Raw genomic sequence first — 72,089 nt, 5'->3', positions numbered from 1 at the left:
GGTGAATAAGGAACTCCTGGCTCAGGTTTTGATGACAAATCACACAATTTATGCCCTCATTCATTCCTTGGCTGACTCTGATTCACCTACCCATTCAGACAGTCAATCAATCATCATCATTGAGAATCTTGACCTTGGACTGAAGAATGTCAGGTTGAATGTGCTTGGTCATCTCATACCAACCATAGGTTGTAATTGACTGCTGTGTCATTCCAGGCCTTTCTCCCTCGGGGTCCCAGTGCCTGCTGATTTGCCTGAAGTTGTTGTAAGATGGATCTCTTCAGCTTTTCTCATCTTCTTCCTGATCCAGAGCCTGACTTAGGTGAAGATAAAACCACCTTTCCCTCCAGATCAGAGTTAAGTCACCAGTCTGATGAGGGGCCTTGGAAGAACAAGGGACTCAGATAAGGGACTATGGCAAAGAGAGATGGGGCCTGAAGAGGCAATCCCCAAAGCTTTAATCCAAGCAGTCTGATGTCTCTCTACCCCATAACTTAAAGCAGTATATGCAGTTACACTATACAGCACTCTGTGTGGATACACATACAGGGTAGAATGATCATGACATTCAACTAAATCTGTGTTCCAGAAGTTAATCCTGGAGCATTATATCCTTCTTGTTTTCTTTCTGCTCCCTGGGTATCCACAGGATGCATTTGTTTCTGGTAGTCTTCAAACCCTACTCTTTCCGAGCATCCTCTTTCTAGGATTCAGGAATATTCCAAACATCCTCTCGTCACCATCAGCTGAAGCACTTTAGTGTCCTTTCAGATGTCTCATTATGCCAACTCTTGGAAAATGGCGGCTTTCTTTATGGGGTCTTCCTGCTTGACTTTGTGGTGTCCTCCCCACAGTCTCCTCGAAATCCCTACTTAGTCCCAGGAACAAACACATTGTTGTCTCTTGCTCAGGAGGCAGGTTTACATATGAAGACACTGAGGCTCAGATAGAATGGTCAGTTATTCATGGCCCCGTGATGGATAAGAGGAAGACATAATGTTTGCCTTGTCTATAGCCTGCTTTCTTCTCCATGGAGTCTTACAGGATCAGACAGCAGGATGGAAATGACACTCCCACACCCAGTAATATGGCAATGTCTTCTCCAGTTTGCTTATTGTACACATGACCTTTTACCCTGCTAGCAGGTGGGCTGAAGTTAGCCCCTGAGGTCAATACTTGCTGAGGACCAGGGCTTCTTAGTCTTTGTCTACTCATGACCCTATTTCACCTGAGAAATTTTTCTGTAGCCCTGATACATAGATCTGTGAAATAGATCTATGAATAAAGTATTTAGTGATGAAAAGCCATAAAGATAGTTATCTTTGCTCTGCATATAGTTTTAGCATTAAAGACAAAGGCAGACTTACTTTGAAGATTGCTTTTTGATTTTTATACAAAGAATTATAGTTCATCTGGATATTTGATACTGAAGGACATAGATTACCTTCAACACTTTTCAGAGTTGGTTGATGTTTTGGCTTTACAATCACCAACTTTACATCAATACATGGTATAAAAACAGCTGAAGTAAGTTAGTTTAGGGCCACTTCAGAAATTGTCCTAATCCCATGCCAAAATCCATTTAATGATATTTTAAAACTGAAAACCAAGACAGTGACTCAAATAAGTTTTAAAACATTTGAAAACAATACAACCCAAAGATATATTAATTTGATGTGTCCGCTGAGGAAAGATGGTAGAAATGTATCTGAAGTCTGTTTTCTTACTTTAAACCACTTTGTTTCTACAACAGCAGAAAACTTTGTGGAGTAAAACACTGCAGTTCATAACACACAACAGTTTAGTGCCTGAGACAAGGCATTGTTGGCACCTTTCATTGGCACTTGAGGCTGTGAGGGCATGCTTGATGCAGTGTGTGCATGCATGCGTGCATGCATGTGTGCATGTGTGTGTTCCGAACTGAGGCTGCAATGAAGTGCATGGTATAACACAGGCAAGCACTGATCAAAACTCATTGGATTCAGTTTTGGTTATTGTATATCTAGAAATGCTTTTACTGCTTCAACTATTTTTGCACCTCCCACTCAGTCATGTGACCCCATAGCTTGGCCAGAGCCACTGTTTTAGAAGCTGGCATCATTGTGGTCAAGCGTATACTCATTTCTTTCCTGTTTTCTGTTTCAGAGTACTGCAACACTTGGGTAATGACTTTATTTTTCAGTTAATATAACCAGCCCACCATATAGCATTTGAAACCACAAAGTACGAAACTAAGGAAGGGAACACCTTCACTACATTACGTGATGTCAGCAGATGATAGAGTCCTCTTTAAATACAATAAAATACTGTTTTTGTTGGAGTCATATATTGCCTTAATTTTCACTCCAAAAGTGTATCATTTAAGCACCAAATCCAAACACTGTGGCTTTCAGCAGAGTAGGATATTTTATACAAATTAATACCACTTGAAATTATACAATTTCTCCTTTTAAATTGAGTTCAATGTGTACAGCACCGAGGTTCACAGCCACAGGGCAACTGGGTGGCCATGAGGGTGGCTCTGTTCTGTTCTGGTCTGTTCCACAGTCAGGGAACATTCTAGTGTCCGAAAGACTGTAAGAGTCTACCTTAAAGACATTTGACTCAGCATCAATATCATTTGAGTACTTAAAAAAACAGCACTGTTCATACAACCTCCAATCTGTCCATTTGCTCCTTCATTTTCAACCCCTGTTTAATCTTGGAAGAACCTTCTTTGGAGTTCTTTCCTTTCACCTCAGTATTCCCTCCTGCATTGAGTTCTGCATTCTGTCCCTGTGGGTGAAATGTTTTCTAGTCATTTAGGTGTGAGTAAAAGACAGAAAAAAAAAAAAAAGAAAAGAAACTCAGTTCCTCTGAAAGCTCTCTGTATCACTAAGCTGCTTCTGAGCCCCGGTGACCCTCAGCTCACACATGACGTTGTACAGAGGTCTCGCTGAGTGCTAATCCTGAGTGAAAGGCTAAGTGTTGGTGAGTCTCCATTCTCCAGTCTTCTCTACAGAAATGCACTGACTCATGATAGGGTCAGACAGAACAGGTTTTGAGACCCAATTCTATTCATCAACTACTTAGCCTACAAAGTATTTTACTCAGCCTCTAGGGTCCTCGATACTTTTCTCTGTGAAACAATGCACTCGGTGGTAAATGCATCAGCGGATGTTGTATTAAATAAGACAATAACTTACTAGAGTCTTTTAAAAAATTTGTGATGGATTACTTTTAGCTCAGTCATCTAATTTTTTTTCCAAACAATACATCCACTATGATTTCTTTCCTCCCCCTTCCCCCAGAATACATTGCAGCATCATTGACTCTGGAGCATTCTTTCCTTTTGAAAAATGCAGCTAGATACTCATGAGCTTCAGGTGTGGAAGATGAAAGGCTGTCTTCAGAAGAGTGATGACTTCTTGACACAGTCAAACGTGTCAGCTGTGCCGCTTTTCATTACTAGGCACATTCCAACCAGGCCCTTCCTTCCTCATTTCTCCTTACTAAGCAGTGGGTACCCTGTGGGTGGGGCTCATAAGATGGCCCCAGAAGAATGTTTAAATGCCAGGGAAGACAATATTGAGACAGAGGAGAGCTCTGGTAAGTACCAACTAAGCACCCCTGAAACAAGCCAAGCAGGTCTGGTCAGAGAGCCTAGGCACAGAAGTGCAAAACAAATAGTGAGCAGGTGTCCAAGCAGGAATGGCTGCTTGAAGAGTAAAACCACTCAGGAAACAGAGCCAGCAAAGATAAAAGCAGATGGAGAGGCTAATCTTCCAGTGGAGTGGAAAGCTCTTATCTAATGTTTGAGCCCCATGTGGAAATTCCACCTAGTCTTAAAATATTCATTTTTCTTAGGATTGGATGACTTATTAGGGGTCTCTTCCCCAGAGAAGGCTGATCTTCTCTCCACTAGCAGACATTACCTATAATTCTTCGAGGGATGAAGCCTTGTGAGAATCCCCCCCATATAGGCTGACATTCCAATTGGCATTGTCTGTCATTTTTTGTCTTGTTTAGGGAACCATATTGTTGACATCTTCCAGATATAGCTTCCTTGTCATATATAGATATCACTATCTCATAGTAGACATTCTGCCCTGGTCCTCTGGCCCTTACAATCTTTCCGCCCCTCTTCTGTGATGTTCCCTGAGCTTTCGTGCAAAGGTTGAGTTATAGATATATCAGTTGGGGCTGGACACCATACACTCAACTGTTCTCTGAATTTTGACCAATTGCATCTTTCTTTAATGATCTCCATTTTGCTGTAAAATCAGCTTCTTTGGTGAGAGGTGAGAGCTATGTTTATCTGTGGGTATTAGAATAAGAATTTAGAATGAAGTTAGGAACTATACTGGCTTAAGAAAGTGGTGGTATTAAATTCTCCTTGGGGTCCACCACCTCACCAGCAGTAGCTAGCTGGCTAGATTTGCAGTACAAGGTTTGAATTCCCTCCCAATGAGTGGGCTTTAAGTCCAATTAGATGATTGTCAGTCAGCCCAAAGATACAAATACCACTTTTGCACCCTTGGGGATATCTTGCTGTACTGGTCCTTGTTGTGGTTCAAATATGCTTTTATGGCTGAGTAAGACTATTGAATGCTTTCCTCCCTTGGCAGCTTGCATAGCACCTTCTGATATAAGAGAGCTAGTCTTCAGTGAGGAGGCTTCCAGGTCAGTTCCAGCCCAGTTCCTCCATAGCTGAGTCTGAAGTGTGTTATGTGTTTAGCAAAGGGCTTTGCATTCAAGTTCTGTGATGCAACCAAGGGCAATGGCAATAGCCTATATTATTTGGGGAGTCTCTTTGACTCTCCTGATGAACAACTTGAAGAGAGGTTTCCTATGGTGATATTTTAATTGTACTGAAATGTGATTTTATTTGTATGTTAATAAATAAAGTTGCCTGGGGGTCAGAGCTAATAGCAAGCCATAGCAGAAGCTGGGCGGTGGTGGTGCATGCCTTTAATCCCAGCACTTGGGAGGCAGAGCTAGGCAGATCTCTGTGTGTTCAAGGAGACAGCCAGCATAGAGACACATGCCTTTAATCTCAATACCAACCATAGAAGACCCAGAGGTCTGTATAGATGGGCAGTGACAAGGAGGTCATGTGGTTTCGTTTACAACCAATGAGAAGGCAGAAAAGAAAGTCTATATAAAGACAAACACATAGGAAGTAGCTCTCTTGCTGAAAAGGACAACAGCAGCAGTGAAGGGTAAGGTTTTTAGCTCTGACCTCTTGGGATTTCATCTCTGCATTGGCTCTGTGTTTCTTATTTAACAAGACCATTCATCTACAGTTTCCCATGTCTGGCACTGGGGTTTTTGTTAGATGGTCTGTTTTGTACTTCTAACATGGTCTTATGTGCTGTACTGGGAGAAAAATGTTGAGACTTAGGAACAGTGAATTGTCTACAGAGTCGTTTGCCACAGTTGCAGGATGAACCTGATGTGGGAAGGGATTGTGGATGTTAGAGAGAGAACATTAAGGAAAGATCTACTGAACTCAACCAGGGGCTGGGTTTATGGCTCTGGACCTGCAACATTCCAGCTCTCGCCAGCTGCTGAAGTTTTCGTCAGTCGGTCTTGTAGAATGTTTAAGGTCACTGTGGCTTTTTCCTGGGAGTTTCAGATCACAGGAGGCCAGGCATGACTAGCTCTGCGGCTAATGCTTAGGCATTTTCACTGCATCCTTACTGCTGTTCACCTATTATCATCTCTCTTGTTTGATGGTCGTAATTAGGTGCTCAAAGTACTCGAAGCACTTTCTCATGGCCATGTACTGGATCCTAGGATCCTTGCACAATCAGTGTCAGGGTGCTGTCTACCTGGTGAGCTCTGATTGGCAGTCAGCCTCATGGACTCACCTGAGAAGCTAGGACCCATGCTATCAACTTGGCTCAGGACACAGAGTGCGTAGTCAGCCACTGCCCGGCCAGTCAGCTGATTCCTCCAGATGTGGACAAGCATGGAGAATCCCCATGATAAGAAGCTGAAGTGTTTTAGATAGATTGTGAAAAATTATAGGAGGCCTTCATTTGAATTCCTCAATTTTTCACAAATGCTTGGAATGGCTAGAATAATTTCTGTTCTGGCTTGGGGACGGTATACAGATGACAACGAAATACTTGGCTCTGGCCCTGGGGAGCTGTAGAGGGAACCCCCTTGCCCATGGTGAAAAACTGGTGTGGCCAGGTCCTGGACAAATGAGAAGCTGTGATCATTTGGATAGGAACTGATGGAAGTGTGAAAGACCTGCTTATGGGACCTGTACGAAATATAAACAAGAACCGGAGGGGAGGCGCCCGTCTCTCTGTTTGCACGTCATGCTGTCTCTGTATGACAGCAAGTCCCCTCTGGAGTTTATATGTCAGCAGGCTTCCACAAGTACTTGAAAGACACTAGACAAGAGTTTTTACAAAACATATTATAGATTAGGCAAGGATTCCTGTCTATTTACTTATTCATCCATTAACGTGATAAATATTACTTAAAATACTATTCTGTGTTAGAGAAAGCTGAGCTACTTAGAGGACAGTAGAGAATGAAGGAATGGAGGCCTGTGCCTTGGGAGCTTCTCTTCTGCTCAGGAGAGCTCTGTTCTGGTTGGACAGAGATGTTAGCCTGCCAGTCTTAGAAGCAGCGAGGGCATCTTAAAAAGCCCATTGGAGGAAGAATAGCATCAATGTTCACTCGGGATTTGAGAAGCAGTGTTCCAGGCTATGTGTCCACTGGTACCCAGGTCCTCTGATACTTTGCTTTCATAGATGGAGGAATCTAAGTTCACATGATCACCTTGCCTTTAGTAGCTATGTGACATAGAAAATTCAGAGAACAGCCAGGCGGTGGTGGCGCATGCCTTTAATCCCAGCACTCGGGAGGCAGAGCCAGGCGGATCTCTGTGAGTTCAAGGCCAGCCTGGGCTACCAAGTGAGTTCCAGAAAAGGCGCAAAGCTACACAGAGAAACCCTGTCTCAAAAAACCAAAAAAAAAAAAAAAAAAAAAGAAAAAAAAAAGAAAATTCAGAGAACAAACCTTAGATTGAGCTGCAGGATAAGGGTGCTACTGTGAACCTCACGGGATTTTATGGATTAAATAAGATAGCAGACCTTCTTGTTCCAATAGGGAAAATAGCACATGGTGGTCAGTATTATGATCAGCTTTTGTCTCTGAGGCATAAAAACTCATATAAAATTCCAGCTTTTGTGATAGTACTCTGAGCACATGTTGATGAGTGCATATAGAGTTTTTTTTTCATGAAAAATGTTACTTTTGAATCAACAGGTGCCCTTCATGTCATATAAGATGTATGTCCAAAAGCTCAAAAGACATGGATCTACGTATTCCCAGATGCATACATGTTTCAAAGACCATGCTTCCTTTCCAGATTTCCTTTCTACCACATGTTCATGTCTTTGGAGTTCTCTAAATTCCAACTGTGAGAAATATGGTCATAGATCATATATATATATACATATATATATGTATATATATATAAATTTTTATTTAACTTTATTTTATGTGCATTGGTGTTTTGCAATGGGTGTCAGGTCCCCTGGAACTGGAGTTACAGACAGTTGTGAGCTGTCATGTGGGTGCTGGGAATTGAACCCTGGTCTTCTGGAAGAGCAGGCGGTGTTCTTAACCACTGAGCCATCTCTCCAGCCCCAGTCATGGACCATTTCTTTTTCTAGGAGTCCTCAATTCACTCAAGGACCAGGTTGGATACTAGAATTTGAAGGTCCTCATTGACATACTTTATTTAACCAAATATACTCAGAGAATATTGTCCTAGCAGCACATAATAAAGTATTCATTAAATATTTTACATCTCTGGCACTAAATATTTTTTATTGAAAAATTTTATAAAATATATTCTGATCACGCTTCTCCACTACTCCAACTCCTCCTAGATCTTCCCCACCCATCCAACTCTGCATCCCCCTTCTTCCCCCTGTCTCTCCTCCTTCCCCCCCCTCTCTCTGTTTAGAAAGCAAACAAAAGCAAAAGGACATGATAGGAGTTATGGTATCTGGTAGGGAAACTCAGTCAGTCCTTGCTATCTTTTCTCAGAGAGAAGTGGGAACAAATATTCTCATGTTATTGTCTCTCTCTACCTGCTTGACCTCTCAACGCTGCTTATTGACCAAATACACCCAGAAGCCATGAGGCTAGGGAGCTGCCTGACAAGGTTCAGCAGCCTTGCAGAACATAGAGTGCAGTTCAGGGAAGTAGGGAGGGAGTCTCAGGGCTATGCAGAGTGCTCATGGGTGAGCTGAGCATTCCCAGATTGTCTACAGCAGCTTTTATAGAGAAGGATGTTTGTTCATTTGTCACCCAAGTCCCAAACTCAAGCTCTTTTGACAAATAGAAAGTACTTGATAACACTCTGAAAAAACAAAATGCATATAGGGATGGTCGAAATTGATGGACAACTCAATGACCAATTGAATGAATAAATAAAGATGGGTTCATGGTTTTCCCCACTGGAGTTGTTCAGATCAGCCTTTCTGAGACTCACCTATAAACACTGCATAATTAAAATATTCGGCATGCTTCTAAAGGCCTTGGTCCCTCGTGCTGTTTCCACAGTCAGCTTGGATGCCTGTGTACCAGAGCAAATTGCTTCTTCCTTCATCGAAGAGATGAAGCACCTCCCACCTCCTGTTCCAAAGGCCTCAAATTCTGAATTAGGAGAGACATGAATTAATGAGTTCTTCCCATAACAAGAAAACCCTCTTTTAATAACTGCGAGTTAAACAGAGTTCGGATCCCTGCTGATCTTATTGGCAAAATTAAATAAAAGTGACATTCTGCTGGCCCAAGCAAATTAGCAGCCAGTCCGTGTAAAGGCTCAGTTAACCCGAGACATTGTGTGATGTATTACCCATTGTTTGACGTACTTTCATAAGAGCAAGACAAGTGTCCCATCCTTTAGACTCTGGTAATGTGCCTCATTGTTAAATTCAATAGGAAAAGCGATTCATACTGTGGTATGATTGAAAAGAAAATTGAATCCTTTTGATGTTATAAATGTGTCTATTACTGCGTGTGCACACAAATTTTCCATGGAAATTATGGTGAAAGTGGTGATTTTCCTGGAAAAATGCATTAGTGTTGACACGTTCAATTTTATCTGCATCAGAATATAAATACCCTTTAACCATGGTCAAATTGTGCGGAATGTATAGACTGCATCTGCATAAGTCACTTGTCTGTCCATCTATCTGGGGAGGGGGGGGGACACATACCATATTGAACTCTGAGAGCTATCCTGCTTCACCATTTGCTGTCTCAAAAATATATATTCTTAAAAGCATTGCTGTAGGATATGTGAGAGGGTTTTTCTAATTTAAAAAACAGTTTCATAAATCAGGGGTCTGTAATTTGGCGTCCTGGGTACACAAAGCAAGTTAGCAAGCTCAAAAGGCCCCGTAAGCACCCTTGGAATGTCATACTAACACAGGCCACAAGACCATTATCGGTCCCACACTGGCCAAGTGTTTTCAGGACCTGCAGGTAATGCCAAGGAGCTTATTGTTCAGCTCTGCTCTGTGGCTTCAACTTCGGATGGCAAAATTCCTGTCACCTGGTACTTTCTTCCCCAGAGTCCAAGTCTATTCTTCCTCTTTCCTCCACTGTCCAGGTCCTCCTTGGATGTAATCTCTGTGGTCTTAGTCTTCCCTCTTTCAAGCCTAGGGGCAGAACTCTGTGTCCTTCAAAGTTGCACATTTGGTATGGTCAGGCGCATTATGTTCTGTTGGGTTCTACCCTTACATCAGTCGGGATCTTTTCAGTTGCAAATGGTAGAAAACTCAACACAGATTGTTTAGACAAAAAAATGATAATCACTGCTTAGCTCTCTTCCTTTCCCAGATACAAACTGAGGGGTTCTTAGCTCTGGCTCTTAGATCAGTTGGTCCTATCTACAAACTCTTCTCCAGAGGTGTCTGTATCCTGTGTTCAGATCCTTCCTACTTCAAGTTGGGCAGCATGCAAAACCACCAATGTATTTTTGAGTAGTATTCCTTGGTTGACTTCAAGAGCACACTATTCTAGCTCTTTACTTGCCAATTTCTGCTGCTCCCCAGGCAACTCTTCCATCCTTCCCTTCCCAGACTCCATCCCAGGCATCCATGCAACATGCCACAATCTAAAGGCTTAACAGAATTACTGGCAGTGCTACATGCACCCTGCATCCACCACAAAAGTAGCTAGAGGCATCATGTGCTCTGATCCATTCACAGAGACAGCTCAGCCTGTGGCATGTGGATCAAGGGTGGGAGAGCAACAGTTGCTCTGAGAAAAGACATGCTACTATAATAAAGAGAAGGGTTAACATGAATGGGAGGGGCTATGTGGCATATTTGCTGTGATGTGTTTATGCAGGCAGCTCCCACTGCCTGAAATACCTCCCCTTCCTTGTCAGTGGTGATCCTTGTTTCCCCTTCAAGATCAATTCGAATAGCCTGTTTTTATGGAGACTCCCAAACCCCTATCTGACCTCTATATTTACTGATCCCTGGAGCATATCACTGGTATAAACTGGTCCAGTTCCTACCTCACTTCCAGCAAAGATTTATTGCTCATCCCCTAAGCACATGGCACTGTCGGTGATTCCATTAAGGCTTCAGAGAGCAAGACATTGTCCAGGTTGTGTGGCATGCTGCATAGATGCCTAGGGTAGAGCTGGGAAGAAGAGAGGGATGGAAGAGTTAGCAGGGAGTAGCAGAAACTGGCAGGCAAAGCAGCAGAATGAGAGCTCTTCTAAGGGTGTATCAGAAAATGCAGACAGAGGCCATGTTTGAGTGTGGTGAATTCAGTCCATTTCATGAAGAAACTTGGGGATCAAGAGAGATGCCACAGAGGAGCATAGAGGACAGTGTTAGAGTGCACAGCTGAGCTTCTGAGCATTTGAAGAACAGGACATAGGGTAAACAGGATGCAGGGCCAGGACCCCCAAGTACCCAGGAGTTCATTGGACCAAGAGGCCTCGTCTCTCCCATGGGATCTCAGACTGAGAGCCACCTGCCTGACCTTGATGGTTGAACATTAGCCAGGACATTCCCAGTCAAAGCTTCCAGAGGCAGGGCCAGCTTTCCTATACACCTTATATTTACCCTCTTATCTGTTCTCCACTTTCGCCTCCTAGCTTGTGCAACATCCTACATAGTTTGGCTTCCTTTGGCTCATCTACCATTTCTGATCATGGTCATGCTTTCTGGTTCAAGATAGAATTTACTTCCCTATTATCACTTCTTTATCTGTTCCTTCTGTGTCAGGCCCTTCCTTACCCACCAACTGTCTCTGCCTCTTGAGGCTTTCATTAGCCTACAGGCAGAGCTTAGAGCTAGCTAGTTCCAAGGCCACATATTGGTACTTTCATCTTCCCCTTTCATCCCCATCTGTCAATCACTAGCATCATCCAAGTAGTACCTGGCATGTTTCCTCTGAAGGAGAGAACTGCAGATAAACCTAGCTGGCTAGCTGGGTACCATTGGCAATGGTCTGAGGCTACAAGTAGACAGTATCTGTAGAGTTAATAATGTGGGGCCAGACATAGATCTGAATTCCAGATACGCTACTGCTTATATCATAAAAGACAGTTTCTGTTATACAATAACTATTCATTAAACCAAAATCTGCTATTCACAGTGGCCTAGGTCTTCACATATCAATATTTAATCAAGACATTGTCCCATTGCCTTGTCTATAGGCCATCTGATGGAGGCATTTTTCTCAACAGAGGTTCCCTCTTCTTAGATGACCCTAACTTGGCACAAGTTGAGGAAAATATAACCATCTCAAAGATGAACCATGACTGCATCCCTTGCTACCCATTTATCACTGGACAGTTACTTATTTTCTCAGAGTTCCATCTGTCAAATGAGAATGAGATTACTTATTCCATGGCTGCACTGTGATACTGGATGTAAACTGCCAAACACAGAACATTTTCTAACTAGTCACTGGTCCCTTCTCTAAGCTTGTTGTTGGAATGTGAGCTTACTCTGCTATACACTGGCAGGTGGCTCTTTTCTAAACCATTATTCAACTGAATCCTTCCGGAGAACCAGTCTTCTGGGCTTTGGCTGTCCTCTGTCACCTTTGTTGCATGTCTCCTACAGAAGTTGAGCTAGATTTTGTTCTTACAGCCCACAGGCCAGGGGTACACCCAGTATCAGCGTATTTATTGGATACATCCAGTATCAGCCTATTTATCGGGTACACCCAGTATCAGCATGTTTATTGGGACACAGAATATTTGCTTACTGTCACTATTCTTCACTGAGAATAACCAGAGTATTTTCCTCTTGCCCATCTTGGTCCCATCCTATCTCCTCTGACCTTTCCCACCCTGTGAACTTGGCTGGACCATCTAGGACATGTAGCCAAGTCTCAGCAGAATCATGACATGTGCCTGTCCCAGTTTCCTTAACCCAGAGAGCAGCTTCTTTAGGCACTGTGTAAATATCCAACCTTTTCAGCTCTGTGTGCAGTGTGGGGCAGGGGCCCCTCCCCAGGGGAAACACAGATAATGCAACCAACAAACAAGTCCTCCTTTGTGGCATTTCTCTGCTCCCTCCTCCCTTCTCTCCCTCCACAGGGTAGTCAGTAGTCCCTCCCTCATTCCTGAATGTACCATGTGAACATTGCCTTGTAAATTGTTCATAATCCAAGTCTGGGTGGGATATTTACCCAGAGCGAATTATGGCTGGATGTATTCCTATGTCAACATGTGCCACGCTCATTTCTTATAAAGTAGTTCATTATTCTGTGGGGCATAAATAGTATTACCAGATTGATATGATTAAAGCTAGTGAGTCATTAATTAGCATCTAATTAAAAGAGATGAGATACATACCCATGTACAGTAGCTAATGTAATGTTTTCCCTGAAAAAGAAATGATTAAGTGTACAGCAATTGTGTTTTCAAAGAAACCGCACCAAACCATGCATGCACTTCTTGAGGAATGCAGGGACCATGTCTGCCTTGGGGCATTAGAAAATTGAATTTGGTCCCTCCCAAAGATGTGAGTGCCAGCATGGCGTCTCTAGTCAAAAGTAGCTGGCTTAAGCTTTGTGTGATTTCCAAAAAAAAATATCAACAGGGAAGCCATCAAGACAGCTTCCTGGGGCATGAGCTCCGGCTTTAATTTGGCATCTTTTGCTCAGTGATCTACTGTGATATCAGCTCACAGTGCCAATCCTCACATTCCTTACCTAACTCAATTTCACATGCTCCACATCCCTAGTTTATAAATGAGAAAGCCAAACCTCAGACAGGACTTAGTCACTGCCAGCCTGATATAGAATTACTGTTAAAAACACCAGGGCACACTCCAGCCTCCTGGGCCATCCAAAGCCTCTGGGACACAGCTATGGCATTACCAGGCAGCCTTACCTCCTACATTCCCCACTGAATTCCTTATCATGTTTTTTTCAGAGTGTCCCTCCTAACCTTTATCCATCTACATCTAATCTAAATGTCTGCATGCAATAGAACCTTAATTTCCTCTGCATGGAGTTAACTAAACTGCAATCATGCCCCTGGGGAGTCTGAGTGACGTATACAATAGGTCCCAAACTAGGAACAAACAAGGCCACACTCACATTCCTTTATGCAGACATTCCTGTCATAGCATCCCATCCACATGGACATTTTTTTCTTATGTTTAGTGTCTGATCATTAAGGTCTTGTGGGACAATGGCAGCACACAAAAATAATGATTTCTGAAAAAAAGAGATAAGTTGAAAATGAGAAGTGTGCAGGTCGGAATGTCAAGGGAGATTTTTATGTTCTATTGGCATGTTTTTACATCACTTATGTACTCATGTATAGCTTATAAAATAATAAAAGTAACACATTCATTCCCTTCAGAGGAATCTAGAATATTTATAGGGAGGATAAATAAAAAAAATGGAACAAAACAACTCTTTTGCCTATAGATAACCTGCTACTGATATTTGATAGTTTTCTTCTACTCCATTTTAATAAAATTATTATTTAGAGTTCATGACATTGTGTAAGAATTGTGACTTCTTACTGTGTTTAGCATTTGGACATATGTGCATCCCATACTTTTAACTGTTTCTGTTGATACCAACTTTAATTATGGAATTACATGCCAGTGGAGGGATGAAATAGCCTTTCCCTGTGGTCAGACATGTATGGTTTTAATGTGGTTTTGGTATACATATTGCTGAGGAAGACATCTGTTCTTAATTGGAGAGTTTAAATTATTTATATCGCTTGTCATGTCTGATCTATTCATTTGTCCTCATCCTGTTATGTTTATTATATTTGATCTTTCCTTTCTGTTTCTTTTGGACCATCTTCTCTTTCATTAATTTTTCTCTATGGTCATTTTGAAGCCTACTTGGTGTTTTTAGCTCTACTAAATATTTCCTTTTAAACTTAGTACTTCACAGTGAAGTACTGAAATTTGTAATCTTATTTCTCTAGCACAATGCTGAACAGCTACCCCTGCTGTGGGATCTGTCTACTGAGTTCTCCATTTCAGTTATACCATTTTCGTTTCTACACTTTCAGTTTGCCCCCTTTCATAGAGTCCATTTCTTTAGGATATTTATCACCCCTGTTGCTGAAGGGTTTTAAAAGATATTCTTTATTGAGTAAGGGAATTAACTTAGGTAACACAACTATTACTGTGATGAAACACTATAACCAAAGCAATCTGGGGGGAAAGGGGTTTATTCTGTTCACAATTTCATATAACAATTCATTATTGAAAGCAGTGAGGGCAGGAACTCACACAGGGCAGGAACCTGGAGGCAGGAGCAGATGCAGAGGCCATGAAGGAGTGCTGCTTATTAGCTTGGTCCCTGTGGCTTGCTCAACCTGCTTTCTTATAGAACCCAGAGATGACACCACCCACAATTGGCTGGGCCCTCCCCCAGCAATCACTAGTTAAGAAAATGCCCTACAGGCCTGCCTGCAGCCTGATCTTATGGAGGCATTTTCTCAATTGAGATTACCTCCTCTCTGATGATGGCAGCTTGTGTCAAGTTGACATAAAACTAGTCAGCACAGGAATATATTAATTTTTTCTCTGTAAGTTTTGAATCAATGATAATAGGTACACATAGACTTAGAATTTTTATTTTTTTTGTGGAAGAATTTGTCATTTGTAATAAATTATTAGTGCTGTGTATTCCAAATGTCTATCTTCCTTAAGATTTTCTTTGATATATTATGACATATCAAATTTTTATTTTCCTGTTTATTCACTTTAAGAAAGTTTATTCACTTTAAGGGCTTTATATAGGCTTAAGTACAGCCTTTAAGAGATGCACATGAAGGAGAGGACAGTTTGCACACCCAATGCAAAGGCAAGTGTGAACTTCTGAAGGAGACGTGAAGACTCTTGCCTTCTAATGTCTTGAAGTATAAGTTATATACAGAATAGGGTGTTCCATTTATAACTATATGCCAATGACTTCTAACAAATTCATGCATGTGTAACTCCTATGCCCACCAATATAAAAAATATCTTCATTTCTAGAGACAACCAGGAACATTTCTAAGAGAATATTATGTAAATTGTTTTACTCTATTTTAGTGGGATATTTTTTGTCTTTAAAAAAATTACATTAACATATTTCTATGTTTAATCACATTTAAACATTACATGTCTAAATAGATTAATGTACAATTTTATATATTCTATATGGTACATACTCGGCTTGCAGCTTACTTCATTTAATATTACAGTTGTGAAATTCATTCACATTATTGCATGTATCAGAGATTTGCTTCTGATAGTACACCATTATATAAATGTACCGTATTTTTGTTTATATATTCCCTAGTTTTGGTAGACATGTTTTTTTTCCAGTTTGGGACTATTCTGAATAAAACGTCTATTAATATTCTTGAACAAACATTTGTATAGACCTTGGTTTTAATTTCCTTTGAGTAAATGCCTAGGAAATCAAGTGCTAACCCATAGGGAGATGTTTGTTTGGCTTTATAAGAAACTGCTAAACTGTTTTCCAAAAGACACTATACAGTTACATGTTCCTATGAGTATTTTTTGAGGACTCTGGTTCCACATATTCAAAGAGAGGAAGTCTCCTTATAGTTTGAGCTTTCTGAGAGAGATTTTTTTTAACCATGAATGTGTATTGAATATTTCAAACTTTTTTCTGCAGCTATTTAACTTATCATGATTTTATTCTTTAATTTATTCATGAGTTTCCTTTAGTCTGTTAATTATTATTTTAGTGTTAAATAAACCTTATATTTCTAGAACAAATCCCACTTGGTCAGGATATATTACTAATTTTGTATATTGCAAGAATCAGTTTTCTAATATTTTATTACCAATTTTATGTCTTTGTTCGTTATAGGCTCTCTCTCTCTCTCTCTCTCTCTCTCTCTCTCTCTCTCACACACACACACACACACACACACACACACACACACACACACACTCACACACACACAGTGTGTGTGTGTGTGTGTGTCCAGAAATGCTGTTTTCCTAGCATGTTATACTGGACTCATAAAATGACTTGAAAATATCTTCCCTTTGTCTCTCTTCTGAAGAGGTACAGAAAGAGCCCCATTAACGCCTGCTTAATCCACTAGTGATAGTATGTAAGTCTGAAATTCTCCCTTTAACTGTGTTCTCAACAACAAACTTGATTTATTTAACAGTTATAGAGCTATTCCACTATTTCATTTCTTCTATGTTAGTTTTGATGATTTGAATCAGTTCACCCAAGATGTCAAATTTATTGACACAAAATCTCCTACCTTGTGAAGATTTATGGGATCGATACTGATTTTCCCTGTCCCTTTTGATATTGGTAAAACTGTGGTATATATCATTTCTCTTGTTCCATTTAACCAGAAGTTTAACACTAGTTTTATTTTCCACCAGTATCAACTTTAGATTTTATTGGTTTCCTCCGTTGTTTATATATTTTACCTGTCACTGACTTTTGTCCTTATCTTTATTTTCTTCTTTCTCAATTTGGTTTGACTTGTAGTCCTCTAAGGCAGGAACTTAAGATAATTTGTGTTATGGTCTGCATATTCATGCTCCTCTTATTCATATATTGAAGTTCCAATCCCAAAGCTTTGGTATCAGAAGGTAGGGCTTCTAGGAGATGGCTAGGTAGTAGAGATTTTATCAATGGTTATGACGTCTTTTATAAAAGACGGCTTGGAGACAACTTTGCCCCTCACATCATGTGGGGACTCAATGAGAAGAAGCAATCCATGTGTTATCTTGGCCTTGGACTTCCCAGCTTCCAGAACGGAGAAATGAATTTCTGCTGTTTGTAAGCCACCCAGTCTATGATAATTTGTTATAGCAACCTACTTGAGTAAAGTAAGATAGCTTGATTAGGGTAGAACTTATTGCACAATAAGATACACTCTCTGATGGGGTACAAAGACTATGCTATGCACCCATATTATAGATTAATACATTACTAAACATGCAAATATCTATGTGACCTACCAACACTAAAGTCAATGTATTAATTATTTTTCAGCTATCCAAATAGTTTTCTCATGCCCCTTCACAGGAAGTCCCTCAACTTTAAGGCCCTAATGGTTGTAATTATTTTCTATAATAATTTAATATCATCTTAGGTTACGTTTTCTTTTCTTAATCCAATATGGTTAAGGTCCATCCATGCTATTATGTGAATCAGTAGTTTATGGTATTCTACTATATAAATACACCAAAAGTTGTTTATTTGATTGCTGACTGATGGATTCCTTACCCATTTTAACAAAAGTTGCTTGAACTGTCACACAGAAGTCTTTTTATAGGCATATGGTTTTATTTATCGAGGGTAAATTCTGAAAGAATTACTGGGTCATGTGGTAAGTATATATAACTATGGAAGGAAATAAAGATATTTTCTAAGGATATTATAGTATTGTATACATAACTAATATTAAATGAAAGTTTTTAACTCTTTGCCAACACTTGATATCAACAGAATTTTTAGGTTCTAGCCATTCTAAAAGGCTTGTGGAACTACCTCATGTGATTTGTTTTGTTGCTTCTCTATGTTGCAGACAATATTTTTACATTTAAGTTTTTATACTTTTACATAATAATTTTGCATTGTTGTGCAGCATAGTATAAACATCTCAGTACCTATTGCAAAGTGCAAATTAAAGTAACTGGCATACTCATCACCTCAAACATTTACAATTTCTTTGTGTTGGAAATGCTTAAAATTCTTTTGTGTTACCCAGCTTTCTGGTACTATAACAAATAATTATAATTAATTGAGACAGTTAACATAAAGAAAAAGGATTTGTTTTAGGGTTCTCAGCACATGATATGGTGGGCCCACTGATTTTAGTTCTCTCTGTGGGGTGGAGGTGCCAGATGGCAGAAGTAGGGAGTGAATGAGTGGCACTATACTAGTACTACGTTTTTTGTGTTTTACTCTGTTGGACATGATGGATTCCTTCCTAGCTTTCCTTTGTCTGTTTGTTCTTCTCATGAAACATATTCTTTCCTGTGCTCTCATGATTGAGACTGCTTCTTCCTTCTTTTGTATAGTGTTCCTGTAAGCATCTTCTGCAGTATCTTCTTTATGGTATCAAGTCTTAGTCTGTGCTTGCCTTCAATGTCCATATTTCTCCATCAGTTTAAAACATAGCTTTGCTAGATGTAGTCGTTGTGTTTGGAAGTGATTTACTTTCAGCCTTTGAAATAACTCATCTTGTACTTTCCTGGTTTGGAGCTTGCTGATGAGCAAGCTGTTATAATTCCAATCAGCTTACCTTTGTGAACCGGTATTTTCCCATACAGCTTTTTAATACTTGCTTTGTGTTTTTGGCATCCTGACTCTACTGTGTCATGAAGAATTTCTTCAACACCATACTTATTTCAGTTCTGAATGTGTTTGGTTGCTGTTTCTCCATACTTGGGGAAATTTTTGCTAGAATTTGATTAAATAGATTCCATATACCCTTAATGTTTTATCAGCCTTATCTCTCCGATGGGTTCTTAGATTCGATCTCCTAATCATATCCCAGAGTTATTTAGTTTGTTTACTCATATTTCATAATTAATATTTGCATATAGTATTTCTTCAACCTTGTTCTTCATCCATGATTTTCATTCTTTTTGGGGGTGGTGGTATGAGATCATGTGCTTTTTATTTGATTCATAAAGTTTTTCATTTCCATCAATCATATTTTTTAAAATCTCTATTTTCTGGCTTTGTTTTCTCCCATGTTGCGGACTTTCTCATTTGTTTTGCTGACTTTCTCATCCACACCCCAAGCTGAATGAATCTGCTCATTTATATCCTGCTTTAAGCCATAGACTTTTTCACAAGTGGACTTTTGAAGTCGTCATCTGGCATTCTCCCAATTTCAGTATCTTTGCATTTGGCAATTGAGTAATTACACTTTTTGACGAGTCATGTTGTCTTGCTCTTCCCTGGGTGTTTTTTTTTTTTTTTTTTTTTTGTGTGTGTGTGTGTGTGTGTGTGTGTGTTCTTGGATGTGTGCATCAGTTGTTACGTTATTTCTTCTGTGTTTATTTGAGGGCTTTCTTATTGAGCAGCCTAATCTTGAAGGCCTGGTTCATAGAACCCTGCAGAGAGAAGTAAGCAAACCCTTCTCCCGATGGGCACTCTGAAGCTATGTTCATACTCTGTCGCTGTGTTCAGCTTACATCTTATCAGGGAATCACTTGTCTTTTTCTCCCCATGTTCCAGTTATCTTTTTCCTCCCTTTGTGGATTTCTAAAACTCTCTCTGGTTTTTGTTTGTTTGGTTTTTATTTTATCCTGGCTCTCTCCTTCAGCAGGCCACATAGAGGCAATTCCTAAGCCACCATTTTATTCCAAAGCCCAGGTTTCTCTAATTGGCCATGAGTTTAAGGACTCATGGGGCTGCTTTATTTATGGGCTGTATTAATTCATGGGTTGTTCCACAAATGTCTTGGCTGAAAGCCCTGTCTCTCTACTCCACTCTGAGGTTTCTAGAACTCTCCTTGGCATTTCCATTTCTTATCAGTCACTTTGTTCTTGTTTCTTTTATTTTTGTCTGCTTCTGAGAGTATGTCCAGCTCAGACCCAGCAAATACCTTGTGGTGAAAGTCAGGCTGGAGTCTCAGTTTCCTTTTGCTTCTGGTTCCCTGGCCTCTCCATCTGATTATCCTGAGAGCTTGCGATTCTAATATTTTGTCTTCCAGGAAAATGAAACTGCCATAAACATTATATTATCATTTAATGCTCACTAGCTATGTCTCGTAATCTGAACTGGGAAATGCCCTCCAGAGGAAAAGAAATAGTGATTATGGGACCTTGATGTGTTTCTCTCCTCTTAAGAGGCCATATCTACCAAGGTCCTGGCTGCTTGAGCTATTCTCCCCTGCTCTCAAGAAGTTACAAGTTTTGTTCACACCTATTCAGTCTTCAAAGTTACTCTTACTGGCGGGGTTATAGCAGAGACTCTTCTATCATAACCAGAAAAAGAATTATCTGCTTTCATTTTATTTTCTTAATTTTTAAAAGAATTATTGTGACTGGAGAGGTGGCTCAGTGGGTAAGAGTACTTGTTGCTCTTCCACAGGACCCAGGTTTTTTCCCCAGAACCATGTGGTAGCTCACAACCATCTGTAATTGTAGTTCCCTCTAATGGCCTCATTGAGCACCAGAAACACATGTGGTATACACACACACACACACACACACACACACACACACAGAGAGAGAGAGAGAGAGAGAGAGAGAGAGAGAGAGAGAGACTTAAAAATACAAATTTTAAAGGATATAGTTATTGTTTGTTTATGTGTATTTCCCTGTATATGTGTGTATGTATATGCATGTGTGTGAAGGTGTCTGTGGATAAAGAGAGTGTTAGATTCCCTGGAGCAAGAGTTACAAGTGGTTGTGAACCACACAGTTTAGATGCTTATAACCAGTCCAGCGCTCTGAGAGAGCACAGGAAGTGCTCTGAACTGCTGAGCTTTTGTTTGTATAAAATATATCCTTAAAAACATACTACAAAAGAATCTTTTAATTATTTCCCGCCTTCAGTGAAGATGGACAATACATGGTTTTTTTTCCATTCTTACTTTACCTGCTGCCACTCATTTTAATTGGTGTAATATGATAATTTTACCCAGTTAATTATTGTTAATTTTTTAAATTAAGAACCTTCTCTTTCAAGAATTATTTATGACACTCTCACTCTGTTCTGGAACCGTATTTGCCACAGTTACTTAGAATAAATTATGTCCTTAAATGCTTTCAGTTGCTCATTACCAGTTCTTCCACACCATGACTTTACTATTTATGAGTTTTAAATTTTGATTCATTTCTTTTTCAGCTGGCTGAAGTAGATCTTGAAATAATTTTTCAAGAAGAATGTATGAGTCAAACACTTTGTGAGTCTTTGCATAAGAGATTATTGGTCTGTTGATTTCATATGTGATGCACAGTTTTCAAATATTCAATCATTTATGTAAATAATAAATGAATAAATTCCATACTTTGACCAAAGTTGCTACATGGAAGGAATAGAGCAGTATGCAAAATGTGCGCAGTTGATGCTTCTATCGATATTATACTCTAGAAGAGAAACCAGAGATTAACCAACACTTCCATATTCGTTTCTGGCAATCACCATAACAAAGGAGAATCATGGATTTCTGTCCTAATCACTAAGGAAAATGATCAGGGACGTATTGCTATCAGCCTGGCTTTCTATTAAAATCACCCTGATGGTGTTGTACAGGGTTCAGAAAGGATGAAAGGGGTGGAGAGGAGCCAATCAGAACACTGTTTGATGTTGCAAAGATTCCAAGGATAGATGGGACTATCCTGGACTAGACTTGTGACAGGAATCTATAGACATGATGAAGGCAGTGTTGGAGTCATCCTTCCTCCTCCTCCTTCCCCCCTCTCCTCCTCCTTTAATTCAATGAATATAAAATTCATTAACTAGTTATGTCTGCTATGCTTTGAAAATGTATGCAACCCAATAGTTTTTCACCATTTCCTTCTTTCTATCATAGCCCAAGTCATCATGCTCTTCCCTGGGATATTATAGTAGCATTGTGATGAGTGCTCATCTGTGGATCACTGTCATTCACAGTGCTATCCTTCTAAAATACAGACTGAAATCATTCCAAAACTGTATTAGTTTCCCATTGCACTGAGACTGAGTGAAAGCCACAGTTCTAACAATGTCCTACAAAGCCACATTTGATCTGGCTTTGCTATTTATGACACAATATTTTATCACCTTTGGCTTGCCTTTAAAGTCCAATGACCCTGACCTCTTTCTCATTCCTCAATCATGCTATATTCCTTGTACTTGCTGTTCCATTTACTAGGAACATTCTCCTTTTAAATCTTTACACAGCTCATTTCCTCAGATCACTCTAAACCTCTACTCAGATATCTCCTTGAGACATCCCCACTGACTGTCTTACAATAATCCTGTTCTATTCTTGGTTTTCCTGTCTCCTGCTGTATCTTTTGGTGTAGCATTGACTTACTGAATCGCTTAGTATTTATTTAGGTTGTCCATTTTTTAAAACTAGAATGTCAGCTTCTCAGGAGAAGATTTATTTTTCTGTTTGTTGTAATATAATTCAAAATGCCCATCATGGGATCAATGTAGTTGACTTAGTTGTGAGGGAAGGTATTTGTATTCATTAGCAAGGTTGCTGGGTAGCCATTCACTGTGAACAGAGAGTTGAAGGGGGAGGTGTATGAGAGTGACCATGAGTTAGTTCAGGGTTGGACACCTTGAGCTTCAGATATCCAACAGAAATTGAGTTGGGAATGTCTAGCAACCACCTGAATATATGGACTTGTAAATCATCAACCACAGAGAAAATAGCATTCCACTTTACTTGGCACTTTCCCAACTTTAGCCCTGAAAGTCTTTCATCTTGGGCAACCCCTCAGTCCAGATCCAACCAACCATGGAGACTGGTCAGTTTCAGTTAGTCTGAAGGTTGTTACTGAGGTCATGATTAACACACGGGTTATGGTAAAAACTTGCAGATTTCATATCTTTGATGAATCTCTCATTTAGAACACTCCAGTGGACCAATGTTCTTCATAGTTTGTGCTTTATGTGTTTTACAAAAAAATAAAAATAAAAAGGTAAATTCTTCTTCTACCCCTAAACCATAAATATAGTTTTCTATATTTTCTTCTAGAATATTTATTGTTTTTCATTTTTCTTTTATGTTTAATCTTCTGGGAGTCTCTTTTCCATAATGAGCCACAGTATAGACTTTATTATAAGTCAGATGGCTGTGTATGTGTGAGTCTTATTAATTCTTTGGTTGCATTGTTTTGTCTGTCTTTGGCCTAACACTGTGCTACCCCAACTACTGTGACTTTATGTGTTGATCTTTTGAGAGAGCACACATTCCAAAGTTGTGTGATTAAGATGCTGGCAGTATGTACAGGAGCTTCCAGCTCTGTTGCATCTGGAACCAGGTGTAAGGTGGCATGATGCAAGGATCTACTTCACCTGTGTGAACCTCCTTCTCTTGGTATGATCCAAATTCTTTCCCAAAGCCTGTAGGCCTCCTATTCTTGTCCTGCCTATATCTCCATGTCACCTTCTCCAGTCTATTAATTCGTTAAATTCCCAGTAGGCTTTCATGTTCCTTAATGTTTCCAGGCTTGTTCCAGCACAAATTTGCTTATTGCTTTTCTCTGGAACTTTTCTTCTCCAGACTGTTGCATGCTATGAGCCTCATTATTCAAATTTGAGCACAAGCTCCTTTCTCTAATCACCTTCCTAAGTAATTTCCCCTGCCCTTTGATCACTCTCTAGCATGTTATTCTGAGTAATCAGAGACTTCTGATATAAGGAAGAGTGTCTTCCTTTATTTGGCATAATATAGTTCCGTGTCCACTAAAGTGTGGTTTCCTGTGGCTCTGTGTATCTCGTCAGTTGCCGGCATCACTACCTGATGTGTAGCTCCTAAAATAGTGTAGAACAGTGTTGGACACAAAGAAAGTGCTCAGTGCATATTGGCAGGTGAACTTCACTTTTTTCAAAAATTCGTTGGTGTTGCTATCATCTGGAGATGAGGTGCTTTTCCTCTTCTTGGGGAATCTTTCGAGATATTAGAGAACAGAAACCACTTCTTTCTGGAATTTTCACTTGTTAAAATGAAGTTAATTTAGCACTCCCATCTATTACAAAAGATTAATGTTGCCTGTTGACCAGCTGCTTGGTTTGTTATATGATTAATTTGTCAACAGTTTGGATTCTATCCTTTGGCTTCTCTCATCCCTAGAGCCACACTTAGACTCCATTTCCTGCCCAGTGCCAGCCATAACCTGGAAGCTGGGTAATAATCATCACATTGAAGGCTGAATAAAAGGTGCCATGAGTGAAGGACCCCCGTGTGCTCAGGTCTTGGAGGGTGAAGGGATCAAACACTAATTCCTAGACTGGATTTATGGCTCTCACTTTCGCCACTTTCTGTCACCCACACTCCCAGGGCCTTTGTAAATCACTTGGTGTTACACCTTCACTTATACATTTTTATGGCTGTCCTTTTAGGGCCACATAAATCAAATGTCGAATCAGGTTATTAGCAGGGGCTATTTTTTTCTCTTCTGTCAAAAACCTGATATTTTAATTCACTTTGGACTTCTCTGGTTCTACTTGTAACTCTTCTCTTGGATGTTAGATGCTCATGGGAAGATTTGTTGAAAAAGGGTCTTGGGGGTGTTGGAATATCTACCAGGCAAAAATAGGTGTAGAACTGTAACGCCAAAGAGGAGGCACCTACTAGCTTTGTACTGGCTGTCAACCTTAATCCTGACAACCAAGAGGCATCCTGTCTTAGCCAAGGGAAAGGCATGGAAGACCTAGCCCAGATCATTTGTAGTAGAGAATCTCAACTTTAGGGCCGAATTGAAAACTCATTCCACCATTCAAAGCACATTTGAGTTTGCATTAATGAGGAAATATGGGAAGAGCAAAGGTTGCTTGTTCAGTTGTGGCAGAGTTAATGGCATGTTGTGCTATTAGCCCAGAGCTTTTAACATCTCAAAGTAATTTTAATCACAAAAATATGAGAAATACAATTATTTAAAAACATTCCCCATGGCTGGGTGTGGTGATGCATGCCCTGAAGCACAGCAGGTGGAGGCAGGAGGGTGAGAGTTAAGGTCATTCTGGGGCTACCTGAGACCCCCATTAATAAACGAAGAACTCATATCCCCACCATTAGGGATTAAGAGTGGTAACCTTTGGCATACGGTCTTGCCTATCCTTTGATTTCTACACTTTCCCCTTTAGAAATCTTTTCATGTGCAGTTCCTTTTCTCCATAGATGAAACTCAAGTGCTCGGTATTCCTCCTTACGCACAGGGGATAAATACCAAGATAAATAGCAGATACCTGAAGCTACGGAAATAATGAACCCTGTATGCATTATGTCTTTTCCTATATACAGATTCCTATGACAAGGTTTAACTCGTGAATTAGGCACAGGAAAAGATTAGCAACAATACTTATAGGACAATTACAATAATATACTATAATAAAGCTGTGCAATCATGGGCTTTTTTACTTCTTTAAAAATTTATTTTCATTTTCTGTGTAAGTTTCTTATCATGTATGTGTGTGTGCCTGGAACCTACAGAGACCCGAAGAGGGCATCAGATCTCCTGGAACTGGAGTTACAGATGGTTGTGAGCTGTCATGTGGGTGCTGGGAATAAAACCCTGGTCTTTTGAAAGAGCAGCAAGTGATCTTAACCATTGAGCTTTCTCTTGAGCCCTGGCCTTCTCTTTCTTAAATGTCTTTTCATGCTGTACTCAGATGCTGATGAGAGATGATATACTGCTTATGTGCTGGACAGTGTTAGGCGAGTGGTGTAGGTATTGGCGTGCAGCATCAGGCTGACCCAGGAGGACTATTTGAGCACAGCATTGGAAATACCATGGTAGTTGATCCAGTAATGAGGTGGTTACCATATGACTAATAGCATAGGTGGGCAGAGAGGATCCTTGACTTAGAGTGAGATGACATGGGAATTCATCATGCTGCTCAGAATGGCCTACAGTTAATTTTTTTTTTCCTGGAAATTTCCATTGAACACTTTTCAGACCACAGTTGACTACATGCAACTGAAATGGAAAATGAAAATACAATTTATTGTTGTGTTCTTTTATCTTTAAAAATATGCACATGCATATTTCTGTTCTCATCCTTAGGACTCTCTAATACTATATGTTTTTCTTTAAAAGTGTAAAAATGTCACACTTATCCCAATTTCCAATTTGCCTCTTTCATTTTGGACATTTTCATGCTACCAGATGACTATGTATCCCAATCTATTTCTTCATTCCTATTTTTGATAAAAACTTTTCTAATAATTTTAATTATCAGATGATAGTATTATTAACATTCATGTAAAAGTCTTCTTGATGGATTTATCTAGGTGTCCAAGAATTGAGTTTCTGGGACCAAGATTACACACATTCATGATTTTAATGAAAACAATTAAATTTATTCACAGTTACAATAAAAGATGTCATTCCTGTGAAGACTGAGTAGTAAATATACTTCTCAACAAACCCATGCTAATGTTTACATTGGATTATTTGAAGCCTTCCCATTGACAAATAAAAGCATGTCATTTGTGTTTTACATTTATTGAGGTTGAGCATCTTAAGTTTACTGAGTATTGTGAAATAGTCTGTTTTTTATATCCTCTCTTTTTTGTCTTTTTATTGTTATTTTCTTGAAATTCTTAATATTTATTTAGTTTAGCGCACGCCCCCCCCCCCATGCTTGTGTGTAGCTCAGAAAACAGCTTTGGGGAGTCAGTTGGTTCTGTCTTTCTACCATTAGGGTCCTGGGGATGGAACCTGGGTCATTGGGGTTGGCAGCAAGTGCCTTTACGAGCTGAGTTAACTCACTGTCCTTTTTGGGAAGAATTCTTTATGCACTCTGCATCTTAAGTCTCAATTAGCTATTAGGCATCACAAATAACTAGCTCCATTCCGTGGTTTGATTTTGCTCATTGTTTATAGGATATTTTACTAAAAGGCCATTTAAGCCTTTTTTTTTTTTTAAGATAAATGTATGAGCATTTTCTTTATGGCTTAATGCTTTTGATGTCTTTATAAAGAAAACAATTCTTATTTCCCTGTTAAATATGTTTCCTGCTCTTCTCTAAGGTTTGAAGTGTGAATTTTCATTTGTTTGTTTTTGGGCTTCTACAAAATCTACTATTTGCATTTGTGTCTGATATAAGCTAGAATCTACCTTTATTTTTTAATTGGATAACCAATATTCTGAGTATCATCATCTCTGTCAAACATCAAGTTTCAACATGTTTGCATCTGTCTCTGTTACCTGGTCTGTTGCATTGGCCAGTTAGTCTACTATAACTTTCTAATTAATATTACTAATAACTGGTAAGATCTCATACTCTACTTTTCAGAATTGTCTTTTTATTTTTTAATCAACTCTTTGAATTTACATTTGACAAAATGAAAGATATTAAGGAAAACACTTAATGAACTTGGCTATACATCTGCATGTAATCATATCCCAATGTTGATACAGAATGTGTCCATCACTCCAGAATGTTATATTGAGCCCCTTGTGGTTAACCCCATGATGGTTTATTTCTTATTGTCAGCTTGGTTGGATTATGAAAATGCTAGTGCAATGAAGACTCTCACCTTTCAGTATGCCTGTGAGGGTTTTCTAGAGAGGGCTATCCCAGGCAAAACACGCACACTGAATGTGGGCAGCACCAGCCTGTGGGCTAGAGTCCTGAAATAAATAAAAAGTAGCAAAGGAGGAAGATCACAGAGTGCCCCTCTCTTTGCTCTAATTCCAGGTCCCTAGAGGAGTCTTAGCCCCGCATTTCCACTGGCATGAACAGTACCATGCTATGATAGACTGTTTTCCCTGGAAACAAGGGCCTAAAGACATCCTTCACTGGATTTTCTTCTAGTCGCATGTTTGGTTGCAGTGACATGGGGAGTGTTAGACTAACATACTTCTTATTTCCTCTTTTTTTCCCAGATTAGCACTGGAAGGGGTTCAGTAGATAAGGCACATAAGACTCAAACATTAGGGTGTCACTCACCAGGAGCCGAAGATTATGTGCTTTACATAAATGTGCTCTCTAAAGCTCTGCACTAGCCTCATACTAGGCCCATGTTCCCACTAAAGACAGCCAGTCATCAGACATCACCCTCCCCCACATATAGGCATGAATTTAGTCTGTGAACATCATTTACGTAGAATCCTAAAGCAAGTTCCTTTGTCTGGCTTCTTTTGCTCAGCAAACAGTCTTTGGAAATAATCCACACTGGTGCATATATCAGCAAATTGTTAATTTTTATTCATACCTTCCCTAGTGTCATATATCATGAAGTCATCAGCTATTGCTCATGCATTCATTTGCTGGTGAACACGTGGATTGAGTAGCTGTGAATATTTGCACACCTGCCTTTTTGTGGGCAACCTTTTCCTTCCCCCTGGATAAATGCCCAGGAGAGTGACTGCTGAGCTACAGAATAGGTATGTACTTAACTGTAAGAAACTGCCAAAATACTCAGTTTCCAAGGTTGTTGGATGTTATACAGTGATATGAGGACATCCTGGTATTCTATTCCCTACACATTGTATATGAAGTTGTATTTTCCTCCTGATTAGAGAGGTACAAAATGTTTTCATGTACTTATTAGCCATTCATACCTCCTTTTCTAAATTATTTGGTTATTCATTAATTGAATCATTTCTTATTGATTTTGGGGGGTTCTTTAGATAAGCCCTAACCAAGTGTTGGCAAGAGAATTTTTTTTCAGTCATTGAATTTAATAAAAATGTGAGATATCTCACTGATATACATCTCAAAAGTTGAACTTATGAAATCAGAGTATAGGGTAGTGGCTAGGGGAAAATATAGAAACAGCTAAAGTGAAAATTAATGAAAAAAAAGATAACCCAAGCCATCATATAAATATACTTCAAATAAAAATATGCACACACTTTGAAAAATAATTCATAGGTTGGAGCTAAATCATATTAAGAATTGGGAAATATTTAGAACTTCTACCCAAGCAGTGGTATGTTAAAATCCATGGGGTACTGCTAAATTATGGGATGGAAACAAAATTAATGAAAACTTTTCTGACATAATTGATCAAAGAAACAATAAGCGGATTTAAGCGTTGAGGCTATGAATGGAAAAGCAGACTAATGGTAAACACTGCAGACAAATAAAAAACATAAATGGAAAATAAGATGATGGCTTTGATTGCCTGCATGGATCCAGGTGGTTTTCAACACTGGTCCATAAAACTTATCAGGAGGACACTTATTAGTGAATTCTTAAAAATAATGACTCTTTTCCTCTCCCAGTTGAAGAGAGAGGAAAAAAAGAATTTCTGAGAGTAGGGCAGGTCACTAGCTCCAGTAGTGAATCCTAAAGAGTAGCCAGGGTGTAGAACCACTGCCCTAGAGAATCAGGCTCCTTGGACAATCTCCCCAGTGCAGAGAAAGTGTCCTCCCAAGCTTCTAATCTCTTAGAAGAGAAGCACAGCGACCAAGTCTATTATGTACCCTCTCCTCATCTCCACATTGGCTTCATCTAATGTCACCTGGAAGCTTAAGGAACAGAAGAAACCTCTTTCCTTCCACAAGTAATGTTGAGTCCACAGAACTTAGTACTACTTTTGAGCTACTAGTTATGAGACCTTCCCCCACCGCCCCAACTCAGTGTTTTCTCTTTTATGATCATGGCCTTTGTTTTTGGAACGAGAGTTGAGAAGAAAAGCAGTAATTATTTTTCAAAGTAAATTTAATGATTAATGCTGCATATAGAACATGGTGTTTGTGATGTGAGAAAAGAGAGAGTCTCTCAGAGCTTGGAGACTAAAGGAGAACAAAGGACTCCATGAAGACACAAGCACATATACCCAAGTATTTATTGAGTCCTGTCAGACAGCCTTTGATGAAATACAGCCCCGAGTGGTGACACCAGCCAGGGAGCAGGGGAACAAATTAATCATGCTTACTTAGAAAACAGAGATTTGATCAAGGGAACTTTGCATTTACCAAATTACCAGAGGAGATCGAGATGCAGCTGGGTCACCGGAGATGATCTAGAGTGGCAACCCAAGCTCATCTCCTGAGAAGTACTATTTTATCTCCACTGCCTCAAGCAGCAAGAAAGGACACAATTTGGCTAACCTTAGGTCCCAGGATCATGGCCACACAGCAGAAATGCACGGGCTATAGGCTTGTGCCCAAAGTCTTGACCACAGAGTCCGGCTGGAGCTTCTAAGTCCACTCAGAAGAAGTGGATGCTTCCCTGCCATGTCTTTTCTATACTGCACTCACTTCCAAAAGCCAGTCTTCCAAGAGTGCACTTCACTGTTGGCACCTGGGCCACAAACCAAAACTTAACTGCAAGGCAGTAGCAGTGGTTAATTTTCCAGCCTCCATAGCCCAGGAAGGCACATCCAAAGGATGAGGATCCTGGCAATCCCCAGGGTACATGAAATGTCAAGAAAGTAAAGAATAATGAGCTAACACACTTCATCAGTCTTTACAGCTTTTTCTATTTCCACCCCTCAGGAGAGAGTGTATGACCATCGGCCATCCAGCGCTTGTTGGTTTCTCCTGTGTGAAAGTATGTGGCAGGTATTTCCTTTCTCATTTGCTAGTGTCTTTGACCACAGCTTCCTCTATTTGACCTTCATATTATCAGATTGTTGTATGAGCTGTCTGACAATCTTTCCATATCCAGATTTATTACTTATCCATCATTTCTCCCAGTATCTTTATAAAATGGAGTTCAATAATCAACATATTCTTCCAACTGTATAGTTATTTCATAATGTCACAGTGATTGTCTTCATTGTCTTTTATTCTTCCTATTTGGGGGCATATGATACATATTTGAAATTGTTGATGGATGGGTGAGTGAATGAATGAATGAACAGTAATGGTATTTCTAAAGTATGACAAAGTGAGATACTGAGGTGCATTAGTGAATTGTTCGAACTCTTAATGCATAAGAATGACTTAATGTTAAATTAGGATCTTGGAATCAACAAAGAATTCAAATATAAACATTTCTGATGACAGAATGTGAATGAAAACAGCTATGTTGAAAACAGCTACCAATACCATTTCCTGGTGATACGCTGAAAATCATATCCAAACTCTTAGGTAGCACTTAGAAGTCTTCTCTTACCTTAATCCAACCACTTATTCAGCCTTTTGTACCCCATCCTGTTCCCTGTACTCTACATCCACTAGAGCAGTGGTTTTCAACCATCCTAATGCTGCAACCCTTTAATACAGCTCCTCATGTTGTGGTGACCCCAACCATAAAATTATTTTATGGTTCCCTCATAACTCTAATTTTACTATTGTTATGAATTAAAAATATCTGATATGCAGGAGATCTGATATGTGATCCCTATGAAAAGGTCATTCAACCTCCCCCAAAGGAATCATGACCCACAGATTGAGAACTGCTGCACTAGAGTCTTATTCCTCTCCTTGTTCTCTCCCCAATGCCCATTTTATTCACCCTCTCATCTACACATAGAGTTCTCTGTCAGAGATGACTGCATCCACTCTGTTATTGACCAGATCATTTTATACACACCTTTAAAACTCAAATTGGATATCTATATTGTACCCTTAGTAAGCCACCAGAGAGAGGGCTGGGTAGTCATAAAATAGTGTCACATAGAGGTCTAGGTCTTTCTCTTAGCATCCCTGAACAAAATTTTTACAGTTGTCTCAAAACTGACTGAATTCAGAAAGAGAAGTCCTGCATGAACAAACAGAATTGAATGGCAGACAGAATTAGAAGTCCCATACATGGGTGACATAATCAAGGCTGTTCATTTCCCTCTTAGTGTCTTTGATGCTAACCTTACCAAAGATCACCCATGATTACCAGGACTTAGAATCAGCACACCTAGAGAATGCTGTTTTTCTTTGAATAATGTCTTGAGGTTGCAAAAAAAACAAAACAAAAACAAAACACTTAACTGTAGAAAAATGATAGAACAAAAAATTTACAAGCAGCCGAAAAAGAAATTGCTCATAAACAACCCCACAATTCAGAGGCAAAACATGTTATTGTTTCATTTCATCCCCTCAGCCACTGCTATTCTTCCGGAAGTCCCAATCTTACATATGATGCTCATATTCTGTAATGTTACTTACTATTTCTCTTCTGCATTTGGAAACATTATTTTCAAACATTAATTGTATTAATTAACCATACATTAATCAGCATTTTAGTTTTTTTCCCCCTAGGTCTAATATGTATAAACTGACAACATGACTACTCCATGGTATGATTAAGGGGAAGTTTTTTTATTGTAGATATGAGAGAGCATCTAGAAGAGTCCAAAGCAGAGTGAGAGTAGTAGTAGATTGAACATGGCCAACAGACTAAACTTGACCATGAGAAAAGCAGAAGAGCAGATTGGGAGTGGGTGGGGGGGTGGGAGGGTGGGAGACGGAGATGGGGGAGGGGGGACTAAGCAAGGAAGACAAAAAGAGCAGGCACCAGAGAGAGGGTATAGCTGAAACAGCAGGGCTATGAGGAGAATGAGTAGCTTAGGGGAGGGAAGCCCATGAGCTAAAGAAGTCTAGGGTAAGGGGTGAGGTGAGCAGAGGTAGGATGCTAACATAGCCTCTGAAATGTGTAACAGCTACTTGTGATGCTGAGAAAGCCTGGATGCCAGCATGAGTATGCTAACAGGCACTGCAGGTAGCCATTCCTTTCCCTTCTGCCAGTGGTAAGGGAAATGGTTCCTTTTGGTAGAGGGGGACCAGGCTTCACAAGTGCCTGAGGAATGGTGGCTTTTGTCTAACCACCAGAATTTGGGGAAATGGAGTTTCCTTTGAACATGACATAACAGATATAAAAGCACTGACTCATTTGTTATGAATATGCTAAGATTAAATCAACAATACTCCTGTCTCTGGAAATCTATTTCCATGGCCTTTTTATGACAACTAGTTGTTACTCTCATTTGTCAAAATCCACACGAAGAGTGAAAACAAAATGGCGGGTGTTTTTTATGCTCTGGTCTAGTTTCTTCAGAAGCTCCCAGGAGGAGCTGTTGACCCTATAGAAATCTATTTAGAATGCCCTTACTGTGACGACTCACACTCTTGCATCAATACCCCAGTAGCACTCAGCTTGGCTGTCATTTGTTTCACGTCAAATCCTGTAGAACACTTGGGGTCAGGGCAAGCAGTGTGAACAAGGACAAGCAAGGTAGGGCAGCCCTGAGCAGCTACATCTGGTTGCCTTGCTCCCAGGACTCTGTTGCAGTATGTCTCTGTGGCTTCAGAATTCTGGGCCCATCTTGGCTTCCTTTGTATCTTGATGTGAGTTGTGTGGCTTTGTCTAGGGTCTGTTGAGTTCTTACTGTCAGAACAGCAAGACTTAAATCTTCCAGAAGATTCTTACTTCACAGGTCTATTGTACCCACACCAGTTTTAGATATCATTACTCAATTGTGAGGACACTGTCAACACGTACAGCTGCGCCATTCATTGCTGCTCTCCAAAGAGCTTAGATGAAGGAATGCTGAATCACCCAGCACCATGGAAGACATTTATTACACTAGTATGTTATAGTCAAGCAAGTGATGATCTTTCCCCAGAACATATCTTGCAATAGAACTATATCACAGGGAAAAATTATAATTATTATGCAATACTTCATATTATGCTGGTTGGTTCTCCAGTCATCTCAGCCTTCTTCAGGACAAGGGAGGTTATGGGTCATTTTTGATGAGGATTTCTTCCTGGGTCTTCCTTGTTCCTGTCCCTATATATAATGTCCCTCTGAATCCTGAAGGTCAGGCAGAGTGTCATCCTTGCAATCAGTGAGCTCATTACCCTAGGAAATGGATTCTTCTCCCTTCTGCCCTTTGCAGATTTCATTTACATCCTCCTAGACATGTTTTCATTTCCAGCAGCCCAGGCTGGTGGTCTGTGTGGGCTGGGGCCCAGGCCACTGCACAGTTGAGTTTCCCCCTTTAATATTGCTTCTGATTGGGCCTGTTGAAACTTGCTTTGGCAGCACAATCCCGAGTGTCACTCAGGCAATTAAATAAGGTATTTTATTTTATTCAAGGGGGCTGTATCATGCCTATTTCAGAAGCTATTTGACGGGAATTGGGACAAAAAAAAAATGTCCCTTGAAAATGGCCTCCCATCTGTATCCCGATGTGAAGGGATCACGGAATTAGCTTTTCTTTAACACTATTATATTCTTTCAATAGGGTGTAAAGTTTTAGGAGATGAACTTTCATGCTCTATGTCACGAGAGCAGATTGGTTTTGCATGTGTGACAGAGAAGGCCCTGACGCTCCAGCCATGGGGGACAGCACAGAAACACAGAATGTTTAAGTGAGTCCAGTAACTTTCTCAGACCCGGTCTGCTTACAGACTTCTCCTGGGTTTGGCTTTTGTAATATGTTCATTCTTTCAGCTCTAGCTTACAAGTAACTTGGGGCAACTCTTCCCTGTTCTTGTCAACCAATACTCTTCTTCCTTACAACATGGTATGGCTGTGGTTCTCACATGTGGGTCACTCACACTATATGTGGGTCATTTACCCACCCCACATGTGGCCTACTCACTCCATATGTGGGTCACTCACTCCATATGTGGGTCACTCACTCCATATGTGGGTCACTCACCCACCTCACCTGTGGGCCACTCACTCCATGTGTGGGCCACTCACTCTTTATGTGGGTCACTCACCCACACCACCTGTGGGCCACTCACTCCATACTTGGATCACTCACCCATCTCACATGTGACCCGCTCACTCCATATGTGGGTCACTCACCCACCTCATTGTGGCCCACTCACTCTTTATGTGGGTCATTCACCCATACCACCTGTGGGCCACTCTGTAGCACGAATTATTAGAATGTCTTATTAATAAAAATGAACCTGAAGCCAGGCATTGGGGTGAACGCTGAAAGATCAGAGAAACAGAACAGGCCACAGCTAACCTCACCTCACCAACTCCTCAGCTGATCCTGTTTCCTCAGACTGGAAGCCTCTGTGTCCTCATCCGAATGGGTCTCAGCTGAACTGCTGCTCAAAAGCCTAAAAGCTTAACTAGGCTCTAGTTCCTGGTCCTCATGCCTTATATACCTTTCTGCTTCCTGCCATCGTTTCCTGGGATTAAAGGCATGTGTCACCATGCCTGGCTGTTTCCAGTGTGGCTTTGAATTCACAGAGATCCGGGTGGATCTCTGCCCCCAGAATGTTAGGATTAAAGGTGTGTGTATGCCACCATTTTCTGGCCTCTATGTCTAGTGGCTGTTCTGTTCTCTGACCCCAGATAACTTTATTAGGGTGCACAATATATTGAGGAACACAATATCACCACACCACTCTGAGGCACTGAATCTTTTTTTGCTTTCAGTTTCCTCACAAATGACTGTTAGGTCACCTTGGGCCCATCTATGAGCAGACTACAGTCCCAGTCTTCCTGGTCCCTGAGGTCAGAGAAAGCAATTGAGTTCGTGGCTGCAGCCACTGCCGAACCATGTTTGGAACCAAGGAGGCATCTATTTATATTTCCTCTTTAACTGTCTCTTACCTTTCCTGAAATACTAAACTAAGTTTTAGACTAAAACTGAGGCCATTTTGGTATGGAGCAATGGAGCAGAGCCAGAGTACAGCATTTAGCATAGTAGTTTCTGAAAAACAAACATTAACTTATCCATGAAGCAAAACTCTAAGATATGCCTTTCAAAAACCGGTGTCAGGGGCTGAGGGACAGCTTAGTGGAACTCAGGGCTTATCCAAGTGCAAGGCTCTGGGTTCTACTCCTAGCACCATCAACATGCAACAAACCAAACCAACTGTCAGACAAAAGAGAGCCAGACAAAGCGTCCCAGCAGCCCGATGGACAGTGTAAAGTTATGCTCGGTGTGAGAAGGAAACAGCCCACCGTGTCTCTGCAGTACATATGCTGCTACTCTTTGAAATCACTGCTTTCATTTACGACGAGCATTGAGGATTTGTTTCCTCAGGCCCCCTCTCCACTACTGCTAGTAGTCTAAGCTGGGGTCCTCCTCGTGGATTCCTGGGAACTTCCCTAGCACCAGGTAGCTGACCTACCCCAGTAATCAGATTGGTGAATATCCTAACTGTCATCATAGAGCCTTCATCCAGTAACTGATGGAAGCAGATGTAGAGATCCACAGCCGAAGAACACCAGACTGAGCTCCAGGAGTCCAGTCAAAGAGAGGAAGAGGAATTCCTTGATGCAAGGAGCATCAAGATCATGATGGGGAAACCTACAGAGACAACCAAACCAAGCTAGTGGGAACTCATGAACTTTAGACCAACAGCTGTGGAGCCTGCATGGGACTGGACTAGGCTCTCTGCATTAGTGAGACAGCTGCGTAGCTTGGTCTGCTTAAGGGGCCCCTGGCAGTGGGATCAGGATCTATCCCTGGTGTATGAGCTGGCTTTCTGGAGACCACTGCCTATGGTAGGACACTTTGCACAGTCTTGATGCAGGGGGAAGAACTTGGAGCTGCCTCAACTGAATGTACCAGGCTCTGCTGACTCCCCATGGGAGGCCTTACCTTGTGGAGGAGGAGCTGAGAGGTGAGTTGGGGGAGGGGTGAAAGCTGGGGGGGCGGGAGGAGGGATGAGAGGTATGTTGGTATGTAAAATGAATAAAAAATTTCTTAATGAAGAAGAGAATTGTTTCTTCACCATGAAAGAGGAGATGGAAAGAATGCAAGAGTCAAGGGGTGGAGGAAGGCTGGACTTAGGGGCATGGCATGGTTAACACGTCTATGAACTGACAACTGCCGCAATTACCTGCATAGGGGCTGTGCAAGACTGAGCCTGTAAACATCCAGTCAGAGCTGGAAGAGGGAATGCCTGCCCTGTCCATGGGAGGGAATGATAGTCTAGGGCTGCTGGGGCAAAGGGGAATGACTGTCTTCAGTGCTGTGGCCATTGGTGAGACATTTGTCCTCCACTGGAGATCTCCACCCCTCCCAACCCCCCACCCCCCGCTCATATGAGTGGCACTGGGTAAACCCAACGGATCATAAAGCCAAAACAACAAAACCGAACAAAAGACATGAGAGGGGGACTGGTGAAAGGGAGGTAGAGGGTTGCTGGAGGTGGGAGGAGGATGAGAGAGGATGCAGGGATGGGTGTGAGCAGAATGTAGCCTACACATGTACGAAACTTTCAAAAACACATTAAAAAATAAAAGACCGTGTTTCCTTTCCATAGAATCCTGTAGTACATCCTGCTATGTCTAATGTTTGTTTCCAAAAGGCTTTTACATCACATCAGATTTCCATACATCTGAGAAAAGTCTCTCAAACAAATAATTCCCAGTGAGAAACAGCCTAGATACGAGTGTGACACTACTATTGCTCAGACATTCCCTCTAGAGGAAAACACTTCTAAAGAATTAGGCACCCGGAATCCCACAGGGCTGATGAGAGGGGACCTCAGACGCTTCTAAAGAGTTTTAAAAATAGGAACATGCCGTCAAACACTAAACAATCCCCCTTGCCCTGGTGTTTCTCTTTCATTTCCCTGGAGGGAATAGAATTGGGTTCTCGGACAGCTAATGTGTGTATTAACTCAACTGCCCTGCTGCATACAGTGGTCAGTGCTCTCTGTGGACTCTTGGGTGTGTTCTAGACATCTGAGAGCCCTTCCCTTCCCTTGATGCCTATCACCAACACTGGTTCAGTGGTAACAATGTGTCCTTGCTTTGTTTTCACTACACCACTATCCCTCTCATGGGATCTTATATGACATTGTGACTTATTTCACACCTATCGCCTACTGCATTGCCATTATAGAAAAGGCTGGGATGTCTTGTTTACTCTTGGGGTTCCAGTCCCTGAAAGAGCAGCTGGTATACAGGGTCTCTCTGAGCCAGTGTCTCAGATGGCAACTCACACAGTTCCAGAGGCACAGCTGGCTCCGTGAACTGGCTGACACTGGAAAGGCAAAGCCAACTATGGAAACAGGGCAGAGTTCAAGTAGAGCGGTGGAAGGTAACAGACAAGGCTTATCCAAGAAATCCTCTGTGTAGCAACACGATTCTAGCTGCCTAGACAGTCTTGGAGTCTCAAATGGACCAGCAATGTCACCATTTGGGATTAGTGATCCCAGTGGTTTCAGTCTCTAGAAGCTTGATATTAGGTAAGGGAATCAAGAGAAACAAGTAAGAACAAAGGCTGAATTCCAGCATGGACAGGCCTGCCCCCAAGGAAGGCTGGCATACAAAAGCATCTTGGGTGGGCAACTCACACAGTTCTAGAGGCTCAGCTGGTTCCATGATGAACCGGCAAGACAGCAAACTAGCAATCTACTTGAAGGTCGCAGATTGGACAGCAGGTGCCAGGGGTTTGGTGAGGTAAGCTAAGCAGCTTGTCCCAGTAAACAGTGACTTAATGCTCAGCTCTACAGAATGGGATCTCAGGAGCTAGGGAATTTCAAGCCAGCAAGGAGCAAGGGAGGGCTGAGCCACTGGGAGGTGGGAGGCGACAGCTTCTCCCAGCAGCCAGCTGTGGCAAGAGTCAATCAGCTCAGGGTGCTCCAGGCAGCCAAAGATGAATAGCACAGGCTGTGATTACTGTTCCTTTTAAACTGGTCTGTGTCTCCACATTACAGGCAACACTTTCTGGAGTGAGTAAATCATGCCCAGCATTCATCTCACACGGACAGACAAATATGAAATCAACATTTCTCTACGGCAAACAAGATCCTGCTATTCATCTGTTGCTGGTGGAGGTCCTCAGTGTTGCTCCTTTTCTCTATGGCAGAAAAGGCTCAGGACCTGCTTCTTCCACAGGGCTCAGGTTAACCATTCTGATCAGCAAAGCCCTGAAACAGAAAAAAGGGCTATCCTGAAATTGGACCAGTGATGCAGGTCTGGATAGCTTAGCTCAGGCTCTCCTGGCAGTACCTATAGTGGATTATAATTCAAACCTAGGAACAAGATAAGTACATGCATTGGAATGAGTGTTATTAAGATCATGCTTTGTTCTCTAAATAGAAACTTGTTGCACATACAACACCTGCATGCTTTAAACTTACCTTTAGTCCATGGGTTTCTCAGGGTCCATTAGTGTACAGATCTGAGAATGCCATCATAGACATTGCACTGATCTGGTCTCAAGTAAAAATCCATGCTTCTAGCCCCCCACATCTCACTGGTCATTTCTAGGAGTCTCTAGACTTGAGAGATTACTGTCAGTCCCTCTTTAGTAAGAATGACCATGGCTCAACATGTCTCTCACTGGGACCTTATAGGTCTCTATACCCTGAAGACCACATGGGGCTGAGGTGGGAGCAAGGAGGAGATTCCAGGACTGCCCAGTGATTTGCATTGTGGCGAGTGCTTATTCTCCTCTGTGCTCTTACATTTTGGTGGAGAATATTAACAGTAATAATGACTATGCTGATGCTAATGGTCAATTATTGAGCCAGGTAACTAAATGCCAGGTACTGTTGCAAAGGTTATTCTGTGTAAACTATTTGATTCTCACAAAAACTTGTGAAGAAAATACTGTTTTAGTGGTACAGACAGCACAGAGCCAATAAACTACACATTTACATAGTTCTAGTTAAACAGCTGAATTTACTGAAAGAATGAGAGAGAGAGAGAGACAACAGAGACACAAAGAAACACACACACAGAGAGACAGAGATCACCTCTTGGAAATTTATAATCACACACACATACATTTGAATATATACATATCAACATATTTATATAATTATTTATGTACTTCCCCTATCATATTCTATGGAATCACCTGCTTAATAGTTGATTTCCCTAATATTTTAAACTGCTATAATTAATGCAGAAATAATATACTATATAATTCTCTAACAATTAATTTTAAGAATTAATTTTAACTAATGTATAAAAATTACAACTAGCTGCCCTTTCAACTGCTGCCTGATATTCTACTGTCAGGAGGTGGCATGATGTAGCCAATAAGTGTTTTACTATGAATATTGGTAGAGTTTTCTAGCTTCTCATAGTCTAAGACCGCTATGACCTTCCTTGAACCTGCATCTTTTGTTATTCATTCAGTCATATCCCTTAGGTTTATTCTAGGAATTGACCTAATGTACTTAAGGATGCACACTTTGCAATCTGCAGAGTATACTGCTCTAGGTTTGTTGACTGGATGTGTACCTTCACCCACCCACATGTATGCGGACATCTATTTTTATGCCCTTACTAAACTGGATACTATCAGTAACTTGCATCATTCTCAACCTAGCAAACAAGTGACAAGACACTGGTGTTTTAGTTTATCCCAGCTAGCGAATTCAGCATGTTACAATGAAAAAAACCATTGGTACGGATTTTGTAAACTGCCTTGTCTATTCCTAAATCATATTTTAAAGATTATCCTCTCATCTTGTTGACTCATATGATCTCCTTATAAGTGAAGAAAACTAAATAGTACTTTATATTATTCTTGCAAACGATGTTCAGGTTTGTCTTTTAATATTATTGATGGTATAAGAACATTACTTAATCTTAAGCTGGACAAGTAAATTTGAGTTTGGTTTTGTTATTCAAAAGTCTTATAATTTTATATAATCAAAGGTATTATTAATCATTTCCTTTCAGCCATTGAATTTGTACACTTTAAGTCATTTACTACCATGAAGTTTGATACTATTTATACATTCTAGAATTTTAATGGTTTCTTTTCAAAAAATCTTGCAATGTTCAGAATTTATTTCTGTATCAGTTATAGTATAAGATTTTAATTTGTTTTTCCTTATATACTTCCCTTCAATCATGTTCTGTTGAGCCAACTACTTAATAAATAGTTGGTTTTCCCTAATATTTTAAATGGATACTATTAGTATACACCACATCATTATTCCTCCTTTACTCAGTTTCTGGCTGTTCTTTTTAGTTTCAAGTCTCTCTCTGGCTATTTTCTGCCATCCCACAGTGATAATTTAATTTCAAATTGGGCAAGTCAATCTCATTATTCATTTTTCTTGTTCTGTTCATGACTCTTCTAACACAATTATTCTTCCAAATGAACTTGAGAATCATTTGGTCAAGTTCCAGACAAAAATCTCATCAAATTTTAATTGGGATTGCATTAAATGTATAAATTAATTTGGGGAAAATGACATCTTTAAAATATTGAAGTTTCTAATATGGAAAAATGAATGTCTCCTGATTTATGAGCTTTTTCTCTGTCCCAAAGTTAAATCTGTGATATTTCTAGATAGACCTGCCATGCTTCTTGTTATGATTCACTCTTGTTATTTCCTGTTTTGTGGTTGTTGTTAATATGATTGTTTTTGCTTTGAGTGTTTCAAGTACCTATTTCTATTACACAGAGAAACTATTACCATTGATTTTGGAGGGGGAGACTGGAGAGATGCCTGACAGTTAAGAGCTCTTGCTGCTCTTCCAGAGGATGTGCACTCAGTCCTTAGCATCCTGACAGGGTGGCTCACAACCATGTGTAACTCCAGTTCCAGGATGTGACACCTTCTTGTGGCCTTCACAGGTACCCACATACATGGTTACACACACACACACACACACACACACACACACACACACACACCAGACATAGATGTGCCAGGATGCATGTGTGGAGAGCAGAGGACAGCTGCACGAGTTGGTTTTCTCCTTTTACACTTTGGGTAGCAATAATGGAACTCAAGAATGCCAGGCTCTGTGGCTAACAATTTTGTTGGAAGCACCGTTGCCTGCTGAGCCATCTAACTGGCTCTTAATAGACCATTGGATTAAATGCCTTTATCAGTGTTATTGCCTTTCATGTGATTCTGACATGCTTTTCTAGGTAAGCAATTGTGATTATCAACAAATAATGTTGACTTTTATCTCCCCCATAATATTCACAAGACTTACTTTCATTAACAGACTCCGGTGACATACCTATTTTAATGTGAGAAACATTATGGGGTGAGGCTAATTTTTAAAAAATCATATAAGTGGTTCTAATCAAATACAAAAATTGCATTTTTTAAAAGTAGCTGTTTGTAGCAGGCTCAGCTGGCCATGAACATTCCCCTACTCCCTTAGAATTACAGGGAATTAGTTCATAGTGACTTTCATTCATTAATAATTTTTAAAATGTTTGAATGGGGTCAGAGATAAAAAGACAAAGATGAAAGTGGTTTAAATTATGAGTTCTGAAGACGGTTAACTTCCATTCAATTCTTGCCCTTACTGACTGGTCATTATTAATTTGAGCCAATTGCTTTAACTCTGTGACACACACACACACACACACACACACACACACACACACACACACACATCTATAGAGTGGGACAGTGGGACGGGATAGTCCCTAGTCAGCTGTTTAGTCTCAGCTGTCCACATAGCTTCCTTTCCCTGACTCTTTTCTCTTTTCTGAGATGTTACACCGTTAGACTAATAGAGCCCCGACCTTCGCCACTAGCTTCCTTCGTTTTGCAATCTGTATTAGAATTAATCCACATCTTTTCCTGGCTTGATAGCTCACCGTTTTATTGCTAAATAATATTCCATCACACAGATGCATCATACCTTATTTATCCATCGATCAATTAGGAGATATCTATGAATAAAAAGCCCCTGTAAACATTTGTGTACAGAATTTTATGTACAAATTAGTTTTCAAACCAGCCAACTAAGTGAGTAGCTAGGAGTGTGGTGGGCAGATGACATTGTAGTGCCACGTTTAGCTTTATAAGAAACTTCCACTATCTTTTCAGAGTTGGCTGTGCCAGTTCATTTTCCCACCAGCAGTGAATGAGGGTTCTGGCTGTCCCGTATCCCAGCAATTAATACTGGCAATGGTTTCGATTTGTGCCATTCTAATAGGATTGTAGTCACTTCTCCTTGTTTCTAATTTGTAATTCCCTAATGACAAATGCTGTTGAGCATAGTTTATTGCATGTTTGCCATCTGTAGATCTTTTGTGTGGCTTGTGCTGGCAGCAAATTCCCTCAGTTTTTGTTTTCCTGACAAAGTCTTCATTTCCCCTTCTCTTTTGAAGGATAATTTTGTTGCTCATAGAATTCCAGATTGATGGCTTTTCTTTCTTTCTTTTTTTTTTTTTCTTTCAACACTGTAAATATTGTGCTGCCTCCTCTTCTTGACAGGCTACTTTCCGACAAGAACTTCCTTGTGCTTCTGGCTTGGTAGGTGGGTTTCTCTCCACTTTGCCTTTGGTTTTATGCAGGTTGATGAAGGGATGGCTTGATGACCCTTGGGTGGTGGTTGTTGTTGTCTTTGATAAATTTCCTGAACTCCAGATTCACCTGACTTAGCGTTCTCTGAGTGCTCTGCATCTCTGCTTTTGCATATCACTCCCTTTTTAAACTTCAGCAATAACACTTTAAATGTTTATTCATCCATTTCTCTGTTCACTCCAGCTAAGTGTGTCCTGAACCATGTGTCTCTCACAGTTCCATTTTCTCTGCCCACCAGCATAGGAAGTTTCTATCAACCTGTCTTTAAGTTCACTGATTCTTCCAGCCATGTCTACTAATAAGACGGTCTATTTGCTGACAACAAAACATCCTTCATTTCTATTGCAATGTTTTCAATTTCCAGAACCTTTGTTTCTCTTCCTTTTTACATTTCCATCCCTTACATTATCCATCAGCTATCTGGCATGAACTATTTTCCACTATAGCCTTAATGTATTAAGTTATTTTAAGTTCCCTGTATGATAATTCTAATACATCTATCATATCTGAGCCTATTTCTGATGAGGTTTGTTTTGCCTTAGACCATTTCCTTTCTGGACCTCTTTGTAATTCTTCCTGAAAGTTGGTAATGATGTGTGTCAGAAGCTATGGTAAACAGGCCTCACTGTGAGCATTCGTACTAACCTGAATAGGGCTTGGGTTGTATGAACATAGCTGCTAGTAACTTCAAATTCTCCTGTGGCTTTGTCTACATCTCAGTGTCGTGAAGCTTCCCTAGGAATAACTCCTTAGATAGAGTTGGCGTCTCCCAAGTTTTCATCTAGAATCCATTGTTGTTGTGGTGGAGACCTGTCAGAGTGGCCCTGGAGTTTAGGGAAAGGTTTGCTTATGATTAAGTTTTAGGGTGTTAGTAGACCTATGTGTTAGCTCTTTCCCCCCTTTTATGAGAGACAGAGAGCTGAGAGCATCCTGAAGTGAGAGAAACATGACTGACCAGCTTGGAGATGTCTGGAAAGATCTCAACCAGCCCTGCCTGCCCTGGCCAACTTTCCTTGTCAGAGAGAAGGTTTTTGTTCCAAAAGACAATGGCCTTGTGAAATAGCTACCACCTTCCCCTTTCTGTGTGAGGACCAGATCCCTCATGGTTCATGAAGAGAACCCTGTGGGATTTCCTGAGGTAACCTCCACGAATAAATACATTGGGAACATTAAGCCTGAAGCCCTCCAGAGTGTCCCACTCTCCAACTCACTCATACACAGCCTTTTGGACTGTCAATGTGCATGGTTCTGTTCCTCCCAGTTAGCCACTCATGCCTGTTCATCAGACAAGCTGATCTTGGCTTTGACTTTTGGGGTTCACCTGCCTGTCTAGGTTTTAGGGTGGCAGCATCCCCTGGGACTTTATTTTATGATGACTATAAGAAAAGTTGTTAGTTTCTAATTTGTTCACCTAGTTTTTTTTCTGAGTGTTTGGGAATGACCTTACCCAAGCTCTTTACATATCAGAAGAAAACCCAGAAGTCTCTCTTGTTTTTATTAAAGTCTTTTAGACCAAGTATTTGCATAATAATATCAGTGGTATTATTAGTCATTGACTTCTTTTTTTACAAGCCTAGTTTTATCTCCTTTCTTTTCTGTTCATTTATTTTACTTTTCTTCTGATTTTCCTAGGTTTTATTTGTTAATTATCATTTTATTTTCCTCATGTTGGATGAAGAGCCTCCTGTATTTTTTTTTTTTTTTTTTTTTTTAGCATTATACACTTGCTTCCTTCTGGATTATTCATTCCTTGAATTTGTATATCTCATGATTTTTAGGGTTGTTTGTGATTTCAGTTTTTGCTTCTTCTTTGATACAACAATTATTTTGAAGATGGAATGTTTGTTTCCTATTTCCTAGTAAATTAAACTTCTTTATCCTGACCTTGTCTAGTTTTATTGCATTGCATTATTCAAATATAGAATGCATCGTTTCAAGTGTGGATAATTTATTTAGGTGTTATCAATGTTTTTAAGATGTAAGCATTTTATAGAAAATGTTGTTTATGGTTCGTACAGCTCTCCATTTAGATTAGTTAAAGCAACTTATTTCAGCTGTATTTAGGTTTGTTTGCCAATTGTGCTGTGAAAGAATGAAACATATTTTTGTCCTGAAATCTCTTGTTCTATCATCAACTCTCTCTACAACCCTAAAAGCCTTTTGAAACTGTAGCACTAAGTTAGTAAATTAACATCAGTCACAATGATAACTTCCCTTATATCACACTACTGTGGTGGTTTGAATGAGAAACGTTCCCCTTAGTCTTGGGCATTTAAATGCTTGGTCCCCAGGAGGTGGTGCTGTTTAGGGAGGCTTAGGAGGTGTGTCCTTGTTGGAGGAATGTGTCACTGGGGGTACACTTTGAGAGTTAGACTCTTGCCATTCCCAGTGTGCTCTCTGCTTGGTGCTTGTGGCTCAAGATGTGAGCGCTCAGCTTCTGTGGCAGCTGCCATACCACCCTGTCATGAGGAACTCTTAACCCTCTGGAACCATAAGTCCAAATGAACCCTTCCTTCTGTAAGTTGCTTGGTCATAGTGTTTTATCACATCAACAGAAGTAACTAATACATCTGCCTAATCAATACAAATCCTTCCTTTTCCTTTCAATGCTATTACACAAATAGTAATTTGAGGTCTAATAGATTACTCTTAAATATTTTCCCTTCTGCTTCCTTAGTTTAACTTTATCCCATAACCTTCTTTAGTTCAACTTTCTTTTAGAATATCTTCCATAAAGCCTATGTAGAAAGTTATAGTGGTTTGAATGAGAATGACCCCCATAGGCTCATATATTTCAATGCTTGGTTTCTAGTTAGTTAACTATTTGGGGAACGTTTAGGAAGTGTGGCCTTGTTGGAGGAAGTATCACTGGGAGTGGACTTTGAGATTTCAAGAACCTAGGCCAGGCCTACCCCCCAACACCCATGCATACCCCAACTCATGCTTGTGGATCAGATGTAAGCCCTCAGTTACTGCTCTAGTGCAACACCTACCTGCCTACTGTCCTGCTCTAGGACATGATTGTCCTGGTTGTAGCATGAATCTTAAATATTCTTATTAATAAAATCAAACTTGAGCCAGGTATTGGGGTGAACGCTGGAAGATCAGAGAGACAGAGCAGGCCACAGCCACCTCACCTTGCCAGTTCCTCAGCTAATCCTGTTTCCTCAGACTGGAAGCCTCTTGGTCCTCATCCAGAATGAGTCTCAGCTGAACTGTTGCTCAAAGCCTAAAAGCTTAACCAGGCCAAAAGCTTCTAGTTTCTGGTCTTCATGCCTTATGTATCTTTCCTTTCTACCATCACTCCCTGGGATTAAAGGTTCACTTTATGGGATTAAAGGTGTATGTCACATGTCTGGCTGTTTCCAGTGTGGCCTTGAACTCCACAGAAATCCAGAGGGATTTCTACCTCTGGAATGCTAGGATTAAAGGTGTGAGTGCCACCATTTTCTAGCCTTTGTATCTAGTGGCTGTTCTGTCTCTGACCCCAGATAAGTTTATTAGGGTGCACAATATTTTGGGGAACACAATACCACCATACCTGGTCACACTCTATGAAACTGTAAACAAGCCCTCCCCCCATTAAATGCTTTCTTTTTTAAGTTTCATTAATCATGGTGTCTTTTCACATTAATAGGAAAGTGACTATAACAAAAGCCTTGTGACTTTGTATATTATATTTTGTTTTTAAAACTATTCTGTTGATTAGCAAGCTACCAGCTCTCTTTTACTCTGAAAACAATTACATTTTTAAAGAAACTGTACTCTAATTTTGTAAGGATTATGTCCTTAACTACGTCACCAGCCTGCGATGGAGTCCCAGCCTAAAAAGTGGGCATGCCCTCTCTGTGTTCTTTTTCTGCACTCTCTCCTTCCATACTTTAGGATGACCTTGAACTTCTGAACCTCCAGCCTCTGCCTCTGGAGTGCTAGAAGTGCAAATATGTACCGTAACACCTTGTTTATGTGGTGCTGGGATTTCAACCTAGGAAGTTTTGCGTGGTAGGCAAGTGCTCTGCAAACTGAACTATAGCCCTAGACTAGAACCATCACTTTTTTTTAATTTCTTTTTGACTCAGATGATCCTCATATGGTATGTACATGATCCTCTTATCATAATCTTCCTCTTCCTCTTCCTCTTCCTCCTCCTTCCTCCTCCTCCTCCTCCTCCTCCTCCTCCTTCCTGTACTAGGAGTAGAACTCTGGGCCTTATGGATTCGCGGCAAGCACTCCACCACTGAGCTCTTGCTCCAGCTCCCACTTTTTAGGGTCTGCTTAGTTTTGATTTGCTTTTGAGTTAGGTTCTCATGATGAAGTCCCAGGCTGACCTTGAATTAATGGTCCTCCTGCTTCTGTCTACCAAGGTCTGGTGTCTAAGTGACGCAGCCATTAGAGTATGTGTATGGATCACCCAATTCTGCCCCATCAGGAGTTCTTTGCACACCAATCCTATGTAGCTGGCATGAGCAGGTAAAGGAAAATGCTTCTGTAAGCATTTCCCCCAAGGACAGAAACTTTTCAGACCTAGTGGTAAATAGGAAAGGTAGTCAGGAACTGAATGCTCCCCACGGATCTCCCATCAAGATGGGAGGACCTGGATGTGCTTCTACCTGGAGGCCAGCTCTCCAGGGATCTATCTTTGCCCCCGACAGAGGAACCCAAATCCTTCCCTTTGTGTCACACCTGCTCACAAAGGGAGAAAGAAAGGGCAAGAGGATGTGCTTTTCCCATTATGGCTACAAAACAGAGACCCATGCCTCCCCTCCCCCTGCCCCAGAGAGCGCTGCTCTAAGAGGCGCCCTCACACCTGCCTGCATTTTAATTAATATCATCCCACCATCTATCAACAGCAAGTCAACATACTTCACACCAGGGGAGAAAAACAATCCTCGCCTTGTCAGCCCTGCCTCTCCAGGAGCAGCTGAAGGTCTCAACCCTCCCCACCCCTACTTTCTACTACCTCCTTTTCCCTGGGGGCTGCTGACAGAGGAGGTGCAGCAGCTTGCCTTGGAAATGGCTTTGGCATCAGAAGGTGGCAGCATGGGAACATGGCAAAATTGGCTGGGGTGCACTAGTGGATAGGCACAGCACTCTGCATTCACTCTGGGCCCTGGACCCTCCAATCCTCAGAGCAATGCATGATGGGAATTTCTATCCCCATCTCAACAGAGGGGTCCTGCAGATTGGAGAGAGGTCAGGACTCCTGGGGGTCACGAATAATAATGAGCAAAGCTGCACATATGTATGTATATGAATCTGGCCCACAGAGCCTTCAGGGTAGGTCTTTCTCCTGATTACCCTATATTGGTGCCCTAGATAAGCTGCCCAGCCCACTGGACAATGGGTTTCCATTGTCTCCAGGAGCAGGTTGAGAGGTCCCACCCATTAGATAAGGAGGTAGAAATAGGCAAAACCTCCTACAGTTGCCCCTAGTGTATGTCTGTACCTATAGGGCTGTGTGCATACCTGTCATGTGATGGTGAGTCGGAGTCTTGGTACTGGTGTCCACCTGTGCTCAATGCAACAACTGCTGCTGGCAGTTTTTAGGGGCGTGTTCTGTTTGAGAGTGGAGACAGTACCATAGATCAGGTACCCAAAACTTCCTGGGATGTCCTGATTTCAAATCCACCAAGCCTCTCTGAGGTCCATTTAACTCCTCTGTAAATAGACAGTGAGAGGTTCCAGTGGCTTAAAGTGTGGGAAAGCCAGTACCGCACGTGGCAGATGGTAAGTACCTCAGTAAATTGTGACTACTGACTAATTCTAAATTCTCATAGCACCTTGTTATTGTCCTCCATGAAGATAAGGAAGGACTGTGACATGTATTTACTCTCCAGCCTAGGAAACCACAAAAGATGTATTTAGTTCTCTGTGTGAATTCTCAAGGAACCCTCCCTAGGTATTAGGGATCACTTTCCCCTTTTCCTGGTGCTGGCAAAGGCTGTATATTTAATAGGGTGGGAAATAGATAATGGTACATGAGAAATGCTTCAGGAGCCTGTAAGAACGCCACTTGTCTTTGCTCTTTATAAAGATGTGAAGACATGTCCTTTCCTGAGCCTAGCTCCCTCCCATTTTTCTCTGTGAACCCCCAGGTTCTGGAAAATCTCCATCTGCCTATAAAGCTGGCTTCCATTATCCTTATTAAAGAAAGCCCCACTCAGCTGGGTCCTCAGCTACTTAGTAACAATTGTCCAATTTCCAGTCTCACTTCCTTTTATCACAGAATTGCCTGAGCAGGTGGTCCCCAGCGACTCCTCTCCTCCTCCCAGGATAATGCCTTCCTTTGTGCTCAGCCTGGCAGGAGAGGCCCTTGTGGTGATGCTGCTGTCTCCGGGACTCCAGCAATTGAGTCTTTGCCAGCCCTGTGATTTTTTTCTTGGTGATTCCGATGGACATAAACAGGGAGATGCATTTCAGTGGAGTGAGTCTCCAAACAGGAGAACCAAGAAAAAGCAACAGGAGAGAAGGAACAGACAATGAATGAAGCAGGACATCAAAAGTCAGGGAAAGATAGAGTGGAGTTGACTGCATCCTGAAGAATTATCTCCCAGCTTCTGTATCCACCTGACCACCTCCCTCTTAGAGTTCCTAAGCCATGCCCTTCAAGGAACTAAATCTTAATTTTTATTGCTGACCTGGAAAAAGAATTCTGTTTTCCCAAATTCTTTACTGGTCTCTCTCTTCTTAACTCTTTTTTCCAAACCTTAGAATCCTTCTATCTAATTCCCTTGGAAATCATTTCTCAGTTCAAAGCAATAAATGGTCTTCCCAGAGTGGGGAGGTTTTCACAAGAAAAGTCTGGGGCAGAACCCAGGTTCCGAAACTATGGGACCTACTCAGAGGGTGCAGTAAATGCAAGTAGAAAAAAAACGAAGGACATGGGGTCAAAGCATTTTCTTGCCACTAATGCAAGAGCCTTCTTTGGTGAGGACCATGGATGTGATGGCAGGAAGGGATTGGAACAGAGACACGGACAACAGCAGAGATGACGAAGGAGGTAGCAACAGGGGCCCTGGGGTGGGAGTGGGGAAGGGACATGGTGCTGAATTGACTGGAGAGGGCATGGTGGGGTGAGGAGGAATCTCCATCTGGAATGGTCTCCCCACTCCCCCAGTCAACCTCACCCCGTTCATTGAAGAATGAAAAGAAAGGGGCTGTGAGAGTGAGGATGCCCATGGCTCTATTATGCTTGAGAAGCTTAACCATTTGGGTCCTCCAGTGGCTCATCTGTATGGGAATCAGAGAAAGTCAATTCAGATGGTCCTACTGATCCTTAAACCATAGGCTTTCCCAATCTCAGGCTTAGTTCTAGCCCTGTTCTCTCCCAAACATTCTAGACCACAAATTTCCCATTCTCTCTATGTTTGGGTAATACCTGATGTTTAAACCATTCTTTGATTTTGGCATCAACTGCTATACATACAGTGATATCCTGGGGCCAATTCTCATATGGACTATTCTTGGTTCAGTGTCTGTAACATTTTGTATATATTAGAATATATATATGTAGATGATGATTATATATATGAATATACACACACACACACACACACACACACACACACACACACACACACACATATATATATATATATATATATATATATATATATATATATATATCAAAGATTAGCTTTTCACAATTTCTAGGCATGCCCTATCTTCCAGGCTCTGACCTAGGTCATGGGAATAAAGCAATTTAAAGGTCCATCTTCTGTGAGGCCCTCTTAGTGGAGGCTGTAGATGTGAAAACTATTCAGCAAAACTGCAGTGAAAAAGCCTGGTGAAGTGGACATGCTGAGGAGAGGCCCGGGGAAGGTGCAAGAGGGGGCAAGGTGCTTTGAAAGGAAACCTTAGAGGGTAATTCTTGTCTTTCCATTGACAAGAGGGCATTAGAAAACTGAAATGCCATGTGTAAACGTGCAGGTGTGTGCCTAGGGATTGGGTCGGATGGCATAAAGGCTGGGGTGGGACACGAGGAGATCAATTTTCATACTCTGCATACACCTGAAAGGTTGAGGCAGAACAGCACATTCTGGAATTTTCAGGATGGCCCTCAGATGGCTGGAGAGTGGGTGGTAATTCAGCTACAGAGGCAGAATGAGACCACAGGGAAATCCAGGCTTTGTGATGACGCTTGACAGGAATGAATGCCAGGAGGACTAGTTAGAAGCCAAGAACAAGCCTCCTTAAAGACAAAGGTAGATGGGTCTATAACCCCACGGCTGGTGGGTACTGGAGAGGGAAGGGCAGGAAGAGCTTTGGGATGGCTTGAAATGTGTTGCTATGGTAGCAGGCCTTAGGAGCAAGGACACAGAGAATGGGTGTTGACGATGATCAAGCTTGAGGTATGAATATTTCCATGTGTTTCCATCTGGTTAAGAGGTGTGGTAACACAAGAGAGCTGCCCTGTGTCCCTTCTCACTGTTTCCTCCACATCTCAGCCCTTCAAGGGAATCTACTGGTCTGTGCTCTCCAGAACCTAGGAACAGGCAGTGAGGTACACAGACAACAGAGGCCTGACGGATCCTAGAAGTATTGGTTTCCGTTCCCAATGATCCAAGGCCTCTGTCCCAATAGGACACTATCATGACCATTTTCTCTTAGAAGGCCCCCAAAGTGGTCTGCACTTAATGGAGTTGAGTAGTGGGCTTTTTTTTTTTTTTGGCAAAAAAAATTAAAGCAATTTCCATTTTATGCCTTTTGTCTCTTCATCCAAGTGAATGCCGGTGGGATCTGGCAACCTGAGTTCAATAGCCAGTCCTTTCGGTCTTTCAAAGGCTATGAATGTAATAAGAGCACTCAACCCTTCTGAGGATATGCAAATCTGTGCATTTAAAAGATTTACATTCATCCTTCAACAGGCCCTGAAATATAAATATGAAATACCCAGAACCTTGTCACTTCAGTAATAATTAAGCTGATGGCCTATTATGTTCGATTGCAAATCAATATAGTATCTTTTGGTGCCACTTGAGTTCTGGAGGGCTGGCGCAGGGCCAGATCTAGTTATACAATTGAATTGCTGCAGCTGCCTAGGAAACTTCACTGCCGTTCCCATTCAGGAAGAATAGGCGGGTAACAATGGTGACCAGCCTCCCCGCGGTAATTGTGTACGAGGACACATTTCCAATGGGGTTTTTGTGCAGCAGGTGCTGTTATTTTAGTTTAATTTGAATTCTGAAATATGGAGGAGAGAAGGAGACCAATCTTAACAGCATCTAACCTACAGCTGTTTGAGAGAGGCCAGCAAACAGCACATGTTGCTCAGATGGAAATCATAATTGCTCATTCTCCCTGGGATGTTGGCCCACCAACGTGGAGCCTCTGAAATTAGCCGGCATTTCTTTTTTCTTTTTCTTTTTTTTTTTAAAAAAATCCAGCATTTTCCATAGTGGTGAGGCCTTGCAGAGCCCAGGAGGAACTAATCTAGAGTGCCTTGCTCCCCAGGGATCTTTTGCTATGTTTCTTCTTTCTTCTTCTTCTGATGCCACCAAGATGCTCCAGCAAGTAATCCTGGGTTGATTCCTCATTCCAGACAGCCATGGGATGGAGTGAGAAAGCGCAAACTCGGGAGCAGGAAGTGAGGAGAGCTGGTGGTTATCTATAGCTAGCCTTCCTCAAGCAGTAGGACCATCCCCTCCTGTCAGGGACAGGGACTGCCTTAGGTAAGAAGAACACTCAAGTACTAAATTGCATCATGTTTGATTTAGATAAGAAATACTGCCCACAGAACAAGACACACACACACACACACACACACACACACACACACACACACGCACACGCACACGCACACGCACATGCACACGCACACACGCACGCACGCACACACACGTTGCTGTTTGATAGAGGGAAGCTGAGGTTTACAGAGATCAGAAGACAACCCAGAGCTGAAGGCTGTTGAGACTGGTGAAGAACCTGAAATTTAACATGGTGTGTGTTTTCCCCTGTCATTACTACAGATTGCTTCCTTTTGTTTTATCGGTTTTCTGGTTGGTGAAGGTCCAGAGAGCTCTGCTTCCTTCAGCCTCTAAGACTTGCCTTATGGTCACCAACTTGGGCCTGTTGCAATGACCTAGGCTCATGGTAAAGGTCAGTTCATTCAGTCTGATGAATGTTTAAAGCTGGTGTTTCTATGCTTTGGGGCTGGTCTTAGGAAAGGCCAGTTATGGAGCTTCTGGATGCCTTTGTCTCTTTTCTCCCTTGTCTCTTTGTCTCTATTGTCTCTGTTTCTTCTTGCTCCTTCCCTTTTATCCTCCCTCCTTTTCTTCTTTCTTTCCATGTTTTTAAGCCCCTCTCACAAGGCAGGCGTAGGACCAGATACTTCAGGGGATGCCAAGATAATAATATAGTCCTAGTGGGGCTCATCCTGAAGAGAAGAGCCCCTAATAGGTTGCTTCATGCATCCTGCATGGGGCACATCATCTGCTGGAGCCCCAACCAGGTGAAGGGTTTCACAGAGGAGACATTGAAGTTGATAAGATGAACAAAGACCTCCCAAACATAGACAAAAAGACAGAGACCAGACCTAGCATGACTCATTGGTGTCCCACTATTATTAATTATTAATATGGTGGACCATCCTTAATAAGAGAAAAGGGGGCTCCAGGCTTGCAAAAGGTCTAGTGCAGCTAGGCCCCTAGGAGATGACAAGTTCAGGGACCATGAGGGATGGAGAACATGACAGCTTGTCTTGAGTGTAGCCAGAATAGGGCTCCATTGCCACTGCTATGCAAGCTGTGGGCAGGCATCATCTATAGTTCAGCAAACCAAGGTTCACAGTTGGCCTCTGTTCTACCGAGGGTTCTGTGCACTCTATTTTATGTCAAAGGCTATCACTACAGATTAAAACTTCATGTCTACCTCATCCTTGTTCAAGAATGTTCCCATACCTGGGTCAGACTGAGCTCTCTACACCTGTGCATCTCATGCACCTGGAATCAGTGCCTACAAACCTATGCTGAGGAAGAAACCGTTGGATGCTGATCTGGGCTTCGAAAGGGACCTAGGGAGGAAAAAGTATAAAATAGCATTTAGGGGCATGGGCTTGGAAGTCAAATTGCCTTCTAAGAAAGCTTGGTTTTGTCATGTCTAGCTTGTAACTATCACTGAAAAGAAGTCTCATCTACAAATGTAGATGAATGCTTTCTAATTAATAAGGTCATTGTGATGTTCAGTCAACGAATGCACTTAAAGTATTAGTGTTAGCAAATGTTTGGCACCTGGAACCCAATCATCTCCAGTGACTCATTGGGACATGGAAGGGTGAGAAAGTAATGCAGTGGTCGTAATTTTGTGGTTATGATGGGGTGTGGGTAGTAACAGTGGCATTGATGGTGGTGGTCACAGGACCATGGTAATGGTAGTGGTGGCATTCGTAGTAATAGCATTATGGAGTGGTTTTATTAGGCACACACTGAAGTGTTAATGGCAGCCATGGTGGTAATGTTAGGAGGCTCCACCACTCATTATCTTGGGAAAGTTTCTGTACCTTGTCTTAAGTGGAAACTGGGGCAAATGATAACTCTCTCCAGCTGTGATGATGTTAACAATCCAATTCTGCAGACATCCTCTGAGCGTGCTGAACATATGTGAAATTGCCTATAGCCCAGAGTCTGTTGAGTGGAATTTAAAAACTGTTAGAGAAGTTTAAATTTGAGATCCCTCGTGGGTTAAGCAACCAGGTGTTTCCCTCCATGATTCTTCCTTTGCAGACAAAGCAGTGACCTTGTAGACCAACAGCTCTTAACCTTCCTAATGCTGTAACCCTTTAATATGGTCTCATGGTGTGGTGACCCCCAACCATAAAATTATTTCGTTGCTACTTCATAACTGTAATCTTGCTACTGTTATGAATCATAATGTAAATGTTTTCATAGACAGAGGTTTGTTAAGAGGGTCGCGACCCCACAGGTTGAGAATCAGCGTTGGGGAATGACATAAGACTGTACTCTGGAGAGGACAAACCAAAAGTGGAACCTCATTGTTTCTTTCCCTCTGGGTCCTTGAGGCCAGCACCAAGGTTGGCATGTCAGGTATTTAAAGTAATGTGTTTGTCTGTTTTTGTTAAACATAGTGAGAAATGATACCAGGATGCTGGAATGAAAGATCAGGAAGTCCTAGAAGGTTCTCTCTTACAGGCAAGGATAATGACACTTTGCCTATTTATCTCCCATAGAAAAAGAAGAAAAGACACTGTCCTTGGATAGGGGGGTGCCTGTGGGTTGCTTAGATGGAGGAGCTTTGGGACTTCCCTGGTGAATGTGAGAATGTGCTGTGTGGCAAGCTTTCTGTGTTTTCACTCTACACAGCCAGCCAGGCCCAGGGTACCCGTGGGTGGGAATTTATTTTGGCAGCTCATGTGGAAGGGAAGCCAAGAGCCTGAGGCGATCCAGTTAAACACCACATGTTAATCTCCATGTATTTTGCGTAATCCCAGTAAACATTTTGATCTCAGAATAGGGTAATCCAAAAACAAGCAGCTCCCATGGGAGGCTTGTCCTTGGTGAGGCTCAGTCCTGAAGGAGCCTGCACTGGATCTGAAGGAAAAGTGGCAGGAACAGGCCTGATGGTACGAGGGAGTCCATTCTGCCTACCACATTAGGGTATCTTCTGGGAGAGTGACTGTGGCAGCAGCTGAGTAGCAACACCACGTTAAGGGGGAAGGGGTGCTTAGTTTGGCTTATAGTTTAAGAATGAGTATATTCCATGACGTCAGAGAAGACAGTGGCAGAAGTGTGAGGCAGCTGGTCACATTGCTTGTCTCATTGAGTCCGCAGTCAAGCAAAGGGCAGGCAGAAGTGGGGCTGGGCTATAAAGCCTCAAGGCCCACCCCCAGTGACTCACTTTCTCCAAAAAGGCTCCATCTTCCACAGGTTCTACAATTTCTCCAAACATGCCAGTAACCACAGACTGAGCGCTGAAACACATGGGGCACATTTTCCATTTAAACCACACAGGAATATTAGTGTGTGTAGAGTGGCAACACCAGCCAAAGCCTGTGGCACAGGGTGGCTGATTCAGCTCTGGAAACCTAGGAGCATGGAGGCAATGCCCTGCATGAACCCTTGCAATTTGTTTGTTGGAGACATAACTCTAATGCAATCGGGGCTGAGTGGGAGGGGTTTGGGTCAGGGCCAAAATTTCTCATGAGTATGTCAATACCACTGTGGAACTTTCTTCCTTGAAGCGGGGTATAAACTCTCCTGCCCTTCTGCCATAGAAGAACTGAAACCTCATCTCCTCTCCCTCTGGCACCTCTCATGAGGTGAGGACCTTCATCTTGAACTTTCCAGTCTCTAGCATAGACTAGTGAATTCCTGTTCTTCCTCAGTTCCGAACCTCCAGCATTCTATCATGGAATCAAGAAGATGAAGACTGTGAGCTTTAGAAAAATAAAGTGATGAAGCAGCTTCTGAGAATTTGGTGATGAACCCTTCCCGGGGATCTGATGGGCTGGATTAGGATGGCAGGGTTTCAGAGAGAAACCTTTCCATATAGGAAGAAACAAGTTGCTAACTTAAGTCCCTAGACCACAGCCCAAAGACCATGTGACAAATGGGCTCTGGGGGCTCTGAGAAGAGACTTATAGACTGCTAGCACTCTGGTGATTGGCACTTCTTGTATATCTATATCCTCCACGCCATCCTCTCATCTCCATGGTCAACAGATCACGAGAGGAACTAGGACTCTAGCTGAGGTGGGGTTCTTAGCTGACAGGCACATGCTTACTTCAGATAGGAATATATGCATCTATGTATGCATGTACATATGGATATATAATATTTATTTAGCTTTCACCTTAAAAATATGTTAACAATCACTTAGCAACTCTCTCTAATCGCTTACTGTCCCCACATGCACACATATGCACATATGTACATTCATGTACTCCCATGCACACATACACACAAGCTTACATGCAATCCCTTCCTTTCAGAGGTGGGGAAAACAAGCTTTGTCACAGCAGACTGACAAGTGAGCATTGGCAGAGCTGGACTGCAAAATCCATCTCTCTCCAGATCGTCTCTTCGTTATGCTCTCCACGCTGTCTCCCACACTCAGACACTCTTCTTTCTTAATGTTTCGAGAGCATGGCACTTCCAAATCATCTGTATTTTCCCTGGGATGATTTTTGCTTGTACCCAGCCAACCAAAAGTGATGTGAGCCTGTGCAATAATTATCCTGAGCTCCAGATAAAGGAGAGGCTGTTACCATGGGCTGGCAAGAAGTCACTCAATAGGATTAAAGTATGTGTTACATGCATACAGGTGTGTGAGGGAGTAAGTAGATACATACAAAGAAAAAGGAAAAATGTAAATACATATAAAAATATGTACATAAGAAATTATATGTATTATGTATAATATCTAATATCAACCTTCTTGCTTAGTGTGGGTTTGTAATGCTTGCAATTAAATACTGACTCTACCGCTTACAAGATTAATGACCTTTTTAGAGATGAGGCTTTGCTACATGGTTCAGGCTGGCTTCAGGCTAATTATGTAGCCCATGCTAATTTCAAATTTACAATGCCCCCGCTTCAACTTCCCCAGTGCTGAGATTACCTGTGTGCCACCACACTTGGCTAGTTAATGACTTTTGTATAGTCGCCTCCTGTCTTAGTTGCTTTTCCTATTGCTGTGATAAAATACTCCGACAAAAGTAACTTGAGGAAGAGTTATTTTGGCTTAAGTTCACGGCACAGTCCATCATGGCAGGGAAGTCAAGGCAGCAGGTCATGAAGCAGTTGGTCAGAAGAAGTCTGCAGTCAGAAGAGAGAAATGGGTGCATGTATGCTAGTGATCAGCTTGCGTTCTCCATCTTATACACCTCACGATCCCTGCCCAAGGAATGGTCCCACTAACAATTAAAACAGCTCTTCCCACATCAATTAACAAATTCAAATAATCCCCCAGAGGTGTGCCCAGAGGCCCAGCTTCCATGTGATTCTAGATTCTGTCCAGTTGGCAACTAACACTGACAGTCACACCTACCCAATTTTATTTATCTTAGTTTAAAAGAAGGATGATATCTACTTGCAATGTTGTAATAAAGTGAGCTTCCATCATGTATCATATCAGGAATTCTGGTTTTTTTTGTTTGTTTGTTTTGTTTTGTTTTTTTTTTTTTTTTGTTTTTCGAGACAGGGTTTCTCTGTGTAGCTTTGCGCCTCTCCTGGAACTCACTTGGTAGCCCAGGCTGGCCTCGAACTCACAGAGATCCGCCTGGCTCTGCCTCCCGAGTGCTGGGATTAAAGGCGTGCGCCACCACCGCCCGGCCTGAATTCTGGTTTTTAATCTTAGAAATAGCCATAGTAATTAGAATGTACCTAGACTGAATTTCCTTACTCAGAAAGATATGTGGAGGCAAGCAACCTCACTGTTAGCTTAACGGTATCATTCTATGTGGGCTGTTGTCTTTCCGGGTCTCTTCCCCTTTCCTTCATGGTCTATTATGACTGTCACATCTCCATCTCATCTGTAATCTGATAGGAAGTGGTAAGGAGAAGAAGCATCTGTTGGGGAATCAGACACTCCCCAAAGAACCTCACAAGCTTCCGTTGACCACATCCAGGGCAACAAGGACACAGCTGGCTAGAAGTTGGGAAAGGAGTCAAACATTAGTCAGCTTACTATGTTGGCCAGAATAGAGTCTTCCTGTTAGTATGGAATGAATCCTTGCATTCATCTGCTTCCTGAGTTCTGACATGACTTCGTCAGGAGCTATGGAAGAGGCAAGACAATAGGGCTGGCAAAATGACAGTGGGCTGACTTTCTGGGGGAACTGGCCTGTTTGTTGCTGATTTGTTTACATGCAAGGAGCCTCTGGGATCTGGAAACTAGAATTGTCGGTATATTAGTTACTTCTACTATTGCTGTGGCAGAATACCTGACAGATGTAACTTGAGACGCAAAGTACTAATTTTGGCTCCCAGTTTGAGGATACATTCCATCGTGGTGAAGAAGTGATGGGGGTGAAGAAGTGATGATGGCAAGAGCAGAGAATGGCTGGTCACATGGCATCTGCTGCCAAGAAGCACAGTAAGATGAAAGCACAGCTCTCTTTCTTTACTCTATCCCGTCTGCAGTCCCAGCTTTTGAAACAGTGCTGTGGCCTTCAGAGCGGGCCTCCAGCCTTAGCCAAGCCCTTTTGGAAATACCCTCACAGACATCCCCACAGCTGTATTTCTAAGGTAATTATAAACCTAGTCAAGTTGACAGTGAAGGTTAACCACCACAACTTGTGAGCCTGGTGAGGAGGATTATGGAGGAGTAAGGGACAGACAACTTCCCTGTATCCTTCACTGAGCAAGATGCTGGACACTTTCATCTGGAACATGGACCTCAGTCTTATCACCTTGAGTATGTCTACAAACAAATTGGCATTTGGACACCAAATTATGATTTTACTATCAAGGGCCTCCTCCTCCTCCTCCTCCTCCTCCTCCTCCTCCTCCTCCTCCTCTTCCTCCTCCTCCTTTTTTCCTCCTCCTCCTTCTTCTTCTCCTCTTCCTTCCCTACCTCCTCCTCCTTGCCAAGGCTCTAAAGTTCAGATCACCATTGACTATGATGACTGCTTCCACACAGGTGGCTAGTTTTGCCATCCAGACGTGGGTCAGTATTGATAGTAAGAAGGAGGGTGTGAGCAGGTGGGGAGCACTCTCATTCAGGGGAAACAGACTGGGATACAGAATCTGCTGTGGGAGGGTCTTCTGGACAAAGCAAGGTGGGCTCCTATCCTCGATGCCACCTGTCTCCATTCAGGCCACAGACTATCACTTAGCCCTCCCCAGCCTCCCTCTTCTTGGCCCTTGTGATCCTCCTATATGGATGACAGAACTCACTTCACTCTGGGTACCATGATGACTTGGGGGGCTGATAGTATGGAGGGAACACTGGCCATGTTGGGACTATGAGAGGTGACCCATCAGAATCCTCTTCATCTTCCAGCCATATGGCTACCCCTCTCAGAGTCTCACTTGACACATCTGTCAAACAGAAAGATAATGCCAGCCTTAGAGAGCTACTGTGCAGATGTGGGTGATTATTGTTGAAGGGATTTTTGTGGGTTCTAAGGACAACCTGGGTGTGAAACCAAGAAATAACAAAAGGAATAGGTGTCTTTCACCCAAGCCATAATGAGAATTATTCTATTGCTTTGGTTTTTCTGTGTTGTGTATATTGGGAAATATTTATGCTCTCCCCCCCAAGTTTCTCTCAACAAATGAAAAATAAAAACAACTTATAGTAAGTTTGTAGTACCTAGTAGACACTTAATAAGGATTATTTATTTTGCTCCCTGCACTTTCAAAAATACTAGGACTACTACTACTAATAATAAAAACTACCCTAAACACTTGCCACTTGCATCTAATTATGAGCATGGTTGGTCCAGTGATTCTGTGTGTTGAGAGCACAGCTCTGGTGCTTATCGCCTAAACCATCAGTTCCAGATGACCATCTGAGGACTCATTTGTCTTGGGCAAGACTTCCTTCTGCAGCCAAAATGGTCTGAACTCCCATCTCTGTCCGGCTCCCTTTCACTTAGCTGATCTGACAAATGGCCAAGGGGCTCTGCTTTCAGCAATGGGCACGTTCCACCAGAAAACAATTAAAGTGACCGATGCCTACTGAGAGGTGATAAATATTCACTCGTCCGCCCAAACAGATGCCAGTTACAGTGTAAGAATATCGCACCAGGAGTCAGGGAATTTGCTCTGGTTCACAGCTCCTACCTCAGATGTCAGAAGAAATGGGATGAAATGGAAATAAACAGGAAACAGAGAAAGACTGAGGAAGGAGTACTGGCTTTTGTATCCATGGGGAGCCATATTCAGGGATACACAGGTGGGCGTGTCCCCTTTCTAGAAGAGCTGACTGTGACTGAGGTGTGTGAGCTTCTTGTTAAGGGTTACATAGTACATCTTTGAGTCCCTACAACAGGGTACTTAGGAAGAGAGGCTGCTGAGAGAGATAGTGTTGTGGGAGGCCTGGGACCACCAACCCACACCTCTGTGACTGGAGACAATGGATCTCACAGGACGAGTGATGGTTCCAGATGAAGTACAGAAAGATCTAGTGTGGGACAGTGGACAAAACTAAGGATTCTGCAATGTCGAAGAGGAAGCCACCTTTGACGGGGTAGAGTAACAGAAAGGATCCAGTAAACTTCTTGGCACAGGTGGCATTTAAAATGGATGCTAAGAGGCTGGAGTTGGCTCAGTGGTTAAGAACCCTTGCTGCTCTTGCAGAGGACCCAAGTTTGGTTCCCAGCACCTCTGTCTGTCTGCCAGTCCAAATTGCCTATAACTCCAGCTTCAGGGGAACCAGTAGCCTCTTCTGGCCTCCCCAGGCACCCATATGCCTATGCGCATTCATACAAATAGGCATTCACACATACACACACACACACACACACACACACACACACACACACACACACGCATGTGCATACACATACACACATATACATACATCCACACATATACACACATACATATTCACACATATACACAAACATACACACATGTACACACACACACACACACACATACTTAGAACAAAATACAAAATAATTAAAATGGATGCTGAGATGTGGGATCAGGCCATTTGCAGAAGGGGATGTCAACAAAGGCGAGACACTGCGTGTGGGCTGTGCTCTGAGAGAGCCTGAGCTTGGAAGAGTCTGTAGCTTGGTGACTAAAGACCAAGTTCTGCTAACTTCCATTTGTTCCTGAGGAGACTGAAGTTCACAGAAGGAACACTACACCTCCCAGTTCACATAGCCAACTAATGGCTCCCAGTGACATTCAGGGCAATTGCTAAGCAGCAAGTAGAGACAGCATCGAATACAAGCCAAGTGAGTTTAGTGAAAAACCAGCTCACTGAAAGAAGCTTTAAGCTTGAAGGAGGTGCAGCCCTGTAGGGGACAGGGGAAGCCTTCCCAGCGAAGGTGCCAAGAGCATCCCTCCCAGAAGAGAAAGGAAAAGTAACAGGGAAAGGAGGAAGGAAGCAAGCACCTAGGCACTGGCCCCGATAGCGCCCGGTGGACAGGGAGGTTAGCTTTGCTTCTGACTTGTGTTGAGTGGTTATGTAGCAGATGTTTTAAGTTCATCGTTTCTGACATTTATGAGGATCTTTCCAGGTAGAAATAAATACACCCTTTTTACAGATAGAAAAGAGAGGATCAACTGTGTTTAATATCCAGTGGAGTTCACCCTGCTATCAGGAGTCAGAGCCTGGAAGTACCAACACTTCGTGCACTAATTGATCCCAAGAATTAAAAAGTACTATGGTGTTTTACATTTGAGAAACAGATTCAGAGCCATTCGGCACTTTATCTGAGGTCAGCCTGCAAGAACGTGGCAGGGTCTTTCTGAGAGCAGAGAGGACAGCTTTCAGTAGCTCACAAGTTCCACCACACTGGACATTCAGAGGGGCTAGAGCAGTGGTTCTCAACTTTCCTAATGCTGTGACCCTTTAATACAGTTCCTCATATTGTGGTGACCCCTCAACCATAAAATTACTTTTGTTGCTACTTCCTAACTGTAGTTTTGCTAGTGTTATTAATCATAATCATAGTAAATACCTGATATGCAAGACATCTGATATGGGATCCCTGTGAAAGGGTTGTTCAACCCCCCCAATGAAGTCACAACCCATGGGTTGAGAACCACTGGGTTAGAGGGAAGGGAGAGCAAGAGACTGAAGGTGCAGAGGTTAGAGCAGGCATGTCCACCACAGGACCTCAAGGCATCCACTTCCTGTCCTTTGGATTCTGTGTGAGTGGAGGGACAGCATAGTGCCTTGATCCTGCCTCCGTGTCTCCTCTGGCTTCACCCCCGGATCCTCCGGCCTTATGTCATATTTTGGGTGATGAAAGATTACCCTTCTGAAATTCCCTAGCTCCTCTCTTTGTCTCATTTTTAGTTTTGTACCAATCTTCTGGCTCCCTAATCCCTGAGCCAGTCATTTCATTTCTTTGTCCTTAGTTTCCTCCTCTGTAAAATGCAAATACCACCCTCCACCAACCACACCAGTGCTCGTTATGAGCTCAAGACAGTTTCTGGTATGTACTTGGCACCCACGCACAGTGTGGTAACAGTAATTCTGGCAGTAGGTGGGGTAGCTGGAGTGGCTGTCACGTATGTTCCATAGCCACTCAGTCCCCAGTCCACAGGATCCACCAGACAGGAGCCAGCTGGCCAGCGTCTCTGTACTTCCTTTCCTGTTGATTCCAACAGGAACTTATATATTTACTTATTTATCTTGGTATGATCTAGAAGGGTGAGGAGGAAGGTGGGTGTGCCTGGCTAGGGCTGCCAGGAGTAGTCAGTAAGTCATGGGAGTGATGGTGAGACATGGGTTAGTGCAAAATAGATAGGCCAAGCAGACATCCGCACCCCAGGACCAACTGAGCCTCCCCTCAGGAGCCTATTTCCTACTCAGAAATGAAACTTCTTTCCTGTCTTGGCTCCCCTCATTCCTGCCTTGCCATCCTTTGCTAACTCGGGGCTCCAGCTGGTCTGGGAGGCAGCTCACCTCTGCCTGCTCATTAACAGTTCATTTGCTTAAATACCCATCATCATTACTGCCAATGGCTCCTCAGGGCACCATTGCATCCCAGGAACTGTGGCAGCCATTCTCCTCTGACGGATGGCCCCACGCTCTGCCCTGCCACCTGCTAATGACTCTTGGGCTGACAGCCCAGCCTGAGGGCAGCAGGACTTAAGGAGGCCACTGTCATTCCTTGTGTGCTCCTCTGACCCTCACGGTCCTGCCAAGGACTCAGGTGAAGGGATGCCTCAAATCATCCCCAAACGGTAAGAGGTATCCGCATAACCCTCACTCTCAAATCTTACGTCCAGAGAGCTCAGCCCTGCTCCAGTGCCCACTTCCCAGATGCTGAATCTGAGGCTCACAGAACTGGAGTGAGCTTCCCCAAGTCACACGGCCAGGCATGGTGGCTCTAGGTTGCAAATGCACTTTAGTCTGAATCCAATCACCATGCTTCTTCCCCTAACTCTAATTGCTCCACACGAGGGGAATCTGATGACTCCTCAGAACTGAGAATGCAACAGTAATGGCAACTGAAGTGGTGACTTACATCATGGGAACACTGTCTGTTAAGAAAGTCAGTTAAATTAGAGAGAGAGTTTAAAGTGTATTCATTTGAGAGGAATCCTACTAATTTAGCCTTTTCCTTACTGACAGATGCTTCCCCTCTTGCTGGATTATCTCCTCACAGCATATCCTTCCAGTTTATTCCGCAACAACAGGGCTGTCCTTAGTTAACAATGGAGAGACGCTTTTTTAAGCTGGATGCATATTAAGTCCTTGAACATTTGCACTGAGCCTGTAAAGACGCTCTCACTCTGATTCATAGAGAGAGTGTGGAGAACAGAGAGGATAGCTAACTAGCTCAAGGTCGCCATAGCTACTGAGTTGGAATCCTTAAAGGGCAAGGGTGGGGGAAGAGGGTTGTGGCTTGTGATTTTCTTCCTCCTCCCCCTCCTCATCCTTTCTCTCCTCTTTCTCCTGTTTCCTCATCTTCCTTCTCTTCCTCATTCTCCCTCTACCCCCGGCCTCTCTCTCACTATGTAGCTCAAGCTGTCCTTAAATTTGTGAACTTTTTTGACTTAGTCTCCAGAGTACTGGGGTCATAGTTGAGGGACACCATACTAGATGAGCAGGATATTTCTTTCAGGATACCACTCTTGCGTTCCTGTCATGGCTGGACTTTCTCATATTACCTATACTCAGAGCTTTAAGCTATGGTAACAGAAGTCACAAGTCACAGTACTGTAGGTTGAACCAGGTTTAGAAGAGCATGTAATCTAGATGTGCTCTGTGGTAGGGCTGCTGCAATGTGGGGAGACAGCATCTTACTGGACAGCTAAGAGCAACGTCAGAGCCCATTGCCAGGGATAGGAAGCAGGTTCTGGGAAATCTGAAAGTCCAGCTGGGGTTCTAGAAGTCATTAACAAAACTCCAGAAAGGCCTTGATTCTGGGTCCAGAATCAGGAAGGCATTCAAAGGGAGGGCCTTGGACCCTAGGATGGTTGATTGTCATTGTCATCCAGACTAAATTTAAAATTGCCTAGGAGACACAGCTCTAGGCATGCTTGTGATGAGTGTTTCCAGGAAGTTTAACAGGAAAGGAGAGCCACAGTGAATGCAGGTGACACCACCACTGAGCTGGAGTCCTAGATTAGATAAAAAGAAGGTGAGCTGAGCACCAGCCTTCATCTCTCTGTGTTTCCTGGGGGTGGATGAGATGTGACCAGATACCTCAGACTCTCACGGTCATATCTTCTATATCATAAACAACTGTATACTCAAATCCTTAGCCAAAATAAAGTCTTCCTTCCGTAAGTTGCTCTGTCCAGGTACTTAGTTAGCACAGTGGGACTGTAACTAACACAGGCTCTCCAGATGCTCTTCTGATGGGCCTTCAAATGAGGAAGAATGGACCATGCCCCTCTCTGCCTCCCTGGTATGTTATCCACACCTCTACTGCAAAGTCAGCCATGTCATTCCTCAGTTTAAAGTCTGTTAGCCACACCATAAGTCTACGAGATAAATCTCAAACTCCCTAAGATGATTTACAGCACCCTCCATGGTCCAGCCCTGGGCATCACATCAGCCTCACTAGCCTCTTCTCCTATCTTCCCGTCTCTACAACATTCAGTCCGTTATCACCACAGGTTTTCTCTCACCCTCTGATATCAGGTACTTACAGATCCCTCTGTTTGGAAATTGTCCCTTCTCTCCACACAGTCTCAGAACACACATTCATGCCTACTGCTTCCTGGAGAAGTATAATTATGTGTTTCAGCTTAACCATTGCTGGTTTGGGGAGCCATTCACAGCCAGAGCTACACCAACCCTGAAGACCAACCCAAATTTACATGTCTCCACTCTTCCCTCTTCCCACTGTCATATGCTTATGTGCTAGATTGTGATTGCTAATTGGTCTGTTCTGGACCTTATGGCTTCAGTCCCACTCAGGTAGACATTGCCCTTCCCGTCACATGTCACCTGTGTCTGACACATACTCAGTGGTCAGGCTGGACTGCTGAATCCCTGGGAGGCCTCTGTGGTTACACTTGTTTTTTCTATTTCTATTTTTTTTCCAAAGTGATTCAGAAGACTCACCATTAAGACTCAAGAGCTGCCCACAGGGTAGGCCCAGAGCAGACAGAAATACATTTTGACTCCACCTGAAATCAGCACAGGAATTAAGAGTACAAGGATCCCACTTACACCTGGGATGGAGGCCAGGAGATAAGGCCCAGGCAACCAGAAGAGAAGCTAGTTGGTGCTGGGCCCTGAGGTCAGTATCTGGCTGTGTTCAGGGAGGCCATCCTAAGTCACTTCCGATTCTTAGCAATGGTTACTTAAGGTACAAGTCCAGGGCAACTACACCTGAGCCTCATGTAAAGCTGGTGAATAATTGGTATTAAGTGGCTTGTAGGAGGGTGGGGGAGAGGGACATGAGACTATTGGATAAGAATGAGGCATAACAGGAAAAGAGTCACAAAGAAAGGAGGCTCTATGAGGAAGAGAAGCAACAAGAGGGAAGAGAGGAGGCTGAGGCATCCAGTCACAGGCTGAGACCACATGAGTGGCCAAGAGCTGCAATGGCCCTCTTCTTCTTGCTTCCCAAGGTTGCATCTGGGCTTGCAAGTTGGGACCCTCCAGAGGTGCTTGGTATTAGGAGAAGTTCATGTCACAATCACGCTCTGAAGTGACCAGTTCATCAGACTTATTTACAGAACATGAGTGAGGGTACTTAGAAAATCTTGAGTGACCCCAGAGCAACCACACCACTGAAAAGCCTCACCCCAACATGGATGAGTTCCCCATACCTGTGTAGGTGGATTTTCCCCTTCAAGTTAACCTTCCATGGTCCTCTATCACTCCTGGAAACCACAAAGCCACATGCAATCAGAACAGAATTACATACAGATAGCATAAGTGGCTAGAATTTGGGGGTGAGGGTCCAATGGCCCTCTTCACTTTCTCCTTCTCTGATGGACCATTAACCATCAACAGACCCAAACTCAGGGGTCTCTTCCAAGTACACACAGTTGTTCTGATGAAAAAAAAAAAAGTCTGTTGTGCTTGCAAGACAGCAGTATAGATTATTGAGGAAAAAGGTAAGAGCCAGGAAACCAGCGGGGAAGCCATTATAGTAACTCAGGAACAGCATGTGGCAAACTGAGTGATTGGATCAGTATATAAGCAACTGGGTGAGACAGGAACAGTAATGGCAAATGGGCTGGACCACAGTTACTGTGAAGGCAAAAAGTGAGCTCTCATACCCCTGGGCCCTGTCCCAAATAGACAGCACCAAAGTTTTGTAGCTTTTGAAACTCCCAAGAGTGGGATTTGTTAGAAGTTGAGTATATTTGTGTGTGTGTATGTGTGTGTGTGTGTGTGTGTGTGTGTGTATGTGTGTGTGTGTGTGTGTGTGTGTGTGTGAGAGAGAGAGAGAGAGAGAGAGAGAGAGAGAGAGAGAGAGAGAGAGAGAAAGCATGTAACAGAGAAATATTGAAAATATTTCATGAAGACCCTAGAAGCCTTTTGGGGAAGAAAGGGTTAATGGTTAATCTTCCTCATGGAATTAATCACATAAAGAACACCAAGGCAGAGCTGGAGAGATAGCTCAGCAGTTAAGAGCGCTTCCAGAGGATGCAGGCCTGATTCCCAGCACCATATGGTGGTTCACAACTCTCTGAACTCCAGTTCCAGAGGATCTAATGCCCCATTCTGGCCTTCATAGGGACCAGGCACATGTGTGATGCACAGACATACACACAGGCAAAACATCCATAAAATTAAAAATAAATATAAATAAAATCTCAACAACAACAAGAAAAAATAGACATAATTATGGGGGTGGTTACTAGACCCACAACTGACATGGCTGTCTGCTTGGCAGGCTCTGTTCAAGGAATAAGCTTGAGAGATGGCTTATTTTGTAATGTGCTTACTCCATAACTGTTGCTTCCCTAGTACCCAAATAAAAGACAGGTACAGCATGCACACCTTAAGTCCAGTGCCATGAAGGTGGAGACAGGAAGACTCTTGGGGTTTGCTGGCCAGCCAGTATAGCTGAATCAGAGAGCTTTGGGTTCTGTAAGAGACCATATCTCAAAAAAATAAGGTGGAGAAAATTGAAGAGGACACCTGATATCAACCTCTGGCCTCCATGTGCAAACATACGCACATATACATGCATCTGTAAATATGCACTTGCACACACACAAATATGTATGCACATTGTCTTAACTACTCTATAGCTATGATAAAACACTATAAGCAAGCAATATTTATAAGGAAGAGTTATTTGGGGTTTACATTTCCAGAGGGATAAGAGCCCATCATTAACATGGTGGGGAGCACAACAGCAGACTGGCAGGCATGGAGTTAGAACAACAGCTCAGATTTTGACCCATAGACAGGAAGCAGAGACTCAAAGCCTTTTGAGACCTCAAACACATAAAAAGTGAAGAAAGAGAAAAAGAAGGGAACTTATGCCAGGAGAATGGGCTGAGCAGATCTCACAGGCTGATGGGGCATCTTCCCTGGCCTGTTGAACACCCACCGTGGACTGGGCAAAGTCTGCTCTTGTATCTAGGGCAGAATTTATATTTATATCAAGATGCTCAGCCCATGGTTTCAAGCTCAGTAGGCAATAAGAATGCATCCCAGCAGCAGACAGAATGGGCAGCCACAAAGGGAACATGGCTTCTGTTAGGGTTAACAGCATGTCTGTCAGGGCAGCTGGCCTTCATGTTTGCCCCTTCACTGGTGCTAAAAGGCTAATGCTGATCATGAAACAAACCTCACTCTCCATTCTGCTGAGCACTTCGGAGTGGCAGAGCTGTCAGGAGAGATGCTTGGCAGAATGCAAGCTTTGGTTTGGCATGATATAATTTGCACCACCTCTGCAAACTTTCCCTAACTCTTTCCTAAAAATAGTGCTTCGATTAGAAAGTGACACAACTTCAGTTGGGGAAGGTGTGAACAGCCGTGAAATGCTTCATATGGAAAGGAGCAGGTGAGACCCCAGTAGATCATCAAATGCCAAATGATACACTGTAATGTATGGTAATTGGTTATTATTAAAATAGTCTATTGCTTATCACACAGTAGCTAAATGGCCTTTCAGTTGCTCTATAATTATCCAGTGATGGGTGATCTGTTTTCTTCTTTGAGAGCTGGGTACCAAGGGTATAGGAGTAGCACCTGTCACAACACAGGAAGAGAGAAGGGCTGGGGGGGCTTTCTGCCAAGGTGGGGCCTCACTAGGCTCTTTCAAAATCCTCAAGCAGGGTAGAATGCTGTGTGAGGTCCCTAAGGGGACAGGAAGCAGAGAATCAGGCTCGATCTCTACAAGCCTTCTGCATCTTGCTTATTACCTGTCCATGAAGCTATCTCTGTAGATATTTTCTAAAGGGTCCATTGCCCATGGAAGGACATATTTACATATTTGTGTTAGGTGAGGCTAGATGAGGGATGAAGGACCTTGCTTCTACTCCCACTATAAGCCAGTAAGGAAGCTCAGGACTTACAGAGACAGTGGAGGCTGCTTATGAGGGTAAGAAGTGAAATTTATAATTTCTGGGAACATAGATGGAGTCCAGAAGAAGATGGATAAGGCAGGAGTATATGAGAGGAAAATAGGTCAGACAGCATGAAGAAGGAGAGGAAAGAAGGCCAAAGTCTCTCAGGAAGTGCAAGATGCATAGCAGTGTTCTGATCTCAGAGAGGAAAAAGATTCAGAAAGGGACAAACATCCCCATGTTATGGTCATGCCCCAAGCTTAATTGACAGTCACTGTAAAATATTATTTTAAGATGTGTTACATTTGTTTATGCTGTGGAATATTTGTTGAATGATGCAAAGATGTGTTGTGTTCCTTTATATTGCTTTTGTTTAACTCTGTGAAGCTGTGTTACTTTGCCTATCTAAAACACCTGATGGTCTAATAAAGAGCTGAACAGCCAATAGTGAGGCAGGAGAAAGGATAGGTGAATAGCCAGGGCTGGTAGACAGAGAGAATAAATAGAAGGAGAAATCTGAAATGAAAAGGAAAAGGAGCAAGAACAAGGAGAGGAGCCAGCTGCTCAATGACACAACCAGCCATGGAGTAAGAATGAAACTAAGATATACAGAAATAGAGAAAGATAAAAGCTTAGAGGCAAAAGGCAGATGTGATAATTTAAAGTTAAGGAAAACTGGCTAGAAATAAGCCATGATAAGGCCGGGCATTTATAAGTAATAATAAGACTCCATGTGTGATTTATTTGGGAGTTGGAAGGCAGGCCTCCAAAGAATAAAAGAGTGAAAAACAACCAATAACAGACAGTTCTGAACTTCTGAATCCACCTGGCTAGGACCGAGCTTGAGAATATGGATTTATGCTGAGGCTAGGAGATACGGGGGTGGGGGGTTTCAGGTCCCTTCCCTTCCCCTCACAGGACTCCAACAGGCTGCATCACAGACAGAGATTGATCAAAGGAGAAAAGAACTTTGCAGGAAGGACAAAATACTTTCAAGTCTAGGTAAGAGCAGGAAGCAAAGGAGTTCCCAGGCTGCTTCATTTTCTCCTGTGTGGGTAATAAGGGCTAGGTAGGAGTAGAATATAATGTTGACTAATAAGATTCATATATATATATATATATATATATATATATATATATATATATATATATAAAATCAAAGTTGTTTTACTTCCAACCTAGCAAGCCTCAAACTCTCACACATTCTATGTGTCTAATGAGTATTTCTTGAATGGCTTTATAAATGAAGAAAATGATATGTAGGTACACAGTATCACAAACCATCCATTTCTATTTCCATGGTGTTAGAGTTTAAATATCTGAATTGTGTCAATTCCTTTGAAAAGTCTCTCTGGGATGTATCAGGAAAGGTAGATCTGTGTTTCCACAGAACTGAATCATTCATGTTTATTACTCTATTGTACTGTACGTGTCATGATGTTTCCATCTCCTGCTTCAGTCTTTTCTCCATGATAACCCCAGTGGTCACAAAATGCCTGGCACAGAGTAGGTATTCAGAAAATGTCTGTTGAAAGACTGGGCTTCCAACTCTCCTCTTCATATTCATGCATTATTCTAAAGTGTGAGAATGTAAGTAGAAAATTTGGGATGGTAAGGAGGATTACACACTTTGATTCTACAGTTCATTGAAAGCTCAATTTATTATCATTAGAAACCATACTTTTCTTGTGCATAGAACATTTTTTTGTTGCTATGCTCCAATAAAGACAAAAAATAACTCAAGGGAGGAAGGATCTATGTGTTCTCACAGTTCTAGGGTATACAGTCCATCATGGAAGGGGGCATGGCAGCATGAACAAGAGGCTGCTTGCTCACATCATTGTGGATAAGGAAGCAAAGAGAGGAATGATGCACTCAACTGGCTTTTCCTTTTTTCCCTTTGCATTCTGTCAAGGGTCACAGCCCATTGGATGATGCTGCCCACATTTAAGATGACATATCCCTTCAATTAACCCTCTCTAGAAGTGTCCTCATGGACAAACCCAAAGGCATGCCTCAGTGCCCTAGGTATTTCTCAGTCTAATCAAGTCGACCATGGAAAGTTTTCAGTCTTCATCAAAGTATGGTGGTTTGGATGAGAATGTCCCCTGTAGGCCCAGGTGTTTGAACACTTGATCCCCAGTTGGTGGTGCTGTTTTAGGAAATGGTATGGCCATGATGCAGGAAGTAGGTTACTGGGGGCATGCTTTGAGAGTTCATAGCCTGGCC

This window comes from Peromyscus eremicus, chromosome 1 (assembly GCF_949786415.1).
Source record: "Peromyscus eremicus chromosome 1, PerEre_H2_v1, whole genome shotgun sequence".
Lineage (NCBI taxonomy): Eukaryota > Metazoa > Chordata > Mammalia > Rodentia > Cricetidae > Peromyscus > Peromyscus eremicus.
The sequence above is the reverse complement of the archived record's forward strand: the minus strand, read 5'-3'. Positions refer to the sequence as shown.